The sequence below is a fragment of the Eucyclogobius newberryi genome, unplaced genomic scaffold (genome assembly GCF_026437365.1).
Source record: "Eucyclogobius newberryi isolate DKJ021-1_F unplaced genomic scaffold, fEucNew1.0.hap1 SCAF_5, whole genome shotgun sequence".
Classification (NCBI taxonomy): Eukaryota; Metazoa; Chordata; class Actinopteri; order Gobiiformes; family Gobiidae; genus Eucyclogobius; species Eucyclogobius newberryi.
The window spans coordinates 10,126,467-10,198,555 of NW_027316167.1; the positions used below are offsets into that span (position 1 = coordinate 10,126,467).

The window sequence follows — 72,089 nt, forward strand, 5'->3', positions numbered from 1 at the left end:
TTATTTCATAGAGCCTAACCATTTTTGTACATGAACACTCTTGATAAATAAGACCCCTGGCCCGGTGGGGTTTACGTCAACTTGAACTGACTCGTCTTGCAGATGCTGTAGATCGGTTTAATGCCGTACTGTAAAGCATTCAAGGCAAACATCGCAACATCTCGCTCACCCCATCGCCCGTCACACTCATCGGTTTGCGTTCTGAGGTAAGTGCGGATCGTTTTAGCAAATTAACAAGACGTTTCAAACCTCGCAGTCCGAGTAAAACAGAAACGCATGCACAGATATTTGAGAAATTGAAAATACAAAAGAGTTAAAGTGAAAAATAGGCTTCTGCGGTGATTAAAGAGTGTCGAGACATTGGGCTTTCTTCGGCAGGTTCTCGAGGGTTTGAAGGCTTTTGCTACAACCCAGTCGCCAGAAACGAAACATGGAAACAGACAATTTGGCAAGAGAAATCCTGTCTGAACTTCACATTGAGGGATTTAATGCTGCATCGTCACATTTGCAAATACTGATATGTTTTCATAAAGATTACAATTATGTTCAAGTAGAGCTGCAAGGTTCATCACGACAAACTTTCATTGCATTTAGCAAAGATAGAATATTTATACCTACAGCAGGAAAACTAATACTCTTTCTGTGCATTTCTGGAACAGTTGTGACTCTTGTTTTGGCACCTAGATGTGTTAAAATGTGAACCCAATCCCAAACCCAAACAGAAATGGAAAAATAAGCGCACTAGATATGTTTTTTTCCGCTCTGCTCCATGTACAAGCACAACACTTCCTTCTGTCGTAATAAAACATCAAATGCAAATCCGAGTATCATTTAAAAGGCACAGCGAGTATTATTTCAAGTTCAAATGTCATAAAATTGACCAGCGTGTGTTCGAGACAAACATGTTGTGATTACAATTCCTTTCCTTTTTTGTTTATTCTCATATTCATTCAAAAATATTATCTCAAAGCTCGATATTGAAACAAATAGGTACGAGTTGTAAAACAGTAACTTCCATTAAATGAGCTCTTCCTCGATGACTGACGCAAACAAACCAATGGCACAGATTGGCAGCCACATGTCCACATCCTCGAGCAGCTGTGGCTAAAGACGTGTCTTATTTTACTACCAGGCGTGGAGTGAATGAATAATGCAATGTAAAGTATCTTTGAGTGTCAAAAACGTGCTATAAATGCAATATTATTAGTAGTAATAGCGCTAGAAATAATCAGTTTAATAGCCGACTAGTCAAACTATTATTCATTTGATTATCAACAATTATTTCTGTTGAAGATTGAGGCTTATGAAATACCTTTTTAACCAAATAAATATTGAAATATGGTGAATGAAAGCTTTTAAATAGAAAATATTTAGTGCAGTATTGACAAAAATAAATTATGTTTATATAATGTGGTTGTCTTTTTGATGTCTACACAGTCCAGATAAATACCACAATTATCAAAATACAATTATTTTAGTTTTAGTATTGTGATTTACCTTTGCGGTGTTGTGTAATTGTCATGTTTTATCCCATTTCCACGTGCTAAGTTGGCGACTGGGTTGTCCAAATCTAAAAAGTGTAACGTAAGACCTTTAGGAAGCAAACCGAACCTTTTATTTAACAACCCTGCTCCAGTTTTTCCTTTGGCAACACTCTGCACACTCCTGGTCCGGTAAAGACAGCCGACAGAAATAAGAGTCAGTGTAATGAAAGTCCAGCTCCACGGCGCCTTTAACCTGTGGGCGGCAGGCAGTTTGTACAGCTGTAGTTTTGTCGTTGCCTGAAAGTTTGGACCTGAACCGTGCATCGACTGACGCCGTACGTGCGAAGCAGCAGGTGACGGGCTTTGGACTGGACCTCCTCCCAGTTTGTGCCACTGGAGGGCGCTGTAGGTGATGAGAAAAGGAGACAGTGTTGAGTCAGATTGTGTGTAGTTTTTATTTTATGTACAAGATGTATTTGCACTCATCTATTTTCTTCTTCAAAAACAACGCATACATCCTGATTAATGTTATCAAAGACAACTTCAGTTAGTAAATAATTGTTCAATATTTTAAGTACATATTTAGGTGTCTAGTGCATTTTACAGTGGATACTTTTTACTTTTACTTCACTACATTTGTGAGCAGGACTAAAAAGGTAAAGTTTTCTTATGGTTTTAGATCTGGCTTACGAACGGCCAAATTTTTTAGGCAAAATTAAGTATTCTTGGTTCAATCTATCGCCCAAAAAATAGACCTAAATGTAAATAACCTTTTTTATCTTGCTGTTATTGATTGTCAAATTTAAATTAATTTTGTCTTTCAGAAAGTTCAGTTCTTTAAAGCCGGTCACAAACTTGAGGAACAGTAACATGCTGACCACAGGAATGAAAGAATTAAAGATATCACAGTTGTTTCGTCAGTCTCAATATCGTTAAATCACAACGTTTTTCTTACACTAACATCTGATACTGTGACACACTTAGTCCTAAAACATTTTAAAATGTTCTTTAACCTGTTACCACCCACCTATTTTGCCCTGTGCACAATGGTTGGACATACCCAAATGGCATTGCTTATTAAAAGAGGATCTTATGTTCCACATGCAAGTGTGATGCAGCATTAGAAAGCTTAGGCCTTCTAGTTTCTGCAGATGTGCACATGAACACTGTCAGGGCTTCAGAACTTACACTACAGAAGCCCAAACATAAACAAAACATCCTTTTTTAGTCTCGCCTGAATATTGTCAATTTGTAATGGTCCTGAGCATGACATATTTCATTGTGTGCATATGCTGTTCACTGTACATGATGTTTATCTTGTTGACAACAACTGTGTAAAGTTTCAGATCTCTAGGAACAGGCATTTTGGTGCTGTTGACCTTTTTGTATCAAAAAGTATATTCGGAACAAGTGATCCAAATATGTGCCAACTGTGCCAAACTGTTTTATTACAATTTTAGCTCCTCTATGATCATAAAACATACATGATGTTTTGTAGGCCACTAATACCTATTATAACTGTTAAAAACAATGTATGTGAAAATGTGTAAATATGAGTTTATCCATGAATTTCCCATATAGAGGTGAAAAAAAGAAAATAAATAATATTTTTATTTTATTTTTGTATTGGTATAATAATACATATATCTAACAAAATGCGCGACCAAAAGGCTAATAAAATCAGAAAACGTTATGCATAAAATCCAGTTGCCTCCTGCCCAAAAATCGGTCTCTTTACAGCAGTTACGCACGTGAATACAGAGGATTCTGTGTGTGGGACCCCTAAGTCCCGCCCCGCATTCTGAAGCTATTCTTATTGGCTAGAATAATATGTCAATCAAAGTCCGCTAAGTCACTGCTAACGTTAGCTATGTGGCTAAAAACACGTTAGCTTCGCGCGTCGGAAGCGGCGCATTTTTTTCCTCCGGAGGCTGTAGGGAACAAACCGGTGGACAGAAAAAATAGATGGTCTCATTCTGTAGGTAACAGTCTGAAGAAGAGATCGATGCCAAACACCATCTTATAAGTCAAACAGGTCATTTGTTATGGACGGAGAAATGCGCCGGACGAGCGCATTCTCTGACTATCGTCAACGAAGAAAACTTTGTTTACTTGACAATATCTCAAAATCGGAAAACTTCAGGAAAAATACAAGTGGATATTGTTGTTCAATGATTCCTTACGGACAGACTGAGCACAAGGATGTACAGAATTAAAGCCGTTTCGTCCGTCATAAACAGCAAACAGGTAGGACATGCGTTTGTAAAAGTTGAGACTTTCTCACAAACTATTGGCAATTGCTTCTTGGGGCATATAATTCAATCAATGACATATTTGTTTTGTTGAGAAAATAAGCTTTAAAATGATGCATAACTTGCTGGTATTGACCACGGAAATATAAGTGATGATGTAAGAGAATATTTGAGATGATGCGAGAAAATGCGAGCGGGCGAGCAAGTGGATGGTAACGGGTTAACCCTTTGACACTTTTTCTGCCACATAAAATACCCACGGCATTTCAATATTTTAGCACACCCCTAGATAGAAACTTAACACTTAAAGGAGAACAAAGTAACATTTGCATAATAAACTGTGTAAGTCCCTGTGATGGTGAATTATGTATTTTCAGGCTGTTGGAAGTGTCCGTCGTCGCCCCCTACTGTCTCGGAATGGAAAACAATCCACCCAACGACAACTCTCCTCTGAACCCTGGCTGGCTTTTTAAAATATTTGGCACGTTAAATGTTTTTGTATGAGATTGTACCGAGTAGTTTCAAATTTGTGTCTGTTCTCTGACGGTGTATTGTTACAAAGGAGCTGCAGGGGGAGCTCTATCGCTTCTTAGTTCTGCTTTAATGGAGATTTATAGATGTATGTAGTAAACGAGGATGTGGCGTTGGTTGGAGTTAGCAATTCAGGCAGGTGTTTTAGTGTGGACAGATTTACTCACTGAGCTGCAGATGCACTAGAGCTGCCGTTTTGTCCGCAGTCAGAGCCCAGACGTTGAGCTCGTCCACGGACTGGACGTCCTCGAGTTTCAGGAGATCGTCCCTGATCCGCTGAGTGTCCAGATGTCGCGGAACACCTGAAATAGGACAAAATCACAGGCTCGAACTGGAGCTAGGAATACTGGTGTTTTGTGGGTAGAGGAAATGAGCCTTACCTTCGAGCACTATGACGACGGTGTCTCGAATGATGCGGAATGTTGTGCAAAGGACCAACACTGAGAATATGTAGGTGCAAATGGGGTCGGCCAGCTTATACTCCGGCTTCAAGACAGGGGAGAAAACATTTAGTCAAAAGCGTTTTTCTACTCAATTTCAACTTGTTTTGTTCTGTAACAGTAAACTCAAGCTGTCAGTTAAAAAGATAAGTTCAAAGACAAATGGATTTCTTTTTTGATGAACTTCTTTTGCTTATTTCAAGACTCCCTTTAGCTTTGGCGCCAATGTCTCTACTGTTATTTTTAGTCAGTTATTTTTAGTCAATAAAAGAAAAGAATCATATTAATCAAAATGTTGGCACATTTTCTTTAGGTTTTTATTATTATTATTATTTAACAAATCCATATACTTTAGCACATTAAAAAACCCTATTTGCAAAAATGTAAGTACATTTCAGAATAAATCTGTGTGGTTCAAGTAAGTTTCCATGACCAGACAACAGGTCTAGTGGGGTTCAAGGCCCTTCATTGCCGCTTGCAGGTTTAACTTGGTCTAATGGTGACAGATGCTGGAGTTGGCCTGGTGTTTTTGGTTGATTTTTCAAAAGATGAGTTTCTCAAGAGCATGTTTAAAACGCAAATAAGAAAATGAATAATGCATAATATTTGTCCTTTAAAAAAGGAAATGAAACCCAGGACCTTCCTACTATGACAAAATGGATATCACAATATCAATCTTTACACTGGGATTTAATTATCAGACAAATGTGAAATGTCTGTCAAATAAATCACACAATATTTACAAACCAAAATTCTCCAAAAATGAGCTGTGCGAGTTCGAGCCACACGAGACTGAATTTGTAAAGGGATAAATTTGACAGACTTTGGACTCAGTGGGACTTCTATTTTAATTTGAATGCGCCGTGATTTTGTTTCTTTCAAGGTTCGTTGACGTCTACCTGTGTTCTTGTTTAGATTCTTGCTCTCTGGTCATTTTGTGTTCTGTATTGTTCTGTGTTCTATGTTTAAACTTTTTAAAAATGGAAAATAGAAAAAGAAAATGAACAACAACAAAAAAGTAAAGAAAACAATGTCAAAAACACAACTAAACTGACCTTAAAGCGGACGATGTAAGCGGCGATGAGCACGCCGACGCTCTGGAGCAGGTCTCCCAAAGCGTGGATGAACGCCGCCCGGACCGCCAGGCTCCCGTGCGACTTCTGCTGCGATTTGGGCCCGGAAACCTGCACCGCCGCTGCGCCGTGAGAGTGACCGTGGAGGTGGCCGTTCTGGTTCAGCAAGAAACCCATTCTACGGAGAGATGGAGGAACAGGGAGACAAAGTAAGTCCCACTGAAGATTAAGGCTGTAGACGGCAAAAACAAACCCTGACCAACCGATTCGTCGACTAAAAAAAGGGCTCCGGAAAAGCTCTCAAAACTATGAAATATCACGAGGATCTGACCATGAATCTGACCGAAAAACTGCACTCACAGCTGCACAGAAGTTGATGCAAAAACAACAGAAAAGTATTGTACTTTTCGGACTTTAAGCCGCTACTTTTTTCCCACACTTTGAACCCTGCGGCCCATACGATTGTACCGTTAATGGCTAACGGCTTCATATTTTACTGTGGGAGTTTCCGTGCTAAAGCAGCTGGTCGTTGTTTGATTTGTTCATTAGACCAATAGAGACACGATAAGATGAACAAATAAATAAAACATTTAATACGAGAGTAAACAAAGTGCAGGGGACAACGGAAGGTACGAGGAAGTCTACAAACAAAGATCATGAGTAGCTGCAGAAATGACACACCACTAGTAACTGCAAACACCAATACTAACAGTGAAATAGAATACAGATGATTACTCTTTTTTGTTGTGTACAATAGAATGTGATTTTCAGTGCTGCCCAGTGGTAGAGTGGTTAAGGTGGCAGCGCACATGCAGTGTTGCGAGTTCGATTCCCGACTCCGGAAATGTACTGCTTGTCCTCCCATCGCTCTCATCCCCATTTCAGGCTCAGCTGTCTTGTCCAATAAAGCCTACAAGCCAAAAATCCTTAAAAAAATAAAAATAAGTTCTGATGTTCAGATGAGTTTTAGTTCTGATGTGGATCAAAAGCTTTTGTGATTCGTTTTGTGGTATCAAATTTTGGAATAATATAAAAGGAACAACTTAAAAGGATGTTCAAATAACCATCAGTTCAAAAGTGCCTCACAAAACATCTTTCAAAGTACCAAGCAGAAAGAAATCAGTACTTGAGTGCTTTATTTTGTGTTTGTAAGAACCGAATTTAAACAAATGGGTGATGGTGGTGCAGAGAAAGCGGAGGGAATCCACGGTGGTGATGGGGGAAGTCTGTGATAGCGAGGGGGGGCTGGGGGGCTATGACTTTCCTGAAGTCCACGATCATCTCCACTGTCTTCTGGGTGTTGAACTCGCTGAACCAGACGCTCAAATGACTTCATGACAGACGTTAGCGTCACACGTCTGGTAGTCATTAAGTCCAGTGATCCGGGGCTTCTTGGGGACAGGGACAATGATGGACGACTTGAAGCAGGCTGGGACATGGCATGACTCCAGGGAGGTGTTAAAAAATGCCAGTGAAGACAGGGGCCACTGCACACAGAGGCGGGGTTGTCGTTTGAGAACTGCTGCTTTGGCAACGGCGTGGAAGGCATTGCTGACTGTTGTGTAACCGTGATCCAGTGTGTTCTGCTCTCTGGTCGGGAATTTAATAAACTGTCTGTCCTTTGGGAGTTTGTGGCTGAGATTCTCCTTGTTAAAATCTCCCAGGACAATACACAAGTAGGGATGCATACCTAAACCCGCATTCAGGTTCAAGTCCGGATTCGAATCCAGAGGTTTAGGTTTAGGTCCGGACTCATTAGGTCCGGACCTAAACCATGCCATATTTGCATAATGTTACAACAGCGTAACACAAGCTACTTCGTTAAATTAAGTTGAAGACACTTGAACAAGGACGACAATCAAACACAAGGCTTAAATGCAGATTGAAATAAACTCAACTAGTCTGCTTTATTCACTGTTTTTTAACAGAAGTTACAACTTACAAATCACAAGCTACTAGTTAAGACTCAACTCAACAACAAGAGCATGTTGAGTATTGTTGACAGAGTCAGTCTGGGTCAAGGGTCAAAGCAGCTGTTTCATCTGATACAATGTTTTGCATTAGACACATTTCCACTCTTTAATGTTGCAGAGCCATTGGCATTAAAAGTCAGGTAAAAACCTTCAAACAGACAAAACACCAGTGTAAATAATTAAGTCACAGTGTAAAATAACAGAGTTACAAAAACTAGCATAAAAGTCAACTTGAATCACTATAAAGCATCAACTTAGCAGTATCAAAAGTAGAATATGAAAAGATTTTACACAACAAATCAAAATAATACATCTCACACACGTACGAGGCGCTCCCGTCTCACACACGTACGAGGCGCTCCCGTCTCACACACGTACGAGGCGCTCCCGTCTCTCACACGTACGAGGCGCTCCCGTGTCTCACACGTACGAGGCGCTCCCGTCTCTCACACGTACGAGGCGCTCCCGTGTCTCACACGTACGAGGCGCTCCCGTCTCTCACACGTACGAGGCGCTCCCGTCTCTCACACGTACGAGGCGCTCCCGTCTCTCACACGTACGAGGCGCTCCCGTCTCTCACACGTACGAGGCGCTCCCGTCTCTCACACGTACGAGGCGCTCCCGTCTCACACGTACGAGGCGCTCCCGTCGCTCCCGTCTCACACACGTACGAGGAGCTCCCGTCTCACACGTACGAGGCGCTCCCGTCGCTCCCGTCTCACACGTACGAGGCGCTCCCGTCGCTCCCGTCTCACACGTACGAGGCGCTCCCGTCGCTCCCGTCTCACACGTACGAGGCGCTCCCGTCGCTCCCGTCTCACACGTACGAGGCGCTCCCGTCTCACACGTACGAGGCGCTCACACACGTACGAGGCTCTCCCGTGTCTCACACGTACGAGGCGCTCCCGTCTCACACGTACGAGGCGCTCACACACGTACGAGGCTCTCCCGTGTCTCACACGTACGAGGCTCTCCCGTGTCTCACACGTACGAGGCTCTCCCGTGTCTCACACGTACGAGGCTCTCCCGTGTCTCACACGTACGAGGCTCTCCCGTGTCTCACACGTACGAGGCTCTCCCGTGTCTCACACGTACGAGGCGCTCCCGTGTCTCACACGTACGAGGCGCTCCCGTCTCACACACGTACGAGGCGCTCCCGTCTCACACACGTACGAGGCGCTCCCGTCTCACACACGTACGAGGCGCTCCCGTCTCACACGTGCGAGGCGCTCCCGTCTCACACGTGCGAGGCTCTCCCGTCTCACACGTGCGAGGCTCTCCCGTCTCACACGTGCGAGGCGCTCCCGTCTCACACGTGCGAGGCGCTCCCGTCTCACACGTGCGAGGCGCTCCCGTCTCACACGTGCGAGGCGCTCCCGTCTCTCACACGTGCGAGGCGCTCCCGTCTCTCACACGTGCGAGGCGCTCCCGTCTCTCACACGTGCGAGGCGCTCCCGTCTCTCACACGTGCGAGGCGCTCCCGTCTCTCACACGTGCGAGGCGCTCCCGTCTCTCACACGTGCGAGGCGCTCCCGTCTCTCACACGTGCGAGGCGCTCCCGTCTCTCACACGTACGAGGCGCTCCCGTCTCTCACACGTACGAGGCGCTCCCGTCTCTCACACGTACGAGGCGCTCCCGTCTCACACGTACGAGGCGCTCCCGTCTCACACGTACGAGGCGCTCCCGTCTCACACGTACGAGGCGCTCCCGTCTCTCACACGTACGAGGCGCTCCCGTCTCTCACACGTACGAGGCGCTCCCGTCTCTCACACGTACGAGGCGCTCCCGTCTCTCACACGTACGAGGCGCTCCAGTCTCTCACACGTACGAGGCGCTCCAGTCTCTCACACGTACGAGGCGCTCCAGTCTCTCACACGTACGAGGCGCTCCCGTCTCTCACACGTACGAGGCGCTCCCGTCTATCACACGTACGAGGCGCTCCCGTCTCTCACACGTACGAGGCGCTCCCGTCTCACACGTACGAGGCGCTCCCGTCTCACACGTACGAGGCGCTCCCGTCTCACACGTACGAGGCGCTCCCGTCTCACACGTACGAGGCGCTCCCGTCTCACACGTACGAGGCGCTCCCGTCTCACACGTACGAGGCGCTCCCGTCTCTCACACGTACGAGGCGCTCCCGTCTCACACGTACGAGGCGCTCCCGTCTCTCACACGTACGAGGCGCTCCCGTCTCTCACACGTACGAGGCGCTCCAGTCTCTCACACGTACGAGGCGCTCCCGTCTCTCACACGTACGAGGCGCTCCCGTCTCTCACACGTACGAGGCGCTCCCGTCTCTCACACGTACGAGGCGCTCCCGTCTCTCACACGTACGAGGCGCTCCCGTCTCTCACACGTACGAGGCGCTCCCGTCTCTCACACGTACGAGGCGCTCCCGTCTCTCACACGTACGAGGCGCTCCCGTCTCTCACACGTACGAGGCGCTCCCGTCTCTCACACGTACGAGGCGCTCCCGTCTCACACGTACGAGGCGCTCCCGTCTCACACGTACGAGGCGCTCCCGTCTCACACGTACGAGGCGCTCCCGTCTCACACGTACGAGGCGCTCCCGTCTCACACGTACGAGGCGCTCCCGTCTCACACGTACGAGGCGCTCCCGTCTCACACGTACGAGGCGCTCCCGTCTCTCACACGTACGAGGCGCTCCCGTCTCTCACACGTACGAGGCGCTCCCGTCTCACACGTACGAGGCGCTCCCGTCTCACACGTACGAGGCGCTCCCGTCTCACACGTACGAGGCGCTCCCGTCTCACACACGTACGAGGCGCTCCTGTCTCACACGTACGAGGCGCTCCTGTCTCACACGTACGAGGCGCTCCTGTCTCACACGTACGAGGCGCTCCTGTCTCACACGTACGAGGCGCTCCTGTCTCACACGTACGAGGCGCTCCTGTCTCACACGTACGAGGCGCTCCTGTCTCACACGTACGAGGCGCCCCCGTCTCTCGCATCTTTAAACTTATTTCGCCGGCTTCAACTTATGCCCGGAAGACGCGTGCGTCGCTAATTAGGGTCCGTGTGCGCTATTGACAGCGGCGCATGGCAATGTTTACGTCGTTTCCAGCGCGAATTTCCGCAACACACTCAGAACCTGGTCCGCGAGCGCGCGCTGTGCCTCCTGCACATTCGCGCTCGGTGGAATGTAAACAGTGGCCAGGATGAATGACGCAAACTCACGTGGAGAAAAGAATGGTTTGCAGTTGATGAAAATATATTCCAGATCAAGAGAACAGTGTTTGGAGATCACGTCACATCTGAAGACCAGGCGTTGTTGATGTAGAAACAGACTCCACCGCGTCTTTTCCCTCTGGAGAGCTCTCGCACCCGGTCAGAGCAGAGCGGCCCTCCAGCTGTACGGTGGAGTCCGGGACCGACTCGCTGAGCCACGTCTCCGTAAAAGCACAAAACAGGAGATGAAGAAAAGTCTCCGTTTCATCTCATCAGCAGCGCTAGTTCGTCCAGTTTGTTGGGTAGTGATCTCACGTTAGAGTGTGCCTTGTTTCCTCAGACGCACCAGCGCGCCCTCCTCTTTTGCGGCTGGCCCTTTGCTTTTCAATTTTCAAATTCTATCTTAATTTGATTTAGTTCTAACACAGTCAACAGCCTGACACAACTCCTCTTGGCCTGGAAATTTACATGTCCGGACCTCCTGGAGTGACTAGGAAGTCCCATGTTCTGTTTCACACTAGGACAAAGCCAGCAAGACATGTGAATTGAATTAATGCAAATGTTATGTACTGTCTCCTTCCTGAAACCCCTGTTTCTTTTATGTCCCATTTGCTCCTTGGTTCCTTTGTACCTGAGAGACCAGTGACCGGGAACTTCTGTGTGTGTGTGTGGTCATGTGACCATCTGTGATTTAGGGAAGGGGACAGACGTGGGACGGGAGGACTTGGGAGACACACATTTTGGGGAGCAGGGAAGAGACAGACGCACACGAGTTTCTTTCTGATTCAACCACAAGATTAAACAGTTTACTTTTGAAACGAGACAACCTGCTTCTTTGTCTTATCGAGAGATTTTTGCCACTACACGGCGTCTCACACATTTGGCCAAAATAAGAGCTATTTCTGCAACAGATGCTGAAAAAACTGGAACTAGGTCCGTAGGAGTTGTGTTTCTGATGGATAAGAGCTCTTCACGGGTGTAAGAGCACGCGGACACACAATTTACGCTCGTAGCCGTTCATTACTGCAGTTTCTTCTCTGTCGTAATCACATCTACAACTCTTTTGATTTTGTCAGCATCAAAGTTTGTTCCTGCGAGTTTCTAGACTTGATACGAATTTAAGAAACGATCATGCACATTTAGGCTGAAAAAGGTTTGGATTCACTGCGCTCACATGAGGTTGACGGCAACGCCCACAGCTGCGGTGATGAGCATGACGTCGCCATCGATGTCGAAGTCCTGGCTCATGGTCCTCTGCACAGCCTCGAACAGCAGGACCGCGGTGAGGATGTAGATGAGCATCACACTCAGCACCGCAGACACCACCTCTGCACAATCCAAACACACGGTCACTCAAAACGCTTTACAGAAAGAGAAGAAAATGTGCGTTAAAATCACAAAACAGACAAGTAAGAAATTATTTGTTATTTATGAGTTGATTGTTATCGTTTTGTCAATCCAGGCGAGGGAAACTTGATTAACGGGAGTTTAGTCCTGGTTTAGATCTGGTTTTGTCCTGTCTGGGGCTGGTTCTTAGTCTTCAAAGGTGAAATATTGTGCATTATTTCTATTGTTATTAGCCTTTAAAAAATCTCTTGATTACCTTTAGTTTGGCATCTCATGTTTTAGAAAATATAACAAAATTACATTTTGTTTTCGGGATTTCGGCCTATTTCCAACGCTGTAAACTGTAATTCCCCCTTGCAGCCAGCAGATGGCGCCGGCACTCAATAGTCTTAAATACATGTTTCATAGAACAGGCTGTCAGTTTACTTCCTGGTCTCAGCACGCAACTGTACTGATCATGATAAGACGACAGAAAGTCACAGAACGAGTCTGGCGAAGATTCTCTGTGCCACGTCAGCTATTATCGAAGAAACGTCAGTTATTATCGAAGAAACGTCAGTTATTATCGAAGAAACGTCAGCTATTATCGAAGAAACGTCAGCTATTATCGAAGAAACGTCAGCTATTATCAAAGAAACGTCAGCTATTATCAAAGAAACGTCAGCTATTATCGAAGAAACGTCAGCTATTATGGAAGAAAGGTCAGCTATTATCGAAGAAAGGTCAGTTATTATCGAATAAACGTCAGCTATTATCGAATAAACTTCAGCTATTATTGAAGAAAGGTCAGTTATTATCGAATAAACGTCAGCTATTATTGAAGAAAGGTCAGTTATTATCGAATAAACGTCAGCTATTATTGAAGAAAGGTCAGTTATTATCGAAGAAACTGCAGTTATTAACGAAGAAACGGCAGTTATTATCTTATCAAAGAAACGTCAGTTATTATTGAATAAACGTCAGCCATTATCGAATAAACGTCAGTTATTATCGAAGAAAGGTCAGTTATTATCGAAGAAACGGCAGTTATTATTGAATAAATGTCAGTTATTATCGAATAAAAAGCAGTTATTATCGAATAAACGTTATCGCGGCGTTGCAGAGACGGTTAGAGAATCGGCGAGGAGGGGACTTTCTAACCAGGATTCCTCAAACTAGTGCGAATAAAGCTAAATGCTACTCCAGTTATGTTTTTGAATTGGAAGCAATGTCAGAACATGGTTAAAATCTAATGATATTTACCCTTTAACAGTTCGACAAACAGTATGAATTTTTGCCTACTGTCTCGAGCACAAAAAACACTTTACTGTAACTCAAATATTGACAGCGTCTTCCATTTCTATCTGAGCGAGTCCTGACGTGCTTTTTCATCGAGCGGAAGAGGAAGTGGTGGCAGGCCGTGAACGTTTGTGTGTAAGACTGAAAGACGCACCGAGTCTGTGCAGTCCAAAGGTGAATCTCTTCGTCGGAGGTTTGGTGGAGAGCCACAGAGCCAGAAGTGAAAACAAAATGCCCACCACATCCGTCAACATGTGCACGGCATCAGTCATAATGGCCAGACTGTTCGACACATAACCGCCTGGAAGAGAAACATGAAAAACATTAGACAGTTTGTTTTATTATTATTGTGTAGCGACATTAAGAGGAAATAAACTCATTTCTAGATTGTTAATGGAATTTTAATGTATATCACTGGTTAAAAGTTTGACCAAAGCATCATTATCATTGGTAAATCTGGTTCTTGAACAAATGTACAGGGTAATACCAATTAGGGCTGCAACAATTGATATTTGTCATTATTTATTATTTTGTTCATTATTATTTATTTGTATTTTGATAATGGTAATCTGGACAATACATACTCTGAAAAACACACACACACAAAGAGTTTTTTTTTTTATAACAACGACAGCCGCATTATTAGATCAAAACGTCAAAAAGAAATTAACAATTTCAATAATACAATTGATTCGTAAATACTCTCCATCTAGAAGCCTTCAGTTGCCATATTTTAACCTTCGTTTGTTTAAAATGTGCTTAAAAATTCTCAATAATCTGTACAAGAATAATGATTGTTTAACTAGTCAATTAATCTGAAAAATAATCGTGTGTTGCAGCTCTAATTGCAATCAAACCATTAATTTGACTCATAAAAATACATTCATAAAAATATAATCAATTCTGGCCAGTAAAGTTGTGAATTAGTATTTATTCTATTGTTATATTATTATGTAGGGCTGTATGTCTTAATTGTTTAGTCAGTACTTTTATTTAGATAAGATTTAGGGCAACAACAGCAAAAGGAGAGGGCAGCTCAAAATGTTGTATTTTTTGGGTAAATTATATGTAAAAAGGTAGATTAAATTCACAATTTACAAAATGACTGTCTTACATGGTTTTAAAGTACTTATTTATTTTTTTTAATTTATTTTTTTTTTTTTTTATTTAAATTAAATTTTTTGTATTAGTATTATTTTATTTTTATTTATTTTTTCATGCAAGTGTTTTTTCACTTCACTTTGGTCCTATACTTAAAGATACTTGTTGGTTTTGAAAGTTTTTAACCACACCCCCTTTAGTTGACTAACTGATAAAGCCGCGTTCAGACTGCGGCGTCCAATTCGCGCCCGACGCAGGAGTTGGACGTCTATACATTTTAAGGCAGACCACTCGGACATGCGTCCAGGGCGTCCGGGGCGTCCAGAGCACATGTGCAGTGGAGGGGTTGTTGTGTTTCCTTGTGTAGCTGTGCGATGGAAGAACAGGTGGGGAAAGTGGCTTTGGTGTATCAACTTCAAAAAAACAGAGGCGATGGGCTCCGGGGCTTGTCTGGGACCCCCAGTACTTCAGAGCTGAGCAGAGTTTTGTGAATATCATCATTTGCTCCAAGAGCTGCATCGTGAGGATTTTTTTTTTTTTTTTTATCGTCGCGGAGTTTGTTTTGGCTCTTCTTGCGGATTGTGCGTATCAAGTCACTGGAGCGTAATCTATGATTGGCTGCTGCGCGGCGTCTGCCGCTGAAAAGTTGAGCTTTGTCCAACTTTTCTGCGTCGGCCGCTTTGGACGCACAAAAAAAACAAAACAGGAAGACTCGCGTCCACATAGACTTTGAATGTAAACTGGACGCTTTGGACGCTGCGGTGTGAACGGCCCTTAAGAATGACATGTCATTAGTCGACCAAGAAGTTCCTATTATTAAGTATAAATACAAGTAAAGATCTTCCTTTTGTTATATTATCCAAACTAAGAAAAAAGGTACACAAACACATCATTGACAAAAGATGCATAACAGCTGCTGCTGTAGTACACGTGCTAAAGAAATGGATCAGGCATTGACATTGGTATTTGTAGAGCTTAAATATACAAACAATACAAAAACCAAATAGCACAGCTCAAGCAGAAAACACTCAAGTCTAGTCTTACATGTAACGCTTCATTTAGTTCATCGTTTGACTTGGGGAGTCCAATTTCCACCTCGCCTTTTCTTTTGTTACGCTTGAGTGACCTAAATAAACCACATTATAAATAGAAACAATATAAACTTGCTTCCAAACTAAATAATTTCAAAATATATACCAATATTTCAATTACAAACACTTTATTCTGTTTTTTATTGTTTGTTATTAAGAAAATATGAGCCTCGAAGTATGTATATTGTTGTACAAATTAGGTGGCATTCATTTGAACAACTATTACTAGTTCTTGGTTTTAATGTTTGTTTTTGATAAGCATTTGTACAATTATGGCACATTTTTACGCGTTAACCTCATTGAGCAACATGTTTTCCAGACGTAACTAGTCATTTACGGATGATGCCTAAAAATACAGCCCTGTGTGTGAGCTCGTCATGTGTTACTCATTATCCGTGTTTAACTGCTTCATAAAGCTCTGTCAACTCGCTTTTCTGTTTATAAACTTGAATGTTTATGTGAAAATGTTGTTCATGTAATAGTTTGTGCTGTCATTTTCAGGGCATACATTAGTCAGACCTGTAGTTTTTTAAATATTTACTGTGATGACACGAAGCAATATACAATATAATATTACATATAACATTTTGTGTAAGGAATATTAGCCGTACAATAAAACCCATATTATATATACACTATACTATACTATACTATACTATACTATACTATACTATACTATACTATACTATACTATACTATACTATACTATACTATACTATACTATACAACCAGCACCTCTTTAGCTTCATCTTGGTCAAAGTTTGTAAAAATCTCATATTCTTGCCAGATTAATCACTTATTTAAATAATTTAATTGTTAGTTTTATTCAATCATGTGTATAAATAATTATTCTGAAGACCAAAATCAATCTGGGTCTAACAAAGTACTTTTAGGAATTACATTTTCAAAAGGGTGTCGACCCTCAGAGGCGACTGTTGTTGTGATTTTGGGCCTTACAAAAATAAATTGATTTGATTTGATTTGATAAATAATCAAAACAAACGCCTTTTTTTTTTTTAAGATCATTGTCGTTCTTACCTATAATTTCCCCAGTCATGAACAGGAAATACAGCGTTGCAGCGATGATCAGCCTCTTCATCACCTTTTTGTGCTTCAGCGCTTCTTTCTTCCTGATGCAGTTCTCGCACGGGTCCAGGTTCGTCCCGGGACTCAGCGAGCTCGCGTCCAGCAGCAGGTCGTCGTCGTCGTCCGCGGCCCCCCCGACCACCAGCGTGTTCACCGCGACGCCGTTGGAAGCGTCGCCTGAGGAATAGTCCGACATCTCCCCGGACACGACCACTCGCAGCTTGTTGAACTTCGGTCCGTCCTCTTCGGCCAGCTCGTCCGAGAACTCGAAAGGCGCCGTGTCGCTCAAGTCCCAGTCGCTCCGGTCCTTTCGGAAAGCGGACCTCATCTTGCTCAAGAAGCTGCCGCCCGACATGGTTGTAAAACGGCAGGCGAGCAAAGTGTAACCGGGTGAAAGTAATGAAAGTGTGTGTGAAGCCGTCAGCGTCCGCTCAGGTAATCATTGACCCAGCTCGACCAGGAGGCGATGAGGAGACGAAAACAGCATCACAAGCCTATTATTTAGCATCTGTAGGAGAGAAATACAAACATGGTGAGGTAAGCTTGAAAACAGAGGAGCAGGCAATAGTAGTGCAATGAGAGGAAGTGAACATGATGCACAAATATGCAATTGGGGTTGGACGTTATTGACAAAAAAGTACATCTCGATATTTTTTGGGAGTATCCTAATAACGATATTCAAACAATATTGTGTCAGTCCAACAGAATTGTGTTAAAAAGTGTCTTCAAATGTGTTAGCTGACATCAGACGAATGTGAAATGTCTGTCAAATTAATCACAACAGTTATTTTAAAGTTTACATTTAACTTTTTACATGTTCATTTTAAATCAGCTCGTTTTTACAATATACAATATACTCAATATTATTTTTTTCACTATGTCATCAAGATTTTGATTGCGCAACTTTATACATTTTTATTGCAATACAGCAAAATGCATATTTTTGTAAGATGAAGGGTCATTGTCAAACGTGAAAGATTCTTTGGTTCTTTGGATCAAATAGAAAGATAATGATCTTGATGATTAAGCATAGGTCAATTGTATTGCCTCTATTAGAATTACAGAATCAGAAAAGGTTTATTGCCATTGCTAATGAACAGAATGCACAAACATAGGAGGTTGCTTTGGTGAGTTGGTGCAGAATTAGTTTCTTTTTGCGTACATTTCAAATGAAAAGAACGCCAACTATTACTGTATATTACGACTGCTGCGATTAACTAATCGGGGCTAGTCGACAATAACAAAATAATAAAAATCATATGCAGACTCTGTAACACATGTCAAAAGACCTTTTTGTAACAAAGACAGCAACATTATTACACAAAAATGTTTAGAGATAATAAATGATTTCCTATTTTCATCAATAATACACTTTTTTCATTGTCGAGAAGTCACCATACTTCGATCTTTATTTGCCTGACAGTGTATTTAAAAGTCTAAACATACTACAGAAATTATTGTTTGACTAGTCGACAAATCAAAAAACTACTTGCTGACTTGTCAAATACTAAAATAATTGCAGTAAATAGACCATACGATATAAAGAACGATGTTGAAAGAATATATTTAAGAATGACTCATTATTTGTACAACAGTCATCTCAGAGGCTGTAATCAATATTCAGCAGAACAGGTTCTATTTTGTGTCTAAACAGCAAAAACTCTTGCCTTGTTGTGTACATTATTGTAATTTGCACGTGACCCTGATTAAGCAGATATATATAGATGCTAGTAAATGTATGCACATTCTGATAAACCAAAACAGCAATGCACAAATAAAGGACGAAAGTCTTTAAATGATCGACTTTCAAATACAATTGTAATGACAGAAGGCAACAGCAATAAAAGGGACTTAAAAAGGGAAACAACTCTGCAATGTAAACGATTTAGGTCACATTTTAATCCTGATGTTGGGTAAAATGTCCAAATAATTTCTTGGATTTGGGCCGAAAATTATGATGACCTTTCGCTACAATGTCATGGATTAATACGTAGCTTTATGGGGGAGAAAAAATGCACGTTTCAGCATTTAAAGACATTTAAAGACCGCATTACGAGACCGAACCCAACAGATAGTAAAAGTGTTGAAGTTTACCTACAGCGGTGGCTAAACAGTAACAGGCTAGTAACCATTAGCGCAATTTCTATCCAATAGCATGACAAGCTGAGACATCCCATAAACCTGTTGGTTCATACGAAAACACAAGCAGGACTTACCGACAGATCCCAGAGAAGATTTGATGATTTAATGTCTTGGTTAGACTAAAAACTGTCATCACAGTGTGAGAGTGCGTGCGACTCCGAGACTCACCGCGACTCGCCCGCGAAACCCGGAAGTAACGCCAGAGATCATCTCGAGTGGAGAGAGCACATAAATAAAAATAAAATCTCGAGTTAGGTTTTTTTTTTTTTTTTTTTTTACAGTAAAGCATTTACCTTAACCAGTTTAAAGGTTGCATATTTCTGGTAACTGCTTTAGATTTGACTAAAAGGGCCAATTTATTTTCCAATAACAAATCTAAATTTAATGCTCTAATATTCAGGGGTTTCAGCTACCTGTTATATGCAACATTATGAGGCCTTTCTCCTGTTCAAAAGATATAATTATTTGTTGGATATTGTCATTACAATTATATTGCTACTGCTATGGTCAATGCTACAATGTAAGTAAGTAAGTAAGTAAGTACATTTTATTTGTATAGCACCTTTCACAGACAGAAATCACAAAGTGCTTCACAAAACACAGAATAAAACGATAAAAACACAAACAATTTACAGTGAGCAACACATATACAACAATATACAGTCAAATCAGCCGCTAAAACAAATGCTATTGCTACTGCTAATGTTGTATCGTTCTGAAACCCATGGAAGGTGAACAGGAGAAAATGTATTACAATGTATTTAAAGTGTTTAATCATTTAAGGTTTTATATAGAAATTATATCTTTTAGAATTAGATATCAAGTCTATTAAATGAAATAATAAAACACATTTAGATGCAGGTGTAAAATGCGTAATCTCCTCTGTTTTGAAACGTCTCTGCGCAGTCACGTGATGACGTAGCTAAACAGTCACATGAGGTTTGGCCAGACGCAGTGAGAAATCTCCAAAACACGTATCCTATTTTCTCTCGTTTACACCTTTTTCACTTAACAAACAAATCCCCGACAAACCGTAAGTGCATTTTAATACACCTTTACCACAAAACACTAGATATACGGTTGCTTTAGTCTTGTAGTGTTGACATTTGAGTGGCCTCGCTAGCTGCTCCAATGCAGTGGTGTTCGGACAGGCACAGACAAGCTGCTAATGTGTTTGTACTGATAATATCCATCGGTATGACAACTTTTTTAGGTTTTTCTGGAAAGGTTTGCCATTTCAGCTGCAGTCCATGGAAGCAGAGGAGGAGGCAGAGGGCCCAGCACCAGTGTCCCATGATGACTACAATCTGCCATATGAAGGTCTGTGTGTTGTTCATGCTTTCACTTCCGCTTTATCTAGACTCTACAACTCCCCATGTGCTGCAGAGAATAGACAAGACAACGAAAATGCATTGTAGAGCTGAAGTTGTGAAGTATCTGTGTAATCAGACCATGTTTCTGATCCAAAGTGCACTTACGGGATCGCAGAAGTTCACACAGGATTACAAAACAATAGGTGAAAGTTACTGCTTCAAATATTTGCAGAAAAGTACTACCGGTAGTCAATCAGTGTCTATCTGTAAATGATGGATTATACTAATTTCACTCCCAAATCTGACTAAAATATGCCTTCTCCTTTTGACGGTGGTCTTAATAAATCCTTATAATCCCAATTAAATAAAATGCCATCAACCGGTTAAGGGACTACTAAATGACTAAAGGCACTCAAACCCCTCCACCACGTTAAGGTGTCGGTTCAAGGAGGAGATCTTTTAGATAACTAACAAATAACCAACAGGCTTTGTAAGCGGCATACTGAAACTAGTTTGTCATTCACAAATAAAGGCTTAATCTTGAAATCCAAGTGCTGCTGATAACATAACTTCCTGCCGCTCAAACCTTAACATCCTTCTGCCAAAACAGTCAGTTTCCATCTTCTTTTCTTCTTCAAACCTTCTTTATCTGGACACATCAGACTTTATCTCCAAAACATCTACCCTAAACTTGAATCCTCATCTTTTCCATCCTTGACATGTGCAAATGTTACCTCAAAATAGCACATATATCGACACAGAGTTTCCGCAATGTCGCAAGAATGATTGGATATCAATTACATCGAATTTAAGTTCCTCTATGTTGCAATACATCTGTTAAAGCATACGACAATTGCCCACCCTACTACATTTAATCTAATATAGACCATTAGATTAGAGAAAGTCACTCAAGATCACTCTCGCAGGGCTGTGGTCGACTAACGAAATTCATGGTCAACTAAAAACATGTTCTGCTGATCGATTGGTTGACTAAAAAGTGTGCACGACTCTCAAAACTATTGATTATCTCTGTGCATCTGACCCAAACTGCACTCACAAGACTAAAACGACACGAGGACTTCATGCAAAAACAATTATTTGTACAGAAAAGCACTGAAACAGTGCATTTATATGTAAAAAAGAAGATAAAACCACAACAAAACTGGGACTAAACCTGGCACTAAATCAAGACTTGACCAGGTCTAGAAAATGACCAAAACCAAGTCTACATCAGGACAACAGGTCTACATCAAATTATTTATTATGTATTATTTATTATTTATTATTTATTATTTATTATTCATTATTATTATTATCATTATTATTATTATTAAATGTATTGTGTCTTGCTCTCTGTTTATTTATGTATTATCATTTTCACTCATCACTCGTCTTGTCCATGTTTTTTTTTGCCCTGTGTTTGATTATATTGAATTATTAAATGTATTTTTTATTTTTTGTCAAACTTTGTTTATTGTTGTTTGTTTATTAATTCATTATTATTATTATTTTATTTTTTTTCTCTTGCTCTCTGGTTGTGGTTTTGTTTGTTCTGTGTTTGTATGTTTCAAAAAAGAAAAAAGAAATGGGATCATATCAAGTGTGAAGGCATCTTTAGTTCATTCCCAAATCCTCAACAACTCACTTGCCTGACCAACCATTCCCAACACGTTTTGACAGACTTTACAAAACCTGAGGGTCTGGGATCCAACCCAGTCGCTCCAATTTCCAAAGGGAGTGATTGACAGGCGGATTAACCAATCAGACAAACGCATTGTCCGTTCGTGTCTAAACAAACATGGTGGATTACGTGGAAAGAATAAAAATAACACAGACTGAGAAACGTTGCCGACTTCTGCTGAGTCAACAATCGACGCACTAAACTCTATAAATCAGGTAAATGAAGTTATATATTTTGTTCTGAAAATATTTGAGCAATGTCTTCCGCATTTGAGGGACACGTGACACAAATTAGCGGCGGTGGCTGGACCGGTAAATTCTGGAGAGTTTTTTTTGACGCCCCCAATGGTCCAAATCCAGACCGAGATGCATTCGAACAGAATGTGGGCGGGGCTGGCTGGTCAGGCAAACAACTCACTGCATGTCTTCTCATTTTGCTTTTGTCCCGTATAAATCTCCTCATTCTCTAAATAAATGGTTGACTTATACAAATTTTGATTGACGCCATCGACCGACTAATCGACTTAACAACTAAAGACATACAGCCCTAAACTCATGTCACGCACAGGTCTTCGTTGTTTGAGGAATTAGTTTGTCTTCAGCAAAACGCCACACTATTTTATTGGAGAACGATTTACATTTTGGTTTGGCACGAGTTGTCATGGAATCAGACAATACACCGATGCCATTCCTTAACACATAGAGAACACAATTCAACTTAGAATATGAAACGACACAGAAATATCAGACATTTGTATGGCAAGCTTGGGAGAAAACGCCGGGACTGATCACGCAGGCTGTGGTAAGCAGCCTGCGTGATCCTCCTGCGTCTCACCCCGTTTTTTCTCATGCTGGTTGGTTTTATTAGATATTCTGGAATAGGCGGGTCACATTTCTCATTGGTCAGCTTCACATCAAGGCACTTGTTTTACAGCTGGTATTTTTCCTAGAGATCAAGCCTTGGGTAATGTTTACCCAAACTCCTCTGGGCTGTCACCCCCCCTAGGGTAAACATCCTTTGGCCCATCTTTACGACCCTTTCTCTGCAGTTTGTAACACACCCGCTCTTCTCTTAGACTAATGATGCAGATAAAATATCACTATTATGCAGATAAAATACATCACAGAAATATAATCATATATTCACATTTTATCACACGAGTCTAATGGATGTGACATTTGAAGGATAAAAGTGAACAGTGTTTTCATTTGCAGTATCGAATGTATAACCAAAGTTAGTTCAGTATAAATTATTCTAATTAAAGTATCAAAAAAAGCATTAAATGTGTGTCAAATGAGGTAGTAACATGCAGATTTGTACATAAACTAATATAATTCTGCCTGATTTTCCCTAAAATGACCCTCAATTCAAACTGAAGCTGAACTCTTAAATAAAATAAAGGATAAACAAATATGTGAGAATTAAAAGCTGTGAACAAAGGAATGAACAAATCCCGGCTAGATTTTTTTCTAAAGTCAAGAAAACAACGCCCAGAATGTATTTAAAAGGCCTATTAAAAGTTACATTAAAATATTTAGTCTTATTTTTTGATTCATGAGTTTGGAGCATTGACATTGACATTGTCTCAGAATGGTTGATTCGACTAAATATTGTAACCAATAAATTCATGCTTCTCATGCCCTTTCCCAAGATAAAAGGGAAATATAGCCACAAGCGGCAATGATCAGCCCTCACCACGCCGCCGCCACGCCGCAAGAGGAGGGGGCGCTAACGCACCCCAATTGTCCTTTTATTACCTTTATTGTCCTTTTATTATCTACTGCTGAATCTGTGACGCTGTCACATCTTCTCCCGTTAGTTTTACCATCAAAAAGCAATTTTATTTTGAATTCTTGGCAAAATATGCGGCTTTGCCGCACAGACACCGTGACTCTTTGAATAAAAATGTGGATAACTTTTGATGGTCCACCCCTGAAGATGAGTCTCACCAAATTTCACGTTGATAGGGCTAACGCCCTGAGGGGGAGGAGTTTGTGAAAGTCTAAAGTGTAAACATGTTCTGGCGATTTCCCCATTGGAATAATGTGGGAGGTTTCGGTCATCGCTACGGCAAAGCCATAACAATTATGACATGGGTCTCATTGACTTTTTTGATGGGGCCAAAATTGAGTTGTGTGTCAAATTTCATATAATTTCGCAAAACTAAACATTTAACCTCCATATAAAATCTGTAGGGGGCGCTGTGGCGCCAAATTAATTTATTTCACTTCAAGTAGGTTTAGGGCAAAGAGTTTAACAACTGATTCTAATTTGACGCAATTCGGACTTTATCTGTGCAAACGGCAGAAATGTTAAATTTGGGAGAATTCTGAAATTCTTGCTACAGTTTGCGGCTTCGCCGCACAGAGACCGTGACAGGTATCAATGTAATTTGAATAACTTTTGATGTCCCACTCCTCAGTAGCATCTTCACCAAATTTCAGCTTTTTAGAGCCAATGCCCTGGGAGGAGTTCGTAAAAGTACCACGTTTGGAAAAACTCCGAAGTCATGTTTAGCCATTTTTGAAGCAATATGGCCGACATTTGGTTGGGCGGACGGCGTTGCCGTAATAATATTTTTTACTTCTTTTGTCACCATCTACCTCTGCGCCAAATTTCATGATTCTACGATCAGATTTTTTTGGGTCATTTCCCATCTCTCAATGCATTTTTGGTACATTTGGGGGCGCTGACGTTGTGTTTTTGGCCCTCTATACAGTAATAATGTTCAATTTTTGCATTACATACTTATATGAACGGAACATGCAAGATATGGGGAACGTATTCGTGAGCTACTTAGCGCAAATGAGTGCTTTATATGGGGATGACGACCGCGAATGTAAAGTGCTCGTTTAGTGCGCACTTTTGCACGGGCTTCGCCCGTTTACAACGGTAATGTTCCATTTTCCTACTACTAATTAGTATGCACGGGGCGTGCGCGAGTGAAGGAATGCGTTAGTGAGTGTTCGGAAGTGGGCGAGCGCTTCGCGCTTGATTTCGTGCGCACTTTCGCAGCCGTGCTTCGCACGGCCTTACGAGATTAATAGGCCTCTCGCCAGCTTGTGGCGCTCGGGCCTAATAAATGCAGGGAAAACGGGTGAAATGAAAGTAACGAACCATTGATGAAACTGTGCCAATCCACTGTAAACGTGGAACAATAGAATATTAGTAATGCGTGAGTCGTTACAGATCATTGTAAACATAAAGAACAGATTTAATACTTAATGTATAGTAAATGATAAAGGAAGACTGAGAAATGGGGAAGTGTGTGGCCGTTGGTAAAGGGGAAACCGCTGATGTTGTTGATAACTGGCGGTTGACTTTACAGTGTGTGAAGGAAATAAAACGTGACATTTTGTTGACATATTTTGTTCTGATGGCGTGTTTGTCTTGTTCTGGTTCTAGTTTAGTGCTTTGGTTCTGGTCCCTCACATACCCAGTGTTTCCCATTCATGAGACTTTGGCACTAAAAGTCACACTTTTTCTTCACAAATTGACATTTTCAACAACAAAAAATAAAATAATAATAATTTACTTTTTAAAAAAAAAATCATGATTTTCTTGGTGCCAGATCATAATTTTGATTCAATCACAAATCATGTGTTCAACAGTTTTATATTGCCTTTAAGAGGAAGCTAAACTAATCGACCCATTCTTCGTCAAAACAAAATTACCCTTTCTTTCCCATTTATTTTGAATATAGAATGTTGATAAATGTATGTAACTTGGATATTATTCCCCTTGAAAGTTCTGATTTATATGCATTAATAAAGATTGGTGATGGTCATTGCTTTGTTTATCCTCTATAATAACTCCTAATTTGTAGAAACCTATAAATATCCAATAAACAGCATTTTCAGTATAATTTATGAATAATACTGTAATGAATATGTTTGCCAGGTACATTCAAATAAGATACAATTTATACCAATTAATAAACAAAACATAAAAATAAACAAAAAAATAAATTAACGGGCAGCTATAAAATATTGCCTTTTAAATTACTAATAGGCTTTTTAGTTACTCATGCAAACATGGAACACATCTTTAGTAAATGAGTCTTGCTATTGCACTACTTGACTTTATATTTTATATTTTCCTCAGATTGTACATATCATGCAGAAGTTTGTTGTCTGTGAATTTTTGTTCATCGACAAATGGCAATAAACTCCTTTCTGATTCTGATATTTTTTGTGTTATTGTTTTAGTAGATTTCCCATCAGAGCAGGATCAATCACAAAGAAGTTTCCTTGTAACTATATTTTTACATGTTTTATCACAAATTGAATTGCTTTCTATTGGCATTGTAAGCCATTAAACTACTAGTAACTTCCCTTTTGGTTCAGTAAAGGTCGAAGTCTAAATAATGACATCGATTTATTAACTACTACGCTATAAGATAAAGAAGGGCCTGCATTTGTAGCTCAGTGTCTTTAATGTTTAATTGAATGGACAAATTTCCCCTGCTGCAGTGATTTATCTGTATTTAAAACAACATTCTTGTTGAGTGGATTTGATTGTAAAAGCTTTTTTCTCTTGTGTGTGTTCTCTCGGGTCAGATCTGGAGCCGGAGCCTTGTCCAGACTCTGCGTTGGAGGAAAGTGTGTGTGTGGACCGAGCGGCCGTGGACAGACTCACACAGGGGCTTCTCTCTCACTATCTGCCCCATCTGCAGAACTCCAGGAGGGTCCTGCAGGAGCTCACGTGAGGCGCACACAAGCTTAATTCTCTTAAACAAACACAACCCATAGCTTCAGTATAGACAAAGTGGATACAGAGTCACATTTAAAGCTCACACACCTTTTTGAGGAGTTCTTTACTGTCTTTTTAAATCACGCCCCAAAAGAAATATATACTTCACTTAATTCGTAGCTTTTTTAATCTATCCAGCTCTACGCAAAACCATTTGACATTAATATTCTCATGCATTACATTTTCAGAGCAGCTTTTCACATGTTGACAGTCTTAAATGCTGCTTATGGATCTTATTTACGTCTTTGCCTAAAAAAACAACGTTATCATTAGCTACAGACAATGCGCCGTGGTCTGATCTTCTACAATGTACAACAAAATGTACTCTTTTACAATAACAAAGTTGGATATTCCAGCGTTAATATTATTACGATGTGGTCTCATACAAGTTCTAAAACTAGTCACAAACAGTCCAAATGTGTCTAATTTGTCTCGATATCAATACCTGCTCTAGTTTTGATAAAAGATTTAGCCAAATATTATCTGTGTACTTTATATATTATTGCTTAAATTACCAAGAGCACAACAGTCTGGGATGACTTCTGCCATGTTTACTCTTCTGTTTACGTCATGAAACTACTTAAGTCCTCTTTTTCCTCCAAACAGACAAAACCAGGTGATTTTACTGGACACACTGGACCAAGAAGTGTCAAAGTTCAGAGACTGTAACGCTCTGCTGGACCTCAACTCTCTGGTGTGTTCCAGGTTTAACTCAATCAATTATTATTAACTGTGTAAATGCTTCTGCACTGAAGATGTTTTATGTAACTGCAGTTCACAGAGGCCAAAATCTACCACAACAAACTGGTGAACATCAGGAAAGAGATGATCATGCTCCACGAAAAGACCACGAAACTAAAAGTACGTAACCATTTTAGTCCAAAGTTTAGGATTTTTCATCTGTCCATGAGTTTCAGTCGCCACATGTTGTTCGATCATCGTGAAAAACAGCGCATTAAATTGCAAATGATAAGAATTAATACTTCAAGAAGACAGAAGTTATGGACAAACAGGATCTTTGAGGATGTTACAGAAGAGAAATCCTTTGTTTTGAGACTTTTTGTTGAAACAGCTCACTGTGCAACATGCAGCTTTTGTCCTCCAGATGGCAGTAGCAACGACTTCAGTCACTTCAGACCCATGATCTTATTATTTGATTACTTTTATTGTCTCTATTGTACAATTGAACTATCGTAATTTCCCTTTTGGATCAATTTAAAGTGAGTGAAAGTCAAAATAACTTCTATATACCATAGTAGTGTTATTACAAATTACTACAGATTTTCAAATATTATTAGTAGACCTGGGCGAACTTGTTTTTTAATTTGTTTTTGGGAGTATCCTAATAACAATAGTCAGAATCAGAAATCAGAATCAAATGTGAGACAAATGTGAAATGTATGTCAAATGAATCACAAAAGTGCAGAAATATCACAATTTTTTACCTTTCTTTTACACAATTTACAACGCAACTTTTTTCATTTTTGATCATCTTGCATTTCTCACTTGATTAGTCCTGGTTTAGTAGAAAGTACCACAAGGTTTTGAGTTCAAGTCCCAGTTTTGCCCAAACCAAAAAATACCTGTAAAATTCACAACTGAAATTAGGCAAGACATTTATTTCAATTGCTACTTTTGACAAAATATCCGGACAAATCTTCATCAGAATCGCCACATTTAACGCTTTAACAGTTCTCAAAATCTGTGTGAAATACTTTTTACTCTTAAAGTACATTTATAAACGGGTACTGCCGAACGTTTACTTAAGTATCGTTTTGAATGTGAAACTTTTACCTGGGTAATTATTTACACATGTATTTGTGGTTTCTTCCACTACGGAACAATTTGAACATTTGAGGCTCCAAAAGGTCCAGTTTCCCCTTCCCTTTATCTACAACTGCCCTGTTCACTAGACCAGTTTCAGTTATTTTAGGTTAATACCCGCAGGTTGTCTTTTGGGATGTTTTCATCATTTGAGTATGTATCCTTTAAAATGGAGCTAAAACGGTCTCCATCCATTCTCTTCATTGTTTTATACAAGCCTCCCCAGCACTGCCAAAGTTTTATTGATGATTTTACTGAGATGCTCTCAGTCATATGCACAGACTTTGATGGTTTGGTCATTACAGGTGATTTCAATGTGCATGTTGATAATATTTGTGACAGAAACGCTAAAGAGCTTGATGCTGTCCTTGAAACCTTCAGTCTTACTCAGCATGTGAGAGGCCCCACCCACAGCAAAGGGCACACTCTAGATCTCATAATTACAAAGGGGGTAAATATTTCAAATGTTAATGTGATCGATGTTGCTCTGTCTGATCATTTCTGTGTCTTCTTTGACATGTCTGTTTCTCCCAAACCTCCGGTTGGTCCTGCAGTTGTTCAGAGGAGACACATAAGTGATGGCACAGGTGCACTGTTTATGGAAATGATAAACTTTGAAAATGTCTCATGTTCTAATGTAAATGATTTGTTGAACTCTGTTACATCTAGTGTTTTGAATGTTCTGGACACCATCGCCCCTATAAAGGCTAAAATGGTTAAAAATAAGCAGAAGGCGCCGTGGAGAAATGATGATTCGGTCAGGGCACAGAAAAGGGAGTGCTGCAGGGCCGAACGGAAATGGCGCAAGTCAAAGCTCCAGGTTCAAAAAGAGATTTACAAAGAAAAGCTGAACATGTACAACCTAATCTTATGTAGAACTAGGGAAAGATATTTTTCTGAAATAATTGAAAGCTGCAGTAACAACTCGCGTGTCCTGTTTGCCACAGTAAACAGATTAACAAACCCTCCAGCTCAGCTGCCGTTAGAACTCATTTCCACATCCAAGTGTAATGAGTTTGCATTATTCTTTAATGACAAAGTTCAGGGCATTAAAAATGCTATAAATCCCACAATGCAAAAAATTACCCTAAAACCACCAAGACACTTAGAGCTAACTCACTTTGCACCAGTAACTGACAAAACTGTCCATGAGATCATCACCACTCTGAGTTCATCTACATGCTGCCTTGATGTGTTACCCACCAAATTTCTAAAGTCTGTGCTGAACAGTTTGTTAGCACCATTCACTCACATAGTTAACATGTCGCTTCAATCTGGAACATTCCCAATGTCTTTGAAAACTGCGGTCATAAAGCCTCTCCTAAAGAAGAGCAGTCTTGATGCCGCAGTACTGAGTCATTACCGGCCCATCTCTAATCTGCCATTTTGGGGCAAAGTCCTTGAAAAGGTTGTTTACCAACAGCTCACAGATTTCCTCTTAATAAACAACTCATTTGATGTTTTTCAGTCAGGTTTTAGACCTCATCACAGCACTGAGACTGCTCTTGTCAAGGTGACAAATGACATCCGCCTGAACACTGACACGGGCAAAGCCTCAGTCTTAATTCTGTTGGATCTGAGTGCTGCTTTTGACACTGTCGATCATGGGATCATCTTACAGAGACTAGAGGACTGGGTGGGCATCACTGGCACTGCCCTAAACTGGTTAAGGTCCTATCTGGAAGACAGGAAGTACTTTGTTGAAATTGGTAGCTGTGTCTCAGACCACATGACCCTGACCTGTGGAGTGCCCCAAGGGTCAGTCCTGGGTCCCCTTCTGTTCAACCTCTACATGCTGCCGTTCGGTCAGTTGATACGCAGTGAAAATGTGTCCTATCACAGTTATGCAGACGACACTCAGATCTATGTTTCACTATCGGCAGGTGACTATGGACCAGTGGATTCACTCTGTCACTGCATCCAACAGATCAGTTTGTGGATGCAAAACAACTTTCTCCAGCTGAACTCAGACAAGACTGAAATAATCGTTTTTGGCCCACAGAAACAAAGAGAAAGTGTTAGCGGTCACCTCCAGAGTCTCGCTCTAAAACCTACAAACCAAATTAGAAATCTGGGGGTAATAATGGACTCAGACTTGAACTTTAATAGCAACGTCAAATCAATAACATCAGCAGCTTTTTACCATCTAAAAAACATTGCCAAAATCAAAAATATAGTGTCAAAACCAGATTTAGAGAGACTTATCCACGCGTTTGTCTCCAGTAGATTAGACTGTAACGGCCTGTTCACTGTAAAACAGCTGCAGTACATCCAGAACGCTGCTGCTCGGGTCCTGACCAGAACCAGGAAGTATGATCACATTAGTCCTGTTCTCAGGTCTCTGCACTGGCTCCCTGTGGCTCAGAGAATAGACTTTAAAGCAGCTCTGCTTGTGTACAAGTCTCTCCATGGCCTAGGACCAAAGTACATCTTGGATATGTTAGTGCCATATGAACCATCTCGGACTCTGAGGACCTCAGGGACCGGCCTCCTGCTGGTGCCCAGAGTCAGGACAAAACATGGGGAATCTGCGTTTCAGTTTTATGCAGCTAAAATCTGGAACAGTCTTCCTGAAGATGTGAGACAGGCTTCTACTCTGACAATGTTCAAATCTAAGCTAAAAACAGTTTTGTTTAGCTGCGCATATGACTGAAGGGATTTTTTCTTTGCAGTCTTCTCTTTTGTTTGTGATTTTATTAGTTTAGAAAATCAGTTGGATTGATAATTTTTAATTTAGTTAATTTTATTGTATTTCTGTAATTTCTTTGTGATTTGAATGCATTTTTCCTGCTGTGTGAAGCACTTTGAATTGCCTTGTGTATGAAATGTGCTCTACAAATAAACTTGCCTTGCCTTACTGCAGTTAATAATGGACAAAATGCAAAGTACCAATAATGATCTACATAATGTGATATTTTATTCCTAAAGACATGAAATATATGTGTTCTTTTAATTAGTTTAATTTGTGTCTGTAGAAAAAGGCTCTGAAGATGCAGCAGCAAAAGCAGAAGGACCTTTTGGAGAAGGAGACGCAGCGGGAGAAGGAGCTGGAGAGAGAACGGCAGCTCACGGCCAAACCCGCCAAACGGACCTGAAACGTGAACAAAATCATTATTAATACTGTGCAAGGACGCGCCAGGTTTACGCTTATTTACTACCAAAGCTACTGCTGCCTTTTTAGTGTCACGAATAGAGCGGTTTTCACTTAAGTTTATCACAACATATCTGTGCAATACCTGAGTCATCCAGGAGAGGGCGAGACAGGTGGTTAAATATACAGATACTGAAGACAAAACACTAAATGATGCACAATTTTTAGCGTTTAAAAAAAGGAATAATACAATTTAGTAAAAGTAAATCATATCCAACAGATCAGCGGAACACAAATGTTCAGATTACATAAAGCTTTGTTTCACTTTTAAAAGTACTTACCACACTCTATTTATTAGTTATTGCTCTATTCAGTTAAAGATAATAAGACTCATTTAATTTGCCTGAGAAATCTCCAGAAAAGCATTTTTACAATTTTTTTTTCTTTCCAAGAAGTTGCAATAAAGTGGTAATAACATGTATAACTTGCTCTATAAATGCTCAGATTAAAGTAAATGATTTGGGGATTGGGGCGAATTCTGTCATAATTAACTCCTCTTTATAAGTTTAGTTAATAATGTACACATATTAATAAGTGGATTTTTCTAGTGACACTGAGTAAAATGTGCAGCTGAGTGAGACTAAAACACTGTTCAGGACTTGACCCGAAACAGAGGCAGAACTTTATTTATTTATTGTACAGTCACTACTTGTCTGTCCTGAAACTTTAAAATACAATCTTTCTCAGTAATCACCTCTATTTTAGTTTTGTCACACAGCCTCTAACCTTGTGCTTGAACTCTCATAACTCTTGAGTGTGAGCCAGACCGAAAGATGGAATGAAAAGACAGAAAATAGCCAAATAGTCTTTTATTAGATACAGTTTACGTTTCTGTTGGTTTCAGTGCCCGAGACGTGAAAAGAGTGTGACGGTCGCAAAATATAACTGATAAATTCTGTTGTTCATCTTTTCTTTCTCTACATCAGCCATTCTGAAGCAGCCATAAGTAACCGTAACTCAAGAACGAGTGCCGTTCAACATGTTATTCCTGCACAAGTTCATATTGTGTCTGAAAAGTACAATTTCTTCTTTTACTCGAGTAAACGACAGCCCTTCCCACCTCTGTTGTGTCTACGGTAGCAAAACATTTTGAACCAAAGTTTTCTGGACTTTTCCTCTTGTTTTGCAGCTGAATTCAATAGACACTTTTACCGTGCAATGTTCAAACAAGCAAAGTAATACAAACGTTTAAAATGTGATCAAGTCAGAAAGGACAAAGGACGTCGGGCGAAATGCTGTCGACCCAAACCTCGTCCAGTACTTTTTGATAACTTTTTATGCTTGCGTTTAGATGTTTTTTTTTTTTTTTATATATTGCGCCATAACTGTTTATCTGCTCTTTTACTTGACTTATTGTTACCTTTACATCAGGAGGCTTTGATTATAAATAAAGAGAGACTTTTTAGCCAATCAATGTATGCCACAGGAATCATGTTAATTTAAGTCTGTAATGTGTCAGTATTATGTTATCTCATCAAATCATATCACATTTTGTCTGGGCTTTAAGGATATGGTACTGTTGTTTTATACTTTGTCCAGTGTCACAGAAATAGAAAAGAAAGGTTATTCTTTTTATTATTTGCCTGATTGAATGTAAATAATTGTCTGTGTTTTGCACAATTAACAATAAAAACAATCAGACATGGACATCTGGATTCTAAAAGCTGTTTCGCATTCAATTATTATTTATTATTCAATATTAATGTTTTAATAGTATTTTACATGTGTACTTTTCTGTCCTGTCCACCAGGTGTCAATGGAAATGTTTAGTAAAGTACATCTAATAAATACATAAATAGATTACAGATTATATTGTTGTGAGGACATTTAACATTTACATGATTGTGTTTTGTCATATTCTATGTTGGGATATATTTGTAGATTGAAAGATTTTGGTGGTTTACATAAAATAAAATAGCAGTATATAGAGAATAATAATAGAATGGGTCATTTTTATGACTCCAGACTTCTAAGATGTAATTTTCCCTTTTAGGAAATAAGGTTAAGACTGTAGAAAATAAATAATAAAATTATACATTCAATAGTTTTAATAGTTAACAATCCTCGTTCATTTCTGTCAATTCTAAACCACAGCTTTTGTTTCTAAAGAGGATTTAAACAAACACAGCTTGACTTACTTAGCTTCTAGTAGCAAACAGTTTCACTCTCAAACAGAAAGCTTCTTCAGAAAGTATAAAATATATATTATTCCTGCAGAAATTCAACTGCTAATCCAGAAGAAGTGTTCCTGGTTGAGGTGTTTCTGTTTTCAGTGTTATCAGGTTTAAATCATTCCAGCAGAGGTCACTGCTGCTCCAGATTCACAAATATTTGTTTTTCTATCATTTAAAAGTGCACTTTGTGTCGCTTTTCTGATGATGGCGGTCTCTACTTGTCTCCATAAAGATGTGACCGCTTTGCCTGCATGTTCCACAGTGTGGCATTAAACCTATCATCTCACATGTGTTTTTATTGCTGAGGAAGAAAGAAAACACACTTTCTAAATCAAATTTGGACTTAATTTGAAAAAGGACAGAGGCTAAATTAGACTTTTATTTTTGACTTTGTATTTATGTTGTTATCTTCCCTCTTGTCCTTTTACTTTCTATATATATATATATATATATATATATATATATATATATATATATATATATATATATATATATAATTAAATTAGCGGGGTCGCCTCTGCACAGATCTGACCTGTAACTTTGCCTGTTTGCATCGCTTTCTCATCTCCACGGAGATAGAGAAGGCAAAACAAAAACATCTGCAGATACAAGAATGTGGCAGACATCCTCTTCAAGTACTTCTCAGTCTCAAAAGAACGACCTCAAATACCAGGAGAGCGGAAGGATTTGGTGATTCACTTTGATTTTCACCCTTAAACCTTAAATTGCTTGCTTTTCCTTAATGTTGTGTCCATTTTACACACAATTCTATCGTGACAGTTACAAAAAACAGGAGGGCGGTAATAATCATGAAGCAGTGCTCAAAAAGTTCCCATTCAAATTCATTTAAAACACAAAATGTACCCTTTTTCACCCCAAACAAACTTGCTTCGCCCTACCGTCACCCGACCTTCACCCTCACCCGACCTTCACCCGACCCTCACCCGACCTTCACCCGACCTTCACCCTCACCCGACCTTCACCCGACCCTCACCCGACCTTCACCCGACCTTCACCCTCACCCGACCTTCACCCGACTTTCACCCGACCTTCACGACCTTCACCCGACCTTCACCCGACCTTCTCCCGACCTTCTCCCGGCCTTCACCCGACCTTCACCCTCACCCGACCTTCACCCGACTTTCACCCGACCTTCACGACTTTCACCCGACCTTCACCCGACCTTCACCCGACCGTCACCCGACCTTCACCCGACCTTCTCCCGACCTTCTCCCGACCTTCACCCGACCTTCACCCGACCTTCACCCGACCTGGCGAACCACAGAGACCAGAAAAGGGTCCGAACGAGGCAGGAAAGCGGACAAGAAATGAAAGTGACCCAACCGCATGTGTACGTTTTATTGTACACTTTGAGCAGCAGAGAATTTTGGTCATTGTGGTTTCGTCGCTGCTGAAATGTTTGGTTTTGTTTTTGCTTTTTTGGTCAGTGAAGAAGGGAAAACAGAGGTCGAACGGGCCAGAGGCGGGACTTGGACACGAGCGTACGACACACTTCACTAAAAGCCCACGTTTGTCAGTCGAATGCAACAAAACACTTCCTTTGGAGTTTGTATAGCTCTGGTGTTTGTTGTTGTTGTTGTTGTTGTTGTTGTTGTTGTTGTTGTTGTTGTTGCTGTTGCTGTTGCTGTTGCTGTTGCTGTTGCTGTTGCTGTTGTTTACTAAAACTCAACCTCATATTCGAGATGCTTCACTCCATGTTATCCGTGATAACAGACACTTTTCACCAAGCAGGGCTGCCATTTTATTTGGGTTAGGGTGAAGTTATTATCTTTTACTCTACACATTTTATTTTAACTTTTATTTTACACATTTTATTGTATCTTTTATTCTGCACATTCTATGTTATATTCTATTCTACACATTCTATTGTATCTTTTATTCTACACTCTTTATCTCTTGCATTCCCTTATTTTATCTAATTTTGGCATGGTCTGTACATTTTGCATTATTATTTTATGAGTTTTATTTTACATTTTAACGCCTGACGGTGACAATAAATCTGATTCTGATCCTGAATTTAAATGTTAAAAATGAGATGTGGTGTTTCTGCTTGTTGCCAGGTACATAAACCCAAATCCCAAAGTAAAAACAACTTGTGGGTGTGAACACTGCTATTTGTATCGTGGTCATTGTAGACTTGTGTACGTCAGTGTTGTTTACATGTGTGGGATTGTTATGCAACTCTCAGTCAATCACAGCACAGTGCTACTTCTTCATTAAAGTGTGATTTCAGACGAGTTAAGCCTCTAATTGTCCTTTTAATTGTGAGACAGAGGAGGCTTGTTTTCTAACATGAAATGGAAATTATGTTACATATAAAACCTTACACTTCCGCCAAAAAGTCTTCAGTAATTTAGGCAAGGCAAATGTATTTGTAGAGCACAATTCATACACAAGGCATTTTGAAGTGCCTCATACAACAGGAGAAAAATGCATTAAACAAACATGAGAGAAACCACAAAAAAGTTTAAGACATAAAAAAGAAGACTGCAAAGAAAATATTTTCAGTCATATTCACAGCTGAACATCAGCAGGAGGCTGGTCTTCCTGCTGGAGGAGTCCAAGATGGTTCATATGGCACTAACATGCCCAAGATGTACTTTGGTGCTAGGCCATGGAGAGACTTGAGCTGCTTTAAAGTCTATTCTCTGAGCCACAGGGAGCCAGTGCAGAGACCTGAGAACAGGACTAATGTGATGGTACTTCCTGGTTCTAGTCAGGACCCGAGCAGCAGCGTTCTGGATGTACTGCAGCTGTTTTACAGCTCGTTTGGAGAGACCAGTGAGCAGGCCGTTACAGTAGTCTAATCTACTGGAGACAAACACGTGGATAAGTCTCTCCAAATCTGGTTTTGACACTATATTTTTGATTTTTGCAATGTTTTTTAGATGGTAAAAAGCTGCTGATGTTATTGATTTGATGTGGCTATTAAAGTTCAAGTCTGAGTCCATTATTACCCCCAGATTTTGATGTGTGGGTTTTATAGAGAGACTCACTTTCTCTTTGTTTCTGTGGGTCAAAGACGATGATTTCAGTCTTGTCTGAGTTCAGCTGGAAAAAGATGTTTTGCCTCCACAAACTGATCTGTTGGATGCAGTGACAGAGTGAATCCACTGGTCCATATTCACATTCACATTCAGAGACACAAAGTACTTCCTGTCTTCCAGATAGGACCTTAACCAGTTTAGGGCAGTGCCAGTGATGCCCACCCAGTCCTCTGTCAGTGTTCAGGGGAATGCCATTTGACACCTTTACGCATTATCCACACTTTCCTCAGTCTGGAGCCACAAACTGCCTTGGGGCTGACTGACAGAGAAGTGGCTGCTGTTCCATAACCAACCTCATACTGTGAAGTTCATAGATGTCTTCATAATGTCATAATTCACTAAGCAAAAAATAACCAAATACTTCCAATATGTTTACAGTAAAGCCATACTCCAAATAAAAGGTTTATGTAATAAACAAAAATGATGATAATTATAAGTGAAATGATATATTCATTTGGTGATGCTATAAGTGTATTTCCACCTGTCAAATGAATTGTTCCTATAAATGTCATGATTGGCCGCGCCCTGAGCCGGTTTGAATGGGCTCTTGTGTCCCGGCCGCCGCGTGGGTTTTTGGGGTTTTGGAGATTTTCTGTTTTTAGAAAGTCGGACGTCGGGAAAAACACAACCGACCACAAACTCTCAACAGAAACAGATGATGAGGTAGAGCGAGCACTTCCTGTTTTATGAAGTCAACTGTGAGTCAGGCTGTTGTGAGGGAGGACGAGGGGGAGAGGAGGGGGGAGAGAGAGCGTGAGGGGAAAGAAAGATACAGGGAGAGAGTGAGGGGGAGAAAGAGGGAGGGGAAGAGAAGAGAGAGAAAGAGCGAGCGAGGGGGAGAGAGAGAGCAAGGGGGAGAGAGAGCGAGGGGGAAGAAAGATACAGGGAGAGAGAGAGATGGGGAGAGGAGAGAGAGGGAGAGAGAGGGGGAAGAGAGGGAGGGGGAGAGAGACACAGAGAGAGAGAGATTGGAGGACAGAAAAGGGGGAGAAGAGAGAGGGAGGGAGAGGGATAGAAAGACAGAGAGAAGAGCAAGAGAGAGAGGGAAGATATAGAGAGTGAAAGAGGGAAGAGAGAGAGGTGATAGGGAGAGAGAGAAAATGAGAGGGGGAAAGAGAGGGTTAGAGATACATGGTGAGATAGAAAGGGAGGAATAAGGAATGAGGTGAGGGACTGAAATTAAATGAGCAGGAGGAAAGAGAGAGAAAGAGAGTAGATGATGGATGAGCGAATAAGAGAGCGAGAGGGAGCGAGGGATAGAGGAGTGGTGAAGGGGGGAGAGTGGTGAGGGGGGGAGGAGAGTGGTGAGGGGGGGAGAGTGGTGAGGGGGGGAGGAGAGTGGTGAGGGGGGGAGAGAGTGGTGAGGGGGGGAGGAGAGTGGTGAAGGGGGGAGAGTGGTGAGGGGGGGAGGAGAGTGGTGAGGGGGGGAGAGAGTGGTGAGGGGGGGAGGAGAGTGGTGAGGGGGGAGAGAGTGGTGAGGGGGGGAGGAGAGTGGTGAGGGGGGAGAGAGTGGTGAGGGGGGGAGAGTGGTGAGGGGGGGAGAGAGTGGTGAGGGGGGAGAGAGTGGTGAGGGGGGGAGGAGAGTGGTGAGGGGGGGAGAGAGTGGTGAGGGGGGGAGGAGAGTGGTGAGGGGGGAGAGAGTGGTGAGGGGGGGAGGAGAGTGGTGAGGGGGGGAGAGAGTGGTGAGGGGGGAGAGAGTGGTGAGGGGGGAGAGAGTGGTGAGGGGGGGAGGAGAGTGGTGAGGGGGGGAGGAGAGTGGTGAGGGGGGGAGGAGAGTGGTGAGGGGGGAGAGTGGTGAGGGGGGGAGGAGAGTGGTGAGGGGGGGAGAAGAGTGGTGAGGGGGGGAGAGAGTGGTGAGGGGGGGAGAAGAGTGGTGAGGGGGGGAGAGAGTGGTGAGGGGGGGAGCATGAGTAAGTGGTAAAAAGGCAGTGCCAGGCCTCTTCTTGAACCACCAAAACAGGAAATGGTCCAACACAGGATCCTGTTTTTATTATAACCATGGACACGTGTGGGACTGAAAACACAGACGTAAAACTCAATACATCAAATAAAAGTACTGCATTAGAAGTAATAGTATTTGAACAATTAAGTCTGGGTAGTTATCCAGACTTGGGACAAAAAGCGGTTAGAAAGTGAGAATGTTGCAGCAATAATAATAATTACTCTTTTTATAAGTCAAAGCAGTTCTCATACAAGTACAAAGTGGTGGTCCATTAGATGTTAAGAGTAATGGTCTGAGCATGTGACTTATAATGTGAAGGAAAAACATGAAATACTGCAAAAAAATCTGGTAATTACAAAAGATGCAGCACAGAAATGAAAACAAATCAGTCTTGTCTCGGTCTCGGGACCGCGAGGCCTCGGGCAGGTCTCGGTCTCGATTAGTGCAGTCTTGACTACTACACAGTGATCAAGATATTACTACTACCACTACTACTACTACTACCACTACTACTACTACTACCACTACTACTACTACTACTACTACTACTACTACTACTACCACTACTACTACTACTACCACTACTACTACTACTACCACTACTACTACTACTACTACCACTACTACTACTACTACTACTACTACTACTACTACTACTACCACTACTACTACTACTACTACTACTACTACTACTACTACCACTACTACTACTACTACTACCACTACTACTACTACTACCACTACAACTACTACTCCCTCTACTACTACTACCACTACTACTACTACTACCACTACTGCTACTACTACCACTACTACTACTACCACTACTACTACTACTACCACTACTACTACTACTACTACTACTACTACTACTACCACTACTACTACTACTACTACTACTACCACTACTACTACTACCACTACTACTACTACTACTACTACTACTACCACCACTACTACTACTACTACTACTACCACTACTACTACTACTACTACTACTACTACTACTACTACTACCACTACTACTACTACCACCACTACTACTACTACTACTACCACTACTACTACTACTACTACTACTACTACTGCTACTACTACTACTACTACCACTACTACTACTACTACTACTACTGCAACTACTGCTACTACTGCTACTACTGCTACTACTACTACTACTACCACTACTACTACTACTACTACTACTACTACTACTACTACTACTACTACTACTGCAACTACTGCTACTACTGCACTACTGCTACTACTATTACTACTACCACTACTACTACTACTACTACTACTACTACTACCACTACTACTACCCCTACTACTACCACTACTACTACTACTACTACTACTACAACCACCACCACAACACCAAACAAAAACCACCACCACCTCTTACTGTTGCAGGATATGGTCCATGTCATTGGCTCAAATGTCTGTTTTAGTGTGACGTTGTAAACACATGGTGGTTTGCACAGTCCAGTGTGTTGAGTCACTAAAACCCAAACTACAGATGCCTTCTGCGCCCACGGATCCTGACTTACGCACACAGAGTCTGGTTTCATCCACTGTCTCTTGGATCGGACGCCACACAGTTTTTCCCCTGAAGCCCCGAGCTGCAGCTGTAAGAGTCGCAATAAATTATAAATTATTTATTATAAACTAATCGACATTCACACTGAAGATTTGGAAGCTCAATTCTACTTTTACTTCACAAACTTGACTTTTTTTAAATGGCGGTTCACATTCCAAATTCAATGTGATTGGGGCTAACAAAATCAGAAATAGTTTATTCTTTTTTGAAATGTTATTTGGCTTTAATAGAGATATTTGCACTTTTAAGCATATCTTAATTCTCCAGCTGTGGTCAATATTTAGTTTGTCAGCTGCCTAAAGAGAACACAAGAGCTTTATTAGTGCGAAGAGGACACTGCACTGCTCTCTTATAGGTTTGTGGTTAAACAGAGTTATGGAGGTGTATAGGGTGAATTTAAATCACATCATTTGGGGAAAAGGATCCGAATCGACCCTGCATATCGGTCCAAAAATATTGACAAAGCTTATCGGCCATCCATTTCATCGCAATCGCCTTTTCCGCCATGAAAAAAAAAGCCTTAGTTTGAAAATCTACCTATTTTACAGACTTTGGACTAAACAGGACTTTTCTGTAAGAAATGTGACGTGTACATTTTACTTTTTCTTGTTTTTTGTTTACTCTCCGTGTCTTATGTGTTTTTTCATGTTTTATTTAGGGACAGAAAAATATAAATTATATATAAATGAAAATGACTACAACAAACAAAACTACAATGTAAAGTAGTGTAAAAGTCCTCAGCAGCTGTAGAGTTTGAAAAGATAATGTTTTCTAATAATAAACTGTGACTTTGAGAGGTAAAAATAACTGAAAAAAATTCAGCCAATTTCTAATTTTGATTTAATACTGAGACTGACTTTGATCATTTGACTTTTTGGTCTTTGCGCTTTATCTTCCAACGCTCATGTCACCAAACAAAATATGTGTTATATTAGGTAATACATTCTTGTGAAGTAAACAGAAGAATGGTGTTAGCGATAACCAAATACAGCTTCATTCAGGGTCAAATACAAACCAGTTTTTAGGGTGAATATTCATGTTCATAATGACAGGCCGATTCCTCTGCATCTTTTGAATGTGAAAATGTTCTAAAAATGTTGCATATATCACAGAAAGTGCAACCGACGAATACTTATCTTCGTTTTTCACCTTAAATATGCTTAAAGTCGACATTTATCTTCGACACTTTGCCCCCAAAACATGTTAAAAACCTCACTAAGCTGCGTTCACACGTATTAAACCTAAATTGAGCCCATTATATGTAGATGATGTAGATTTGGTTTGGCCCTGCTACTCTCATCCATTTTGATGCCTTTTCCGATGAAGAAAGTGAGGCGCTGTGGCATCAGACCATCACTTCAAACTAAATAAATAAATAAATCACATACGTCCACCATAGCTTGTCTTTAAAATGCATACACTGTTTGCTAATTGCAGGTTCCGTGATTGCCCTAACAACAGAGCGTAAACCTACAGTTCACCTAGTTTCCACACACGTTATATACATGGACTTTATGTGGGTCGGTGTTTACAGTCAGTAGGAGGCCAGACTGTGTTTGTAGTTTTCCAAAACACGCCCCGGCCTCTAACTCCTCGATGATCTCTGTGGACAAAGTGTTATGTTTAATTTGTGGTTATTATCTCTGGAAATGCGGGGCCCATCCATGTGACACAAACACTCGAGCAAAGGGGGACATCTTCTGTGTCAGTATTTATCAAAATGGCAATACATTTATAACAACAATATGTTTCAGACAATGGTGTTGTTATTATTATTCAACTCCAAAGATGGATGTGATTGTTGTGGATTCATTGTGGATACATGGCTTTTATTTAAGCCCTGCCCACCTTCTGAAATAAGACATAATCAATATGTGTGTGTCTCCATATTTAGTTGTATCATCTGGATCAGGAATGTCTATAAATGTCTTAATTGAAGTTCAAGTAGACTTTAAATCCTGATGATGCTAGTTTTGTTTCCTAAGCTAAACTCTGGAAACTGATGGCCTTAATTTGGAAGAAAAGACAGATTTAACTGAAAAGATGTTTCGCTTGTAAACAAACAAGTTCCCAAATATTTCCTGGGTTAGTCCTGGTTTAGTCCTGGTTTAGTCCTGGTTTAGTCCTGGGTTAGTCCTAGTTTAGTTCATAGTTTAGTTCATGGTTTAGTTCATGGTTTAGTTCTGGTTTAGTTCATGGTTTAGTCCTGATTTAGTTCAGGGTTTAGTCCTGGTTTAGTTCCTGGTTTAGTCTTGGTTTAGTTCATGGTTTTGTCCTGGTTTAGTTCCTGGTTTAGTCCTGGTTTAGTTCAGGGTTTAGTCTTGGTTTAGTTCCTGGTTTAGTCCTGGTTTAGTTCAGGGTTTTGTCCTGGTTCAATTCCTGGTTTAGTCCTGGTTTAGTTCATGGTTTTGTCCTGGTTTAGATCCTGGTTTAGTCCTGGTTTAGTTCATGGTTTTGTCCTGGTTTAGTTCATGGTTTAGTTCCTGGTTTAGTTCCTGGTTTAGTAATGGTTTAGTTCATGGTTTTGTCCTGGTTTAGTTCCTGGTTTAGTTCCTTGTTTAGTCCTGGTTTAGTTCATGGTGTTGTCCTAGTTTAGTTCCTGGTTTAGTTCCAGGTTTAGTAATGGTTTTGTCCTGGTTTAGTTCCTGGTTTAGTTCCTGCTTTAGTTCCTGCTTTAGTAATGGTTTAGTTCCTGGTTTAGTTCCTGCTTTAGTAATGGTTTAGTTCCTGGCAGGGGTTTAGTTCCTGCTTTAGTAATGGTTTAGTTCCTGGTTTATTTCCTGGTTTAGTAATGGTTTAGTTCCTGGTTTAGTAATGGTTTAGTTCCTGGTTAAGTCCCTGCTTTAGTTCCTGCTTTAGTTCTTGCTTTAGTAATGGTTCAGTTCATGGTTTAGTTCCTGGTTTAGTCCCTGCTTTAGTAATGGTTTAGTTCCTGCTTTAGTTCCTGCTTTAGTTCCTGCTTTAGTCCCTGCTTTAGTAATGGTTTAGTTCCTGCTTTAGTTCCTGCTTTATTAATGGTTTAGTTCCTGGTTAAGTCCCTGCTTCTGTAACGGTTTAGTTCCTGGTTTAGTTCCTGGTTTAGTAATGGTTTAGTTCCTGGTTAAGTCCCTGCTTTAGTAATGGTTTAGTTCCTGGTTAAGTCCCTGCTTTAGTTCCTGCTTTAGTTCTTGCTTTAGTAATGGTTCAGTTCCTGGTTTAGTTCCTGGTTTAGTCCCTGCTTTAGTAATGGTTTAGTTCCTGCTTTAGTTCCTGCTTTAGTTCCTGGTTTAGTCCCTGCTTTAGTAATGGTTTAGTTCCTGCTTTAGTTCCTGCTTTAGTTCTTGCTTTAGTAATGGTTCAGTTCCTGGTTTAGTTCCTGGTTTAGTCCCTGCTTTAGTAATGGTTTAGTTCCTGCTTTAGTTCCTGCTTTAGTTCCTGCTTTAGTCCCTGCTTTAGTAAGGAGAACCAGCACGCGCTCTGACTCCACCTGCAGGAGAACCAGCACGCGCTCTGACTCCACCTGCAGGAGAACCAGCACGCGCTCTGACTCCACCTGCAGGAGAACCAGCACGCGCTCTGACTCCACCTGCAGGAGAACCAGCACGCGCTCTGACTCCACCTGCAGGAGAACCAGCACGCGCTCTGACTCCACCTGCAGGAGAACCAGCACGCGCTCTGACTCCACCTGCAGGAGAACCAGCACGCGCTCTGACTCCACCTGCAGGAGAACCAGCACGCGCTCTGACTCCACCTGCAGGAGAACCAGCACGCGCTCTGACTCCACCTGCAGGAGAACCAGCACGCGCTCTGACTCCACCTGCAGGAGAACCAGCACGCGCTCTGACTCCACCTGCAGGAGAACCAGCACGCGCACTGACTCCACCTGCAGGAGAACCAGCACGCGCTCTGACTCCACCTGCAGGAGAACCAGCACGCGCTCTGACTCCACCTGCAGGAGAACCAGCACGCGCTCTGACTCCACCTGCAGGAGAACCAGCACGCGCTCTGACTCCACCTGCAGGAGAACCAGCACGCGCACTGACTCCACCTGCAGGAGAACCAGCACGCGCACTGACTCCACCTGCAGGAGAACCAGCACGCGCTCTGACTCCACCTGCAGGAGAACCAGCACGCGCTCTGACTCCACCTGCAGGAGAACCAGCACGCGCTCTGACTCCACCTGCAGGAGAACCAGCACGCGCACTGACTCCACCTGCAGGAGAACCAGCACGCGCACTGACTCCACCTGCAGGAGAACCAGCACGCGCACTGACTCCACCTGCAGGAGAACCAGCACGCGCTCTGACTCCACCTGCAGGAGAACCAGCACGCGCACTGACTCCACCTGCAGGAGAACCAGCACGCGCACTGACTCCACCTGCAGGAGAACCAGCACGCGCTCTGACTCCACCTGCAGGAGAACCAGCACGCGCTCTGACTCCACCTGCAGGAGAACCAGCACGCGCTCTGACTCCACCTGCAGGAGAACCAGCACGCGCACTGACTCCACCTGCAGGAGAACCAGCACGCGCACTGACTCCACCTGCAGGAGAACCAGCACGCGCACTGACTCCACCTGCAGGAGAACCAGCACGCGCACTGACTCCACCTGCAGGAGAACCAGCACGCGCACTGACTCCACCTGCAGGAGAACCAGCACGCGCACTGACTCCACCTGCAGGAGAACCAGCACGCGCTCCCGTCCAGGTTCTTTTATCCTGAGCCATTTTAACAAGGGGAATCTCAGCCCTGAAGCTCTCCAAACCGAACCTGTGTCAGGATCCTGTTTGTGGACTTCAGCTCTGCATTCTACACCACCTCCTGCTCTGCTCCAGGACAAGCTCTCCCAGCTCAACCTGCCTGACTCCACCTGCAGGTGGAGCACTGACTCCACCATAAGTGAGTGTGTAACCTCAAGGATCCTGCGACCAAAACATCACCATTCTCAGACAAACAAGTGCTCAAGGCCAACGAAAGGCACATATTTTCGCAGCAAAACAAATTAAAACAAACGTTACCCACTGAGCAGAAATACTTTAATCAAATACATTTGCACTAAACACTATAAACTTAGGCTAACGTCTAATAAAGAGCCTGTTTTTATGGCTTCAAGGCGTGTATTTATATTCCTTGGCTTCCTGAACTAAATTTACCTCTTGCAGTGTGTGAATATGTTGGTTTGACATGTTGTGTCTGGCCTGTGGTTTCCTCTGTGCTGTAAACATTGAAAAAACTCACTTTCACCCATTGGTCGCAGGTGCAGACAATCCCTGTTTGGAGCGTTTTAAAGGTTGCATTCTCAAAACAACATGAAGCTGTAATTGACACAGTGGGTTTCGTGCCACAACGGCTTGGTCTGGTCGGCTCCTCTGGGACCGTAGTAAAGCCAAATATAGTAGGAGGTTGTGTTAGTTGTGGTGGAGGGAGAGGATTTGATTAACTCGGAACAGAATGAGTTATTTTTCCCGTGTTCTTTGACGTAAACGGATGCAAATTGAGGCAAAAACTACATTTGAGTGGCGCTCGCCCACATGTAACCCACATATGCTTGGGTAAAGTTTAATAATACAATACAATACAATAATATCACAGTTTATGAGGAGGCCGAGCTCTAACAATTTGTCGTTTGAATGGTTTCACAGAGTTTGGGAGGATTTCGGGAGGCACTGAGATCCGACATAATCTGTCTCTGGTTCGCTTCCTTTTCGTCCTTGGATGACTTTGAATAATGAGCCGAGCTAATTGTTCTCTCACTATCACATTATGAAGACACAATCTTGTTTTTAGTCACATATTTGTTTTATTTGCTTAATGTTGAATTTTCCTCAGCCAAGACTCAAACACGGCACACATTTCTACCTTGATTTTACCATTATTATTAGTATTATTTTGTCTTACGCTGTTTTTATTTTATTTTATCTTTATTTTTCCCCTCCATTCCTTATTAAGAAATGAGAGGTCCTGTCTATAGAGTTTTGTTTATAAGAGTTCTTCTATTTTTAAACTTCCTATAAGTTATCTCTCCTTTTCCTCTGTATCTACCTGCGTTGCAACAATGAAATTTCCCCATGTGTGGACAATAAAGAATTATCTTATCTTATCTTAAAAATGTGTTAACTAAACTTCAGCCCCACCAGGAGCAATGGGTGACAAAATAAAACATTACTCACATTATTCAAGATGTTTCTTGTACAAACTGTTTCATCTCGTTATTAAACGTATACTGTACTTGTGTAGTATTTGTATATTATTGTATGTACTAAATAGTGAATAGCTTGTAAAGAGAGCGCCTGCCTTCTATAAAGCCGGTAGAGTTCCATTACTACAATTCAAGTAGCATCAGCCGCCAAAATCACAAACTATGAAAAGCCAGGGCTGTTTTTTCGACTGACGACCACTGGACCAAGTAAACTTCACAAATTGGAGTTGGAATTTGGATATTGGCTTGTATTTCTCATTGCCAATTGTAAACGACAATAATTTACCTGCGCAGCCTGCAAACGTCAGGATGTGTGTGTTATTTGGGCTATAAACATTTTATATTGGTCCCAGAAACACATCAGCTCTGGGAGGGTCTGTTCATTAGTGTTCATCTGCTACTTCCTTCATTGCACTTCGGGTTGGACGCTGAACTGACTTTTACTGGGCGACGTGAACCTGTGTGATAACAATAAAGTTGAATCTAATAGCATTGTTGTTGTGTGTTTGAGGCAATTACACAGCAGTGACGTCTCTCTCACACTGGACACAGGACCAGAGGAAGCCACTGTCTGCTGCGGTTTGACTCCAGCAGAGAACATAAACAGCTCTATAAATCCTGCTCCTGCCTCCGAGCTCTGCATTTAGGGTTTGGAGTAGCACCTCTCGGGCCGGGACGGGGCGCAGCACTGACCACGAGCGTCCCGTCTGCAGACAGGCCTGAGGAGCTGTGGGTTCACTGTCTGCTCCCTGTTTGCAGCCACTGTCAGACTCTAGACTGTGGTGATGGCAACATAAAACATGCACAGAGGCAATCCTACAGCAGGGTACTCCTGAGACCCTGGCCCAATGCTCCTGAGACCCTGGCCCAGTGCTCCTGAGACCCTGGCCCAATGCTCCTGAGACCCTGGCCCAATGCTCCTGAGACCCTGGCCCAGTGCTCCTGAGACCCTGGCCCAGTGCTCCTGAGACCCTGGCCCAATGCTCCTGAGACCCTGGCCCAGTGCTCCTGAGACCCTGGCCCAATGCTCCTGAGACCCTGGCCCAGTGCTCCTGAGACCCTGGCCCAGTGCTCCTGAGACCCTGGCCCAGTGCTCCTGAGACCCTGGCCCAATGCTCCTGAGACCCTGGCCCAGTGCTCCTGAGACCCTGGCCCAATGCTCCTGAGACCCTGGCCCAGTGCTCCTGAGACCCTGGCCCAGTGCTCCTGAGACCCTGGCCCAGTGCTCCTGAGACCCTGGCCCAATGCTCCTGAGACCCTGGCCCAGTGCTCCTGAGACCCTGGCCCAATGCTCCTGAGACCCTGGCCCAGTGCTCCTGAGACCCTGGCCCAATGCTCCTGAGACCCTGGCCCAGTGCTCCTGAGACCCTGGCCCAATGCTCCTGAGACCCTGGCCCAGTGCTCCTGAGACCCTGGCCCAATGCTCCTGAGACCCTGGCCCAGTGCTCCTGAGACCCTGGCCCAATGCTCCTGAGACCCTGGCCCAGTGCTCCTGAGACCCTGGCCCAGTGCTCCTGAGACCCTGGCCCAGTGCTCCTGAGACCCTGGCCCAATGCTCCTGAGACCCTGGCCCAGTGCTCCTGAGACCCTGGCCCAATGCTCCTGAGACCCTGGCCCAATGCTCCTGAGACCCTGGCCCAAAGCTCCTGAGACCCAGTGCTCCTGAGACCCTGGCCCAATGCTCCTGAGACCCTGGCCCAATGCTCCTGAGACCCTGGCCCAATGCTCCTGAGACCCTGGGCTAGTGCTCCTGAAGGCCTCAGACAGTGGATTATTTTTGCACCAGGATGGACATAAGGATGGAGAGAATATCATGATTTTTTTTTCAAAAACACTGTTTACACATTTGATGGTTCAATAAAACAAACTAAGTTATTAAATTGACATGAGTGAATCAGCCTCTGTCGTGTACAATAGTTTCCCATTAGTCAAAGTACAAACCTTTTTCACAATCTTATCACGTTCACATCATTTTAATTATATCAGTAAATGTTATATGTGCAGAGACTTTTTGATGACATTAGACGGTGGAAAGTGAATCAGAATTACATATTTTGCAGATTTTGTGCACAATTTACACGATCTAAACTAAAAAACACACTCGGATCAGGTGAGGGTCACTAACGTTTAATCTTATTACGGTATAAGATCTTTTGTTATTTACGGCTTCTTTTAATGACAAAGATAAACTCCTAAAGCAAAATTTCAGGCTTGTTACTGTTCATTACTGCAGTTTCTTCAGACAATAGTTTCCCCTCTAATGAGATGAGATTCCAAAAGATAAATTTATTAATTCATATATGACACAGGCCTAACGTTCCAGGTTTGCTCTCCCAGACTTGATCCGGTTAAATCCTGAGTCCTCCTCCGTGTGGTCTCTGGTTCGGTCTCTGGTCTGGGTTAAGTCCTGGGTTTGTGGAAGTCCCGGGGCGGTCTGGGTGTGAGCGTACGCTGTGCTCTGTCACCACCACGACAATAACAGCCCTCTCCAGGACCAAGAATTACTGCGACTTAAAATGTTGTTTATGTCTGAAGCAGCAGCAACAATTTACATAGTTGTTCAGGAAATACTTTCATTACGTTCACACCAAAGAGAAAACACCAGAGTGAGACAAATGTCCTGATGTCTGTGTGTTTTGACTTATAAGTGGAAAGGTTTGATTCTCGGGCAAATGCTCTCTTTTCCTCTCTGCAAGTATGAATGTGTCTGTCTGGGCGTGAAGTCTGATTTATAATTTGTTAATGTAAATAGACAGACAAAACATCAAATGCTGCGCAAAAAAAATAACAAAAATGTACCACAAAATGGGAAAAACAGGTAATATCTGAAAGTTTTGGGCACAAATGATCAAATAATTTATGGTCATTAAACTAAAGCTTTGGTCACTTCAAAAAAAACCTTTACTTACTGTCTGGCTTACTGTCACTTCCATAAAAATACCACTCAATTACAAGTCTAAGAAAAGTACTGTCTTTAGAAAGTTACTCAAGTAAATGTAAATGATACAACCTTCCTAGCATACCACCAGATTTATGGAGAGTGAGGTAAAGAATCTTTGAATTCCAATGCATTCTAATTATTAGTGTCGATCATACCAAATGATGTCACCAGGCCGACCTTTGAGCTGCTTGTCGACGCCTGACCTGGTCTGATTTCAGAAGCTAAAGGCCTTGAGTGGGAGACCGAACACCAGCTTCCACATTGGGATGACAGGGACGATCTGGTGAAAACCGTGCCCATAGATAAGGCTCTTCAGCCTCATGCCTCTGGTGAGTGTGTGAATGACTGATGATGGTCGAAGGGGTCAATGCAGCCTCGCTTCTGTCGGTCTGCCCCAGGGCAGCTGGAACAGTGACATACCACCGCCGAGTGTGGAGTGAATGAACAATGCACAGTAAAACACTGAAACAAGTAGGTATGTAAGTCATTTTACATACAGTACGCATGTTAGACATGTTTAATACCACATTGTGGAACATTTCAGGCAGTGCCATAACATCTCCATGGTAGCGGACCCTCCACAGCAAAAGTTAAATAGTAAGTCTTTAAGTAAAAAATATAAAAATAAATGCCTTGTTTTGTTTTTTATCTACATATTCAGCATCTCCCACTGTTTAGTTTAAGACACACTTTGTTCTGTGTAGAAAATGTTAAACCTATATTCAGTAAACAAGCAAATACCATTAAAACGTTTACTCCCGCTGCACCGCTGACCCTCATTAGAAACCACACAGATTCAGATGTGGCACAGGCTTCACAGTTTTCCCCCTTTTTCCGCCGTGGGCTGATATAACGGAGTAAGTGACATAAGTTTCATAAGTCCTTATCTGCAGCTCACCGTCTGGACCAGAGCAGAGCCAGAACATCGTGTGAAGTGACACTACTTTCAAGATGACGTTGCTGTTCTTTGCACCACATCCATGCAATTATATCAATGTTGTGCAGGAGATAGGAGCGCAGTGCTAAAATGTATGGGTTATGTAAGTTAAAGGTCCCATTGGAGAGTATGGAGAGGACAATGTCATACAAACACACAACAAATTGAGTTATCGTTTGGAATTAATTGACTTCTCATTGTTTTTATATTTATTGTATACTATTTTTTAAACTTTCTTTCAATTAAATCCATGTTATTACTGTTTGATTCACAATCCACTTGTCATTGCAATGAAATACAATATGTTCTACACATGTTTTACACTCATAGTACAACATATTTTGCAATTTATTCAATAAATTGCCCTACTCCAGAACACTTCACTATTGATTGCCCTTTAAAAAGTCACTTTTCTGCTGGAAAGTCACCTGCTTGTATCAAAGGAGGTGTTTGTCTGGAATGTGTATGACATTAAACTTCTTGATTAAACTCATGCATTTATTCAATTGCGTGCCAAGACGCCTTGTAAAAATGCATAATTGTTGATCCGAGCTGGATTGTCTCTCCACAGATATGACGTTTACTGCCATATATAGAGGCAGGATATTGTAATTGTTGGAGATCTACAAAACTAGAATCTCGAATCTGTAATTAACTATTAAAAATTAACTCAAAAAGACAAAAAACACAAGCACAAAGTGACACCCGCACACTTTTGTGGTTAATGGTCATGGTGCGTTCACATTTTGTATGTCATTTAACCTGAATTGAGACATTTACAGGCACATATAACACACTCCTGATGCTTTGTTAAAATATCATTTGAATATTGTTAGAAATAATGCAAAAAACAATGACATGTCACTGTTGAGAGGCAGATAGGGCCGTAGTGTTAAATGTGTGTTATGTAAGTTCAGTGGAGCTCAGGAGAACATGGAAAAGGAATCTCTTTGTTTATGTAAAATATACTGTATGTGAGCAACTAAATGTGCTTTTGACTGATTAAGGAAAGTCATAGTGCAAATGGTCACTTGTGCCGTCGAAATTTAAGATAATCCAAACTGATTTACAGGCGGAATAATTTCGAAATTTAAGATAATCCAAACTGATTTACAGGCGGAATAATTTCTTTTAAATTCCATAATCATGAATATGTGTCCCAGTAAACTTTCAATGACAATTATAATGCTGATTTATTCCTACTTGATTCATTCCTACTAACACTGGACACGGTGGGCTAGTTTATATTTTCATTTGGTTATCGAATCAGAAAACATGTCGAGCCTGAATGAGTGAAGTTTCTCAGAAGCAGGATCAATAAAACATCAACAAAAATCACAAACTATCAGCAAAATGCAACATGAGACAATAATAGTGGATAGATGGAATACAAATTATGATCAAATAAGATATTCAAATTCAAATCAAATAATGGCTTGTTGTTCCAAATATACATTGAAAACAACCTCTTCTGGTGTGGCTAGAGTGATTAATGCATGAGAGAATTCACTTGTCTGTTTGATTAATGAATGAAGTAAAAGTGTTGGAATGTTTTATCCGTCCGTCTTTGTTAAAGTCCAGGTTTTCCCTTTTTATTCCACTGAGAGGCTCCACCAAGCATACTACAGCCCTCACCTGCACAACGAAACCTCCAGAACCATCTGTTGTGAACGAAAACACCACATAAAGGTGTTTTTTTTCATGTACAGTCGATAATCGTGCCGTTTGCCTGCGCTGGCACTGAAACCAACACATGCCCCACTAGAGAGCGTAACACTTGCCACAGTGACTCACGTCGCTCTGAAAAGTGGAAATTTGCTCTAAATATAGATGGAATAACAATTACAAGACGACTTTAAAGTTCTCACCCTGCCACCTGTTTAAATAGTCTGCCATTCACGTGCAATCACAAACTAAAACGAGCCTAAACATGTGGACCTTTCGTCAGGAAAATTCAGCAAATTCAAATATAGCTCTCGATCCTGGTCGAGGACTATAGCGACTGAAGAGGATTAAACCAGATGAAATAAATGACTGATAAAATAAATCATATTCTACATTATATAACTAACCTTTACATTTTATTCCTGTGCAACTGTGACTATACATGAGTTTCAGGCAAAGTATTCCTTCCGGATCTGGGGGATTTTGTGAGGACCTAGTATTTTGATTTTCTCTACTATTTTGAGGGCAGCACAATCAGTAAAATATAATAAGATAAGATAAGATAAGATATTCCTTTATTGTCCCACATGGGGAAATTTCATTGGTGCAACGCAGGAAGATACAGAGGTAGATACAGAAAAACAGATCACTTATAGGAAGTCTGAAAAACACTTTCAGTAGAAGATCTCCTATAAATAAATAAAAACTCCCATAGACAAATAAATAAATAAATACATTAATACCATTGCATGTGATCACGACAGTAATTGCACATGAATATGTGTCACGACAGCACATAGATTGCACATTAATTTCATAGTAATTGCACATGAATTGCACATGAATTCCAACAGCAATTGCACATATGACAGAATTGCACATGGTTAGGTCAGTATTGCGAGTGTTCAGTATTAACAGTGTTTGTTATAAAGTCTGACAGCAGCAGGAAGGAAAGACCTGTGAAACCTTTCCTTCACACAGCGAGGGTGGATCAGTCTCTCACTGAAGCTGCTCTCCAGAGCGGAGAGAGTGTCCTGCAGGGGGCGACACTCATGGTCCAGCATAGATGTGAATCTAGCCAGGACCCTTCTGTCCCCCACCTCCTGCACCGAGTCCAGAGCACAGCCCAGGACGGAGCTGGACTTCTTGATGACTCTGTCCAGCTTCCTCCTCTCCCTCTCTGTGACGCTGCTGCTCCAGCAGGCCACACCTACAGGAGCTGATGCCACCACAGAGTCGTAGAAGGTCTTCAGGAGTGGCCCTGTCACTCCAAAAGACCTGAGTCTCCTCAGGAGGTAGAGCCGACTCTGGCTCTTCCTGTACAGTGCGTCTGTGTTATGAGTCCAGACGCACTGTACAGGAAGAGCCAGAGTCGGCTGCATAATGCATTTATTATGAGATTGGCACCCAGGTTATTCTGTACAGTACATCACAAACAACATTAAAGGCGGTATGGACGATTTTTCGGCGATTTGAGAACGCAGGCGGAAGTGCGCATGCCCCTCCCCCGTGTGGACTGATACAACACACACATGCGTTTGTTTATTAGCGCAACGGAGCGCATCGCATCGCTCGTCTCCCGTAGATTTCTGTCCACTTCTGCGTCAGCTCGAACTGTCTTTCTCCGTCTTCATTTTGCTCCGTACACTGAGGGAACTATGTTATGATAGATCCATGCGCTTAGGCAGGCGGAAACGTGGGGAGGAACCGCACGCGGCTGCAGGTGAGCGATAGGTGCGTTTTATGATTGATACGTGGCAGGACTAATCGGCAGTCCACGCCACGAGGAAATATGATACAAAATTTGCTGAAAAAAATCGTCCACACCACCTTTAAGCTTTAGGTCAGTGTTTGTCAAATTTTTCACACCATGTACCATCTATATCTGATCTAAAACAAAACTATTCCAGCAAAATCAAATGGGCTGAAAAGGGAAAACGCAATTGCTCTACTAGGACAAGGATTTACCCCCAAAAATAAAAGGATATGCGTTGAATTGACTCAGCAAAAATCTGGACTGCAGAGGAAGCGCCACACTAAGACTAAAAAGTTAAGAACCCATGATCTATGCAGCCTTTAGTTGCTATTACTGCACAAGAATGGAACAGGTTGAACTAATGTCAGGAAAGGAATGCATCTTGTACAGTAAGAGTTTAGTTTATCAAGCTGTGCGGCACAAAGAGGACACAGATCTACGTTACTGTCACTTTTAATCGTGACTATTGTGTAAATCTGTGTGTTTCTGCTCTGTGTTGTGAGATTTTCAGATTTTGACCCCACATATTCTGACTTTTTGAGTAAAATTGCAGTTCCATCCTCGACTTTGAGTGCACTTTTCTCACATTTGAATGTAATTGTATCGGTCTTGACAAGTGAATTTTCCCCCCATGAGATGAATAAAGTTCTAGCTCATCTTAAAGGTGACAGCTTTTCACCTTTGTCTAATTGTCGCTTTGTTGTTGGGCTTATGCACGTGGTGAATATTTATCATAATTTTACACTGATCAAGTTATTTGTGAAGAGAAGCTGAAATCAAAACGTCGGTACAAATATACAATACACACAATTTAAACATTTATAAAACATAATATAATGGCGTTGCCAGGTATTTTTAGTCTTCAAATAAATATTGTGTAGATTAGATGACCTTTGACACAGTTTAAAATCAGAATGCAAACAGATAAAAACATAAATAATCATTACAAACAGTACATTTGCAGTATATTTACTTGGTAACCGTTATGTAATTACCCCTGCCAATAACATTATAAACTTCAGCAGAACAATGGGGATAACGTAAGTAAAACGTAAATATAATGTTAATAATATTTTGGTGAATTGTGTAGTCGAACCTGCCACACACTGCAATTCGACCTGCACGTCTTGAAAAGCACTTGGGCATTTGGACTTTTAGCATGTGCTTTCTATACGTCTCGCTGACCTACTTCCAGGACTTACATAAGAGGCTTTCACAGAGGAGTACGAAACCGCCAAACTGATTTCCTCCATTTCCAGCCAGGACACACCCTCCACTTGGTCTAAACTTGCTGAGTTGCATCATAACCTCATTCACGTCGCATTGGCACAGGAAAACCGAGCAAACGCAAATACTCTATAGGTTAAAAACATGGGTCTTTGGTGTGTAGCTTGGGGTTTGGGATTTGTGCACGAGAACATTTTGTCCTGTTTCTTTGGCACGTCTGACAGGAACACTTGTAGGCGGCGGTGGAGGGCTGTGACGAGCGCCGTGCAACGTGGTTCATTTACCTTAAAGGGGAGATAAATTACTTTTCACCTGCTTGTGCTTGTACTAGGTCGAATATGTGGCGAGGCGACACTCTTCTTCAGGCTATATCTGGCAATGTCACTTGAAATAACTGTTTAAAGCCATACATTCCAGGTAAAGCAGTAACATCTCACTATTGTAGAGAGGGAACACTTTGGACACCTTGTAATCACACATATTAAAGGCTTTGTTCAAATAAATTGTCATATAATAGTTATACATTATACACACTGGCTATAGTTGTAGTTAAATGGAACTAATATTATTGTAAGAATAATACAAATGTAATTAAATTTTTTGGCAGAATCTTTGGGTTTAATTGGCAAAAATGAACCACTGCTACATGTTATTATTGCGTTTTGATGCCTGGTTTACTGTTGTTTTGCTGTTTAGGCGTTGTCCTTCAAAACCAGGTCATAATAAACAGTAAAGTTGTTATGCGTGGCTAGACTCTGGACTTATCTTCATCGGTGTTATAATTAGAGACACTTAAAAGACCCTCCAACCACAAACTGTTCACATCACGTTTAAGGAGAGTGACATTTTTGCAACAATGAATTAATGTATAAACCAAGTGACTTGAAAGTAGCACATACAAAATCTACTAAAAGTATATAAGTACCTGTTTATAAATGGACTTTTAGAGTAAAAATTAAAAGTATTTCACACAGATTTTGAGAACTATTAAAGTGTCAGAAGTCGTGATCTGGATACAAAGAATTGTTTGTTTAAAGTTGGCACGTCAACTCAAATTATGAACGTGCTAAAAAATAAAAATCTCTTATTTCAGGTGGTCTCAAACAGTGAAGAAAAGTACTTTTTACTTTCTAATCCTGTAGCTCTCAAATGTAGTGAGGTAAAAGTAAAAGCTGTAAAACTACCGACACATTGTTTAATTTTTGACTTACTATTTTCCACCACAGCCCAGAATACACAAAGAATACATCAAAATGTACAACAAATTAAACTGACGATTAAGGACATTATAACTGACATATAGAAAATGGGAATCACATTTGAGCTCAACTTGAAAATTGACAAATTTGACCAAATGGGACCTTTAATTTGGACTGTGTGCCTTAATATTCTTTTCTTTGGATGTTCCCTCTATTTTATTTGAATTTTATGTTGTATTTAATTTATTAGTTTTAAATTTAGAAAAACAGAAGGAAAAAAGAAAACTAGATCAGTAGGAGACATATCATTTTATATTAGATCAGTGATGAAAAAGCATAAATAAATAGCGACTCTACTCACAAATGCTCATTTATTTACCTTTAGCGTTCAAGTGAGATTTGGCCCAAACTGCCCTCTGACACATCGATTTCCTCTCTGCACTTTCACTTTTGAACCCGACTGCGTTTTGGATAAGGTGGTGTACTTGGAGGTCACGGGATCAGCGTTAATCTGTGCCACATGACGCCTTCGGGAGCGCGATAGCGACCGTATGAGACTCGATGTACCCAAACCAGAAGATAAAATGCCATTTTAATGACGTGTGCATTGACAGATTAAGCCACTTTTTATGCAAGAAAGCTTTCTATGATGTAAAGTCTATGTAGGAAATGCTCCCAAAGCCACCAGGCAAGAAACAGCTTTTCACTTTGACTTCATTGTAGTTGATAGGAAATTAACATGTCCCAAAAGCAACAGATTTCTCTTTTTGCTTAAGTACCTCAGATCACCTTTTGCTTCTAAACTTGAGACATTCACAAACGTTAAACCTGGTTATGTCCTTTAGTGACGCCATTGAACGTGTTATATTGAAAGAATTCTGCATTTGCGATTTGACCTGCTAAATTTGTATTATGTGCACTGTGACTTTTCTGAGCAGGCTTTCCACAGATCTGACCTGTACAGTCAGTCCAGCCAAAACACTATAGATCTTAATGAACGCAGACAGAACTGAGCTGGATGTAAAATGCAATAATCACAAGAAATGACATTGGAGGATAATTTATTGACATACAGCCAAATGCAAGCCCCCTCTTTAACATATCCATCGTCTCGATAATAAGGCTGAAATAAGCAATAAATATGGTTGGTATAAAATTAAAAAAAAAAAAAAAAAAAAAAAAAAAAGCAGTTTGTTATGCCGTTTTAAACATTTACAAAAAAAAAAAAAAAAAAGCAGTCAGCCAAAGAGCTGCCAGGTATTAACTTAAGGCTAGCGGTGGTGTTGCTTCTTGCATGTTGGATATACAGGCTGTATGCTCCTCTTCGCCGCGCTCGGACCTGCACAGGAACAAAACACACCAATTATAAATGAGTTTATAATATGCGAGCTGATGACAAAGGGATTTTTTTTACCATAGTCGTTAGTGAGATTTTTGGATGTTATTGAGGATTTCGCCATAGACAAAGTTGAACAGCTGTTCCTTTGACTTGGTTCCATCTAGCTGCGCTGTAAAGGCAAACATGGTTAATGCATTATAAACTAACTGTACGAGCCTCTGAATATTCAACAGGGAAAAGGCGATCGAAACCGCTTAAACATTTAATCGTGCGAGCTCAGACTTGAGGATTGAGATTTTGTTTGAGACTAAATTAAAAAGAGATCTTATTGAAAAGTGAGATTGAAGTCAATGTCTTTACGTCTTTATGTAAAAGTGATGCCAAATAATTAGTATTGTTGCAATTTCTACAAGGAACTGATAGCTTTGCTATACTTAACAGTTGAGCTTCGCCTAATTGGAGAACGATTTTTTAAACACAATCAAATCACACAAAACACTAAAATGGCCATTCACTAGCGCAGGGGTTCAAAACTAGGGTCGTTTACAATGAAACTAGAATTTACAAAAAAGCTAGAACAATGAATTAATCAGTATTAGAGCAGATTATTAATATTCTGTTCACTGTGGTCTCCAATATAATTCATCTTCATTTGAATGCAGCAGCAGCAGCTCATGTGTCATTAACAGGTCTGGACCAGTAAAACGTACCAACATCAACTCCAGATGTCTCCATGATGGTCTTATGCTTCAGGTACATGGGCCAAACGTGTCCGTCGAACAGGCCCGGTGGATCTGGGAAGCTGTAGTTTCTTGAGCTACAAAAGAAAAGACATTGAACAGTGAAACCAGGACATGAGACAACAGCTTTAAGATCGACTTCCCTAATTTGACCAAGTTATAAATAGTAAAACAAGACTTTGTACACATTCCTGTTGCGCTTAATCTTCTTTGGTACTTGAAAACAGTTAGACAAGTTACTGAATGGATTGAGACATTAATAAAACAGAAAAGTACAAGTGACAGGGGATTCATGGAGGAGCATTAGTAAGTATGAAGATTAGGCAATACTCTGCAATTGGTCAATTCGATGCTAGATTTACCAACTCAAAATGTTACTTTAGTTTATCTATCAAAATCCGTAAGTTTTAGTAGACAATTTATTTTAACTAATGAATTATATTGCGTTGCAACAGACATGTTTATTGGTTGTAGTTTGTTTTTTGCTCTTGTTTGAGCCTCTGGGACTGAAAAGTGCAACTTGGACCTACAGGTAGCCTCTTTAATTTATGTTTAGTTTGTAATATTTGATGAAAATCTCAGTACTTTAGTTAATGAAAAAATGACATAATTTTAGCTGACAAATGCATATAATTTTAGTAGTAGTTTTTTGTCTTGTCTTTGGAGTACTTTTCATTTAGTTTTAGATTGCAAAAATAGGACCTTGACAACATTTTGAAAACAGGAGAATAAAAATGACTCAAACATGTAGAAACACTGTAAATACAACATTGAGTGGCTAAAAGGAGAAGGGGACATAATTATGACATGGTTAAAGCAGTTTAAAGTCCATTCAAAATGGAGTGACAGGTGCACTTACCACCTCCTCTTTTTGCATTCGTCGTACGGGATGGAAATGAAGTAACGCTGGTTTAACACGTCGATCAAAGGTCTAAAGAGGACACAGACGGTAAGATTCAGCATTATTTGTCCCTCTAAACCAAAGAAACGCCGAGTCCACGCGCCAAATTACCCGTAGGTGTAAAGCAGGAAGCCTTCCACGATCAGGATGTGCGTCTCCTCGTCCTTTTGGTTGGACTTGGGCACGATCTCGTCATCCAGGGTGTTGTTGACGCCGTGAGACTTCTCGAACTTCACCGGGTTGTCCAGCCACGCGTAGATGGTACTCATCATGGCGTCCATGTCCAGGGCGGCGAGGACTACGGGGGCGGGAAGAAAAAGGCCAAAGTGTGTGAGGAAATGACACACGACGATGAGAAAAATGTGCACAGATGAGGCATGCACTCAGATGGTTAGCACACAACAGAACAGCAGGGATCACAAGCCAGGATTGTTACAGTCAAGTTCAATTATGTATTTTTTTCATCTGCAGTGAAGATATGAGCCAAGACTCTGCTCTGACCAGTGTTCAAATCTAAGCTCAAAACTGTTCTGTTTAGCTGTGCCTGAGACAAAGGATTTTTGTAATCATTTTCATGTCTTTTAATGGCTTCTCTGGCTAGAGATGTCAAGAAAATCCAGATAAAAGCCATTATAAGAACTAATAAATAATGTGACAATTTTATAAGTGTTTTGGTAATATATATATATATATATATATATATATATATATATATATATATATATATATATATATATATATATATATATATATATATATATATATATATATATATATATATATATATATATATATATATATATATATATATATATATATATATATATATATATATATATATATATATCTATCTCTAGTTTGAACGATTGCGAGTTAATTTTCATAAAGCTGGTGTAAACTTGAGGAATAGTAGTTCACAAGATTGAATGAAAATTAAAGATTTCACTGTGGACACGGTCTCAGTTGTCGCGAATAATCGTTAAATCGTGACGTTTCCCCCCCAGAAGAATCTCCTTCTGTATTATTAAAGTGATTGCTTATCTTCAATCTGCACTCCTCTCGTAAAAAGTCTTAATTGCAGTTTTAAGGCATCTTTTTCTGTCCAAGGATTGTCAAATTACATTGTGTACAAATTGCTGACAAAAAAAAAAAAAAAAAAAAAAACTTCAGCACTGTTTTATTAGGAGCCATTTCTGGTTAACATTAGGCTAAAAACATAAGTGGTATCCTTAAATTAAATAGTTGAAGAGAACACTGGCTCGAACCTGTACAAATTAGAATACTTAAAAAAACTTACTTAAATAAGATGGTAAACGTTTTTGGTTTGAACTAGTCAGTAAATTAGTTCAACAATGAATTAATGTGAAGAGTCAGTATCAGTTAAAGGTCATAAAACAATTTCAGATAAGATTGCATTTATGTAAACTATGCAATGTTTACATACGAGTTTTAATGGGTAAACAGGGAATTCACTCTGATCCGTTTTTTTGTTGGCTCAAAACAAAGCCAAAAAAACAAGCAAATAGTGACAGAAACGTCTTCTATAACAATCCTGGTTGAACAAACACACAAGGTCCCCACAAAACCCAAGCTTACCATCATACTGCTTAAAGCCATCTTCGCCAACTTCAATTTGATCTTGTGGCTGAAACATACATCGATAAAATGTACCGAAGCACATACTACGGTAGTACTACTACTTCTCCTACCATTTCCTTTAAGTCTGTCTTTAAAGGAGAGCTCTGACACATAAGAGCACATTGTACAGACACTATATTTAGTAACAAAGGAAGCCGAGCCTTTTTACAACCTAGCCACAATCCCTTCACTTTTGAAACACGTGGCATTTGGGTCAAACTCACCTTGAAGAAGTCGTCCTGGTGCACAACGCAACAGTTCGGCAGGTTCTTGATCAAACTGTTGGTGAGGGTGGTTTTCCCTCCGTTGGTAACACTGCAACAACAACAACAAAGTCATAAAAGTGTCACAAAATGTTCATATTTAAGGTTGTAACGCAGTAGTAGATCATATAACGGATCGTAAAAAGTTTCCGTGACAGTGTAGTGAAAGCTGTTGGAATTTCTCAAAATCACAATTGAATAGTTCTTTTCAGGTCAAGATTTACAAAATTGTAATGCATTATCAGACATGCAAGACCTATCAATTTCCACAAACGCACACAATTTAGAGCTGAAACAATTAAACCGATTAATCACAACTAAACGATTATCGGCAGAACACTGACTAATTTAGAAGCCCAATTAAATTATTGTCATCTTAAAACAAAAAGTGTACATTTAAAATTAATGAAATTTCCCCATGTGGGACAATAAAGGAATATCTTATCTTAGGCATTGATGGACATATGGCCTACAATTGTTGCTCAACTGAGATTGAGGGAAATGCACTCTTCCCATGGCAAATTATACCACTTCCCTTGGTGATTTCAGGCCATCCTGCCCAACATTACAATTTGAATATGCTTTTGTATATTACAATTTGAGTGAAGAAATGCAATTGTACACTTTTCTCATTACATAACCTAAAATTTAAGCTCATCATAAAAGGGTGGGTCTGGAGCAAGCAGTGTCTTCTGCATTGTAGATACGGTCAATGTCAACAAACGCCTCCAAGACCCGGTTATTACAGCACAATACAGTCTTTTTCATTGATATTGAAGACTGTGGCGGTCCATACACAACCTGGACTTCACATTGGAGTCACTAAAGTCACACGTTGTAGCCCATTTTACTTTAAAACATTCAAAATGAATCATACTGTGCAGAAATGACTGTTTAACATTACATTTAAGCAATAAAAGCGACATTTCTACTCAAAATTCCAATGAGATTTAAATACGCGTTTTCAAAAGGATATTATTTGTGCCATTACAGAGGTCTACCGCGAAATTAAAGTAAAGAGTGGGTTAAAAAAAATGCATAATTGTTGCGTTTTCTGATCGTTTTCATTGAACAAACCGATGCATTTCCGTGTTGGTCTTGAGACACGTGTAGTAGGCCCCGACGTGCTTAGCCGCTTTAGCCGCTTTAGCCGCTCACTCATTCTCTATGGGGAAAACGCACTCACCCGCCGATGCCGATAATGTACTTCATGATTCTTTGTAGCTTTTCTGGTGATCGTATGGAAAGGTTCAAAAAGTCGCCGTTGAAACCAGTGAACGGACGGAAGAATACTTAAAAAGAGAAGGTTACAGCGGTCAACTACTTGATTCCTCCATGGCACCTGGGTTGAGTTTTAATAAGGCAGAGCACGGAGCGTGGTCACTCGGACGCGTCTTCCACCCGGAGAGGATGTGCACGGCGCAAGGGCTGCGAGACATACCGGGACCGAGGGTTGTGATTGGATATTTAAGCACACACGCCCGCGCGGAAAGCCCCGTGCAGCCAATCAGAGGCGAGAGGGGCCACAAAGACCACGCCCTCACTACGAGCACACCGCAGGAGGAGCGCGCGCTCTGTGCAGGAGCCACACTGGACTGAGCGTGGAAATGACGTCATCAAATGTGCACAGCGGACAGAGCCGGGCACCATGTAGACACTTTCCTCTTTAAGTTATCTTTACTCAGTTACATTTACTCAGTGGTCTTTACTCAGTTACTTTTACTCAGTTAGATCTACTCTGTTACATCTACTCATCACGTTTACTGTTACATTTATCCAGTTAAGTAACTGAGTAAAAGTAATTATCTTATCTTATCTTAACTTTTACTCAGTTACTTTTACTCAGTTACATCTACTCAGTTACACCTACTCATCACGTTTACTGTTACATTTATCCGGTTATCTTTACTCAGTTACATTTACTCAGTTACTTTTACTCAGTTACTTTTACTCAGTTAGATCTACTCAGTTACACCTACTCATCACGTTTACTGTTACATTTATCCGGTTATCTTTACTCAGTTACATTTACTCAGTTACTTTTACTCAGTTACTTTTACTCAGTTAGATCTACTCAGTTACATCTACTCATCACGTTTACTGTTACATTTATCCAGTAATCTTTACTCAGTTACTCAGTTGCATTTACTCAGTTACTTTTACTCAGTTATATTTACTCAGTTACATTTACTCAGTTACATTTACATTACGTTTACTCAGTTATATTTACTAATTTACTCGTTTACTGTTACATTTACTCAGTTACTCCAGTTACATTTACTCAGTTACATTTACTGTTACATTTATCCAATTAAATTTACTCAGTTAATCATTTACTCAGTTAAACTTATACAGTTACATTTAGTCTACTCAGTTATGTTTACTCAGTTACATTTACTCTGTTACTATTACTCTGTATGGTACTGGTCAGGAGATGAGCAGTCAGACATGACCCCAAAGCCAAAGAGTTCAATCTTAGTTTCCTCAGACCAGAGACAGACCAGAGACTGTTGTGTCTCATGGTCTGAGGGTCCTTCAGGAGCCTTTTTACAAACTCCAGTCATGTGCCTTTCACACTTTCATAAGATAAGATAAGATAAGATAATACTTTATTGTCCCACATGGGGAAATTTCATTGGTGCAACGCAGGTAGATACAGAAGAACAGATCACTTATAGGAAGTCTGAAAAACACTTTCAGTAGAGGATCTCCTATAAATAAATAAAAACTCCCATAGACAAATAAATAAATAAATACATAAATACCATTGCATGTGATCACGACCGACATACAGGCCGGATTGGTGGAGCTGCAGAGATGGTTGTAAAAAAGTATTTGGGGAAATTAGTCGAGTAACTGTCTGGACGTAACATCTGGTTTAGAAATGATAGATTTGGAAGGACAAAATCTTAAGTAATGCACAGAATTATGGACGTTTCAGATCATATAGATCACAAAAACATATTAATCCGTTATTTTATATTTTGACACGACAAACAGACAGGAATTTGAAATATTGTCTCTTATGTTTGCCTGGGACAGTGAGCTTCAAGGTCATTTTCACCAGTGCTCATGGTCAGTTTTCCTAAATGGACTGTTATTGTTTTCAGAAGTGTCATGTCTGTACAGTGTGGGTCGTTAATGAAAACACATTGTTCACCGACTCCGCGTAAATATTTTGGATGTTGAGACTAAGCCCTTTTGGTTTAACACATTCTTGGTCATTTGTACCACTGTTCTGGGCGAGCCTCGCTTCAAAAACAGAGCAGCCGCAGGACTTTTCCTTAAACCGCCTGCGTGGATACACCCTTTGCATGGTTAGTGTCTGCATAAACTATTACGTTTAGGGGAATAAATAGTGTGTGAGTCGTCTGCTTTTGGACTCACCGTGTGTTTGGACAAGTGAATGACCCGGTATTTCCAACTGTATGTGCAAAAGGCCCTAATATTGCATTAGAGGCGAACTGAAAGTTTGGATGGAGCAGACACAAGTCCCGGCGTCAAACTCAAACAATAATAAATAAAAGATGCATCTGGATTTAGTGGTGGGACAAATCTTCCTATGGGCTTATTTTAAAGTTTAAAAAGCAATGATTTTTAAGGTTAATTCCTCATGAGCGAGTTATTCTCTGTATTTGACACATCCTTCTGTGCTGCTGAGGTAAAGTCATCACTGTGACCTTCTTGCTGTGAGGTGTGAGTGCTAACCCCTCTGCCACTGTGCCACATTTACATTTTGGAAGGAAAAATTCAAACTTACAGTAAGAAATATTACCGGGTTTGTTACAGTGATGCTAGTTGTAGTAGTAATAGTATGCTGTCTGTGTTTTAGAGTCTGTACAGTTCAGATTATTATGATCAAAATACGATTACAATTGTTTTTTATAGTTGACTAGTCACAATCGTTGCAGCCCTATAGTTGTAATGGTTGTAAGGTGTAGAGGGGTGGGCAATATTGACAAAATTGATTATCCCGAAACTTTTTTGCATCATCTCTAACAACATTCAGACAATAACGTCAGGAATGTGCAAAAATATACCTGTAAATATCTTGGGTGATCGCTTTATTAGAGACAATACACTACAATATTTTAGATTTGCGTATAGCTCCGAAACAACAATTGCAATATTCACAATTTTTACAGTAACGTATTTTTTGTAGTTGCAGTTGCACACATTTAAATTGTATGGATTAATCCCAGGGGATGTTCATCTGCCAAGTAACACCAGCATGTAGATTTAAAATAAACATTAAAGATAGTTATTCTTAAAATCCATAAATAGGGTAGTGCTACGTTAAATACAAACTTGCAAAGTAATACAATCAATATAGATTAAGTATATTTCATTTCATAATAAATAAAGTGCAGAATAGTCTTAAGATAAGATAAGATAATCCTTTAATATCCACACAAGGGGAAATTTTGTTGTTATAACGCAGTAGAAACAGGAGGAAAGGACAGATTATAGGAAGTTTCAAAAAACACACTCTTAATAGAACTCTTATGAACAAAACAAAAAACTCTTATTGACAAAAACTCCTCTCCTATCTTAATAGGGAATGGAGGGGGGAAAATAAAATAAAAAAGATAAAAATAAAAAGATAAAGATAAAAATAAGATAATAAAATAATGATAATAGAATGAAATCAAAATAAAGTAAAAATAGCTAGCACAAGTCTAGGTAAATACTATTAGCAGGTAAGTAAACAGAATAAAAACAAAATAGAACACTCTTATTTACAGGTATTGCACATGGTTAGGTCAGTATTGCACATGTTCAGGACTAACAGTGTTTGTTATAAAGTCTGACAGCAGCAGGAAGGAAAGACCTGCGAAACCTTTCCTTCACACAGCGAGGGTGGATCAGTCTCTCACTGAAGCTGCTCTCCAGAGCGGACAGAGTGTCCTGCAGGGGGCGACACTCATGGTCCAGCATAGATGTGAATCTAGCCAGGACCCTCCTGTCCCCCACCTCCTGCACCGAGTCCAGAGCACAGCCCAGGACGGAGCTGGACTTCTTGATGACTTTGTCCAGCTTCCTCCTCTCCCTCTCTGTGATGCTGCTGCTCCAGCAGGCCACACCTACAGGAGCTGATGCCACCACAGAGTGATAGAAGGTCTTCAGGAGTGGCCCTGTCACTCCAAAAGACCTGAGTCTCCTCAGGAGGTAGAGCCGACTCTGGCTCTTCCTGTACAGTGCGTCTGTGTTATGAGTCCAGTCCAGTTTGTGGTTCAGATGAAAATCCAGGTACTTGTATGAGTCCACTCTCTCAATGTCCCATCCCTGGATGTTCACTGGTGAGGGGGCAGTGGGGTGGCGTCTGCGGAAGTCCACCACCATCTCCTTGGTCTTCCCCGCGTTGACGTTGATGAGGATCGTCATCCGTGATGAGTCCGATGATGGCAGAGTCGTCAGAGAACTTCTGCAGGACACAGCTTGGTGGATCGTCTCTAGTGGTTGGTCAGTTAGAGTCGTCCATTGCGGCCGCCATGTTCCTGACAACGGCCGAGCTGAGTTCAGGGATCAGGGCCACCTTCAGCAGTTTACTACTCGAGTACTTGTTCTTCACCGCCTGAAACAGAGGCAAACGTCACTAAACGCTGACCCTTAATGAGCGTAAGAAAGACTCACTTTGAACTTGGTCTTGTCGTTGACCTGGACCACCTTCTTGGCAATGAGCTGCATGATGGGCCTGAGGTGCGCCTCGTCGTACGTGGAGTAGTGCTGCTGCGTGGGAGACTGAGGAGGAGAACGACAACGTTGCTTCAGTAAATAATCTATATTTGACACCACAGTTTGGCTACAAACAGCAAACTAATTACGCGTGTTTACTGGTACCATGGCAACAGGCTTGACATCCACAACAAGCAGATAAAAGCATAATTTACAAAGTACACAAAAGCAAAGACAATTCCTTTCCCCCCATTTAGAAGTCAATGAAAGAATACAGACCCAGGGCAGCTCCTGGAGCAGCAACTGGGACAGACACAGAGCTGCAGCCGCGATCTCAGACGGACGAAAGTGAACCATGTCGTAGTCCAGCAGCGTCAGCTCCATCAGGTATTTGGCCAGAGCGTGTATCTCCACATAGGACTGAGAACAGAGAAGCAGAGACAGTTTAAACCTGAGCACAAACACACACACACACACAATCACTCCCTCACTCACAATCACTCACATTGGCCACTTTGGACGCTCTCCGGAGGAAGTGAGGGGCAGAGGGCCTCCTAGCTGGAACTTGATGCTCCGCAGCACCAGCTGCTCCATCTCCAGGATCTGGGCTTTGCTGAAGGCATTGTCTGTGATGTAGACGAAGTCTCCCACCTCCGGAGCAATCCTCTCCTCAAACTTACAGGCCACCAGCATGGCCGTCACCCCGACCAGCTGCAGCTTCCTGTGCGACACCGGCTGCACCTGGAGCAGAAGCTTACGTTAGCATTAGCACGTCCAGCGGACACAGCCCCAAGCGCAGAACGCTCACCTGCAGAAAGCGGTCGAGCACGGCCACAGACAGGTACAGAGTCTCCTGCAGCAGCTGTAACCTGGAGTGCACCTGGACCAGCCAGTCCACGAGCACTGCCCTCATGCAGCCTGTGATATTGTAGCCCTGCAGGTAGTTCGGCTGCATGGCCTGCTGCTGCTCCAGCTCCTGCAGATATCTGTAGATGTCTTTGACGTAATGGTGAGGCCGCAGTCCTGTTCGTCCACATCCTCCACTGTGAGCAGCACCTCAGAAAAGGCCTGGCACAGCTCGCTCTCCTTCTTCATGGACACATCCAGCTGCTGCGGGCCATCGGGGGCCACAGTGGCCTCAATGGCTGCTGGGGCCACAGTGGCCTCAATGACTGCTGGGGCCACAGTGGCCTCAATGGCTGCTGGGGCCACAGTGGCCTCAATGGCTGCTGGGGCCACCGGGACCTCCGGAACCTGAGGCTGGACCTCATGCTGCTTTGTCTTCAGGGCACTAGCAGGTTTGGATTTAGTGGTTCTTCTCTGCACAGACAAGAGTATGATGCTGTGGCCACTTCAAAAAGCCTAATGTATGACAACAAGGGCTGAGAAAAGGTCCAGCTAAAGCTCAGAGCATCATGTCGTTCACCTAAGGACCAGGACTGACCTTTATGTTGATGGCTGTGGTGTTGAAGTTGGTGACTTCACTCAGTGCTGCTCTCCTCTGCGCCGCGGCAGCAGCTTTGCCCAAACGCACAGGGCTTTCTGTGGCTCCAGGCTGAGAAACAAATGAGACGTTTGGCCACATTTACATTGGTCCAAAAAGGATGTGTGAAATTTTTAACTGTGCATTTCCAGTAGGGCTGCAACAAGGACATTGATTAATCACAACTCATGGATTATATAAATACAGCTGTTAACTAATGGAATAATCGTTACCTGGTCTAGTCAGACTAAAACATGCCATAAACAGAGAGAAAGTTTTATTACTCAGACGGAGCAGGAATCACACTGACAGGGGAAGTGTGTACAGTTTGTGTTTTTGACTAACACTACTGTCTGTAAGGATTCTCTACTAGGACGTCCTTAAATTACTTTATCTGGGTACAATTTCATACAAATGTCACTCACGGGCCGTTCTACGTTCTAATCAACTAATGAATGATGAATGCAAGGGAGAATGGATAGACTAAAGCGATGACCAAAATAATAGTTAGTCTCAGCCCTGATTTCCAGAACTTCAAAAATACAATGATAATGATAAGTATTTATGATAAGTATTTATCTTAACCCAAGAGTAGCATAAAAAATAAGCTGAAGGGGGCCTAAGAACTTAATTTTTGTATGTCCAACATCGGTTTTATGTTGCATCGAATCACTAAAGCAAGTTTCTATGTTTGTGAATTCTGTTCATTGACAATGGCAATATACATTTTCGGATAAAAATAGATTAATTACTGAGCTCTTGGACTGTAAAACACAGAAAAAAGCTTATTTTCAGCCCAATTCATAATACATGTTAATGTGCTGTTTAATGCATTTTTATTACAAGTCCCGAAATCTAATTTGAGTGATATTGTCTTCAGGTTTGAACAATCCGTCTTTTCCAGCACCAGTTTTCCTCCTGATGTTAATTCAGACTGAGACTTTCCTCTGCAGAGTTTGTTTTAACTTGAATAAAGTGACACCAGAAGCAGAGGTTAAAAATTACAGCTTCACAAAGAGTTCAGACACGAGTTTGTGCTCTGAATGTTCAGGAGCAGCTTCAGTTTGGATTTGTCACGTTTGAGGAAAACCCAGTCCCGAGTTAAACAGGATTAGCTTGTTTAGCTTTGTTAGCATGCAGCTAACGTTAGCATCACACACGGCATTACAAGAAAAAACACATTTATATGGAAGAAATAAATCCTTTTCTACTCACCAGAGCGCGTATCTCGAGAGACGTCATGTTCTCAACAGTGTTTGGAGACAAAATCACAGAATGAAGCTTTAAAAGGAGCGGTTGTTGTTGTTGTTGTTTTATGGCGGTTGGCATCCAATTGTTGCATTATCGCCAGACTTTATTCCTCAGACTTTTCGTAGTCCTCAGACTCTGTCGTAGTCCGTAAAAGTACTCCTTCCATTGCTTTGGTGTTACAAAGCCCATGAGGTCATGATATGTCTTTGTGACTAGAATAAAGGAGCGGTGTTTGCGTTAAGAGTGATGGCGGAGGAGAGTGGATCGGGGATGGAAGACGTTCTGGACGGCGTGGAGGAGCAGCCTTTTCTGCCTGCACGTGCCCGGAAACGTAAAAAGTCCCTTAGCTCGTCCGAGGGTTCTGGGAATGAGCAGCAGGATGAGGCTGAAGCTATTGATATCCGGGGTGAGAGCAGAGACTGTAAGGTGATCATAAAGCTTGCACAGGATAGTGCATCCTTTAAGGAGTGGAATTCAGTGGCATTGTCAAAGAGCCTAACTGTAGCTGTGGGAGTGATCAAGAGTGCGAGTGTCCTTAGAGATGGCTCGCTGCTGGTCGTGTGCAAGGACGCGGCTCAGCAACGGAAGGCGATTGGAACTAAACGTCTGGGTGGAAAGGACATTCTTGTGTCTAATGCTGAAAGAAACACGGTCAGAGGAGTTATCGTAGGTGTCCCTACGGCGACGTCTGTGGATGAAGTTAAGGAGAATTTGACGGGAGTTACGGTGGTGGACGCTAGGCGTTTGAAGGTGACCCGGTTTGGGGTAAGATGTGACAGCTTGTCGGTAATGGTAACACTTGAAGGGAGGTGCCTGCCTAGTAAGGTGTTCATTGGGTACATGTGCTATAGCGTCAGGCCATATGTTCCGCCGCCCCTGCGTTGCTTTAAGTGCTAGCGCTTTGGGCATATTGCAGCGGTCTGTAGAGGGAGGCAAAGGTGTGGTAAATGTGCAGGAGATCATGAGTATGGGAAGTGTGACGTGGGAGCAAAACTGAAGTGCTGTAACTGTGGGGAAGAACATAGCTCTGCCTACGGGGGATGCAGGTTTAGCAAAAGAGCTGCTGAGGTGCAGAAAATAAAGGTCTCTCAAGGTATATCCTATGCAGATGCAGTCAAGAAAGTTTCAAGTAACGAGTTTAGAGTAAATACAGAGAGAGGAGCCAGCGCTGCTCCCAGCCAGGGCGAAATGAGAAAGGCCATCGTGGCTCCCAAGAAGTGTGAAGGTTTCAAGAGTGGAGGTCCCAAGTGTGCAGGTTCCAGAATTAATGAGAATACCCTGGTTGTGGATAGAGAGGATTTTGTACTCTTTATGGTGGATGTTGTAAACTGCTGCTGCTCAGACTCAAAGCAGAACTGAAAGGATCAGGATCATTGCTAAAGCTGCAGGGAGATTCCTTGGAACAAAGGAGCTTGATTGGGCAGATATAGAAAACAGGCTAAAGGCGCTAAATGGGAGTCGGAGTGATGGGGGTCTGTTGTTGTTGTTGTTGTTGTTGTTGTTTTATGGCGGTTGGCATCCAATTGTTGCATTACCGCCAGACTTTATTCCTCAGACTTTTCGTAGTCCTCAGACTGTCATAGTCCGTAAAAGTACTCCTTCCATTGCTTTGGTGTTACAAAGCCCATGAGGTCATGATATGTCTTTGTGACCGGCTTTATTCCAGGGAGACTCTTCTTCATCTTCCTCTCCCTCTTTGACGTTCGGTGCTTTGGAAGTACAAAGCCCATGAGGTCATGGGACGTCTTTGTTGTTTTACAAAGCCCATGAGGTCATAGGACGTCTTTGTCGTTTTATCCTTTAGAAGTCCTTCTTCTATCACTTTTGTGTTTCGGCTTTAGTCCAGGGAGACTCTTCTTCACCTTCCTCGCCCTCTTTGACGTTCGGTGCTTTGGAAGTACAAAGCCCATGAGATCATGGGACATCTTTGTTGTTTTACAAAGCCCATGAGGTCATGGGACGTCTTTGTCGTTTTATCCTTTAGAAGTCCTTCTTCCATCACTTTGGCGTTTCTAAGCCCATGAAGCCCAAGCGCGTTAGAACATCCTCTTGCTCCTCATCCTCGGCTCAGTCTCCAACACCCCCCACCTCTATAAACGTTTACCCAGCCCTGTGCTACATAAGTAAGCAACCACAGCCTGACACAAACCCTGTGACTGGATCGCCAGAACGTTCCGCAGATTGAACTCCCGCCCATTATTCCGAAACCACAAGGCCAACCCGGCCCTTTCCCTATCATAAGCCTCACAGCAAATCAGCACATGCTTGACAGTCTCTGGCACCCGACAGTGACCACACAGACCGGTCGGATGTTTGCCTATCCTACTCAGTGACCAATTGAGTCCAGTATGGCCAATCCTCATGCGGGCGAAGGCCCTTTCCTCCCACGCGTTCCTGCCTAT

General features: G+C 41.4%; 3 protein-coding genes and 1 pseudogene across 5 annotated transcripts; 1 reads left to right on the plus strand and 3 right to left on the minus strand.

Annotated features, from left to right (window-relative positions):
* Positions 1-1,413: 1,413 nt before the first annotated feature.
* Positions 1,414-19,160, minus strand: slc30a4 (solute carrier family 30 member 4). Its single transcript, XM_072464912.1, has 8 exons — positions 19,063-19,160; positions 16,799-17,354; positions 13,723-13,869; positions 12,118-12,271; positions 5,763-5,958; positions 4,648-4,753; positions 4,435-4,569; positions 1,414-1,887 (listed from the first exon to the last, which is right to left on the minus strand). The coding sequence occupies exons 2-8, from the start codon at positions 17,199-17,201 to the stop codon at positions 1,733-1,735; spliced, it is 1,296 nt and encodes a 431-aa protein (XP_072321013.1). The 5' UTR covers positions 17,202-17,354; positions 19,063-19,160; the 3' UTR covers positions 1,414-1,732.
* Positions 19,161-19,920: 760 nt separating this feature from the next.
* bloc1s6 (biogenesis of lysosomal organelles complex-1, subunit 6, pallidin) lies at positions 19,921-33,357 on the plus strand. 2 transcript variants are annotated; one of them, XM_072465013.1, is made up of 6 exons: positions 19,921-20,021; positions 20,202-20,316; positions 26,556-26,686; positions 27,341-27,428; positions 27,509-27,595; positions 31,534-33,357. In XM_072465013.1, the coding sequence occupies exons 2-6, from the start codon at positions 20,239-20,241 to the stop codon at positions 31,651-31,653; spliced, it is 504 nt and encodes a 167-aa protein (XP_072321114.1). In that variant the 5' UTR covers positions 19,921-20,021; positions 20,202-20,238; the 3' UTR covers positions 31,654-33,357. The 2 variants fall into 2 exon arrangements, with proteins under 2 accessions (XP_072321114.1, XP_072321113.1); XM_072465012.1 differs by having other exon boundaries at positions 19,922-20,021; positions 20,202-20,308; positions 26,542-26,686.
* Positions 33,358-57,440: 24,083 nt separating this feature from the next.
* mibp2 (muscle-specific beta 1 integrin binding protein 2) lies at positions 57,441-62,731 on the minus strand. Of its 2 annotated transcripts, XM_072464916.1 has the most exons (8): positions 62,464-62,731; positions 61,239-61,329; positions 60,973-61,021; positions 59,488-59,674; positions 59,335-59,406; positions 58,446-58,552; positions 57,811-57,904; positions 57,441-57,735 (listed from the first exon to the last, which is right to left on the minus strand). In XM_072464916.1, the coding sequence occupies exons 1-7, from the start codon at positions 62,487-62,489 to the stop codon at positions 57,819-57,821; spliced, it is 618 nt and encodes a 205-aa protein (XP_072321017.1). In that variant the 5' UTR covers positions 62,490-62,731; the 3' UTR covers positions 57,441-57,735; positions 57,811-57,818. The 2 variants fall into 2 exon arrangements, with proteins under 2 accessions (XP_072321017.1, XP_072321018.1); XM_072464917.1 differs by lacking the exons at positions 60,973-61,021; positions 62,464-62,731.
* Positions 62,732-66,741: 4,010 nt separating this feature from the next.
* Positions 66,742-69,678, minus strand: LOC140381494 (G2/mitotic-specific cyclin-B2-like; annotated as a pseudogene).
* Between the last annotated feature and the right edge of the window lie 2,411 nt (positions 69,679-72,089).

Bases quoted from the DNA above. Each gene is read 5' to 3' on its own strand.
- bloc1s6 (XM_072465012.1), top strand. From the start codon at position 20,239: ATGGAAGCAGAGGAGGAGGCAGAGGGCCCAGCACCAGTGTCCCATGAT. The intron at 20,309-26,541 runs GTCTGTGTGTTG...CTCTCGGGTCAG, and splicing joins CTACAATCTGCCATATGAAG to ATCTGGAGCCGGAGCCTTGT. The intron at 27,596-31,533 runs GTACGTAACCAT...TTGTGTCTGTAG, and splicing joins AAAAGACCACGAAACTAAAA to AAAAAGGCTCTGAAGATGCA.
- slc30a4 (XM_072464912.1), bottom strand. From the start codon at position 17,201: ATGTCGGGCGGCAGCTTCTTGAGCAAGATGAGGTCCGCTTTCCGAAAG. The intron at 12,272-13,722 runs GTGCGTCTTTCA...TGGATTGTGCAG, and splicing joins CTTTGGACTGCACAGACTCG to AGGTGGTGTCTGCGGTGCTG. The intron at 4,570-4,647 runs GTAAGGCTCATT...GTCCTATTTCAG, and splicing joins CGTCGTCATAGTGCTCGAAG to GTGTTCCGCGACATCTGGAC.
- mibp2 (XM_072464916.1), bottom strand. From the start codon at position 62,489: ATGAAGTACATTATCGGCATCGGCGG. The intron at 61,022-61,238 runs GTGAGTTTGACC...TGTATGTTTCAG, and splicing joins ACCAGGACGACTTCTTCAAG to CCACAAGATCAAATTGAAGT. The intron at 59,675-60,972 runs GTAAGCTTGGGT...CCGCCCCCGTAG, and splicing joins TGGCTTTAAGCAGTATGATG to TCCTCGCCGCCCTGGACATG.